The sequence below is a fragment of the Aegilops tauschii genome, chromosome 7 (assembly GCF_002575655.3).
Source record: "Aegilops tauschii subsp. strangulata cultivar AL8/78 chromosome 7, Aet v6.0, whole genome shotgun sequence".
In the NCBI taxonomy this organism is placed as follows: domain Eukaryota; kingdom Viridiplantae; phylum Streptophyta; class Magnoliopsida; order Poales; family Poaceae; genus Aegilops; species Aegilops tauschii.
In genome coordinates, this window is record NC_053041.3 from 438679344 (window position 1) to 438751432 (window position 72089).

The following is a 72089-nucleotide window of genomic DNA, read 5'->3' on the forward strand; positions in this document are numbered from 1 at the left end:
CTGCCGCAGGAGTTACATTTCCCTCTCGGGGCCCACGGGACCGAACTTCAGTGGCTTAGTGCCCGGCCTATGAGTCAATGACATGCGGACCTTAAATGCGGCTGGCCCACATGTCATTCTCATGGTGGTGGCATGGTTCGCGACTCACTCGTTCGAGATGAACCGGCCGGTGGTGGCGTGGCCGTGGCGAGGGTGCCACAGCTGGGCGTCGGGGCGTTACGAGGCGTAGATGGCCACACCGGTGGGTACTACCTGTAGTACATAAGTACTCCAGCTGAGGATTGATGCCCGGGACGAAATGTGTCACAGCCGCTGGATGAAAATTCGATGGTGCGGGAGTACGGATCGGAGCACAGCAGCGGAGCAAGCAAACCGCGTCCAATCGGGTGTGTCTGTGGTAGAAAGTTGATGGTCACCGCAGTTCAGCTGGCCCGCATGTCATGCACACAAAGGCAGAGGAGCGGTGGGGCCAAGAGGGATGAGGGGCACATCGGGGGGTGAGGATCCCCGGACGCGAACAATCCTACCATTCTGTCACTGACATGTGGGACCCATAAGCGTGGGTCCCACCTGTTAGCGAAGGAATGGCAGGGCAAGGCAGTGATAGCCATGTCAGAGGATCCATGTCCACGTCGGGGGACGTCGTGCCGTGGGTTGGAGCAGCATCGTGGGAATCGCGTGTGGGTGTGGCAGTGGTAGAAACAAGAAACGTGATGGTCGCCGTGGTTCAACTTCCATGGACAAGCTGTCATGTCTGCTGACACATGTATATCAAAACTAGAGTGTTTATATTTCAAGCACGTGAACAAGTATTATTCTACTACTTTGGATCCATTGCAACGCACGGGCCAGCACATTGGTAGTAGTAGTGTCCATCTCTATCTCTAGAGGCCTTCCCTCATTCATCCTTTTCTCTCACAAGATAAACTACTCATACAAATGCATCTTGATGTTCCGTGGAACGCACAAGGATGTTTCCTTGGGGGTCTCTCCAGCGCGGCGTGGCCGTAGTTGCAAGTTGACGCCCCTTGAGATGCCGACGTTGAGGGGCACTCAGATTTCCTCCGATGAGCAGGTAAGATGAGTTTGATCACATAGTAAATGCATTCTAAAGACTACTTCCGTGTCCATTTCCGAATTCTCCCCCTGCCCACTGTTTCACAGGTTAGGCTCGGTGCGAGTGGAGATTGGCTTGCATATGTACGGGAGGGTACCAACATCAATTTGCACAACATTTACAACGGTGACACCGTTCTCGTATAACCTTTGTCCAACATTGCGATCAGCCATGCAACGGGCCACCGCATGAATTGGTATGATGGAACCACAGTGAGATTGAATAAGATAGCACGAACCTTGCACATGGCGGTCAAAGGCGGACCATGCTGTCTGCGGCCGATTTGTTGCCGTACGAGTAGGAAGACGCTGTGCTCCTTTCTAACCGCATCTTCGCGGTGACAAACCAGGGGACTTATTTTGTATGGGACACATCCTACGATATACTCCCTCTCTCCCAGTTTATTTGTTTTGAATCTTTCGTGTTATAAGTTTCAAATTCAAATTTAGAGCTCCCCATCACATGTTGAGATTACAATGTCCATTAAATCGTTGCGTGCATGTATAGTAAAGAAACAAATCTCGAGTTTGGCATGAGTTCGTGCTGCGGGAGCACCACAAGCCCTGGCGCAGGAGTTACATTTCCCTCTCAGGGCCGTCGGGACTGAGCTTCAGTGCCTTACTACACCTACCTTTGAGTCAATAACATGTGGACCCGATAGGTGACTGGTCCACATGTAATGCTCCCGTAGGCAGAGGGGCAGTGGGGCCAAGAGGGGTGAGCCGCAGGTCGGGGGACGTGTGGTTTCATGGGTTCGAGCAGCGTCGTAGGAATCGCGGGTGGCTGTGGTAGAAACTTGATGCTCGCCGCATTTTAGGTGGCCCACATGTCATGCACACAAAGGCAGAGGGGCGGTGCGGCCGAGAGGGGTGAGGCGCACGTCGGGGGGCGTGGTGCCGTGGGTTGGAGAGGCGTCGTGGGAATCGCGAGATGAAACGTGATGGTCGCCGTAGTTGAACTTCCATGGACAAGCTGTCATGTCTACGGACACATGCACTGCACACCGATCACTGGAAGGAGTAGCAGAGAAAGCTATATATGCGGATAAATAGTTCCTTATAGTCAAGCGGACCCATGCTACTACTCTGTTCCAAAGTCATGCACACCATCGAAATAGTCCATCTTTATCAATATACACCGAGAGGGAATAATTTTTTTACAAGAGAGGAAATAGTTCATCCATCCATAATGCCCTCCTGCTGGTGCAGCCATTTCTTCTTCTTCTTCTTCTTCTTCTTGTTCTCATTCTCTGTGGGAGACGGCTTCGCAACAAGCTCTTTGGCCCTTGCAGCTATCTCGAAACTCACACGGGCATCGAGGGCAGCATATTTTATCCGCTCGTATGGCAAGGGATAATTCTCCCATCCAGATGACCTTAATGCCACCGTCTCGTCACCCTTCTGAAGATTTGTACCGAGCACAAAATTTGCTACGTCGAATAGGGATGGTGTCTGTTTATCACAATCTTCTACAGAAATTTTGATTCTGGTTTGTAGGTCAGCGATGCTTTTCAAATCAAGGTTGTACGGCTCCAGCTTCTGTTTGTCCCCTTCGATGGCTGCCCCAAGGAAGTATACGTCCTCCCGAGACAAGAAATCGTGAAGCTCACCTGGTATGGAGGGCGAGTGTATGATGTGGTACACCAAAACATCATCTTTGAGGCACAGCTGAAGGACGGCGGCGCGCTGGATCTTCCCAGGGGCACGCTCCGTGTACTCTGCGTCGAGACCAATGACCCTTGTCTCTACCTTTTCGAGGGAGTTGGATACATTGTTGATCCACTGCCGAACAACCCTTGGGTGGACGGTGACGGTGGCAACTATGCGCATCGAGCCTTCGACGAGGACATGTTGGACGCTAAAAACCTGCATCTCGATCTCTTTCGCCATTTGGAACCGCTAGAACGGAGGGCTATGGTTTGGAGAATTAGGATTAGATGGCTAGTCTAAATGAAGTAGTAGATGATTATTTAAAGAGGTTAAAACAATGTGAACGCAGTGGGGTTTGGATGCAAATGAAGACGAAGGGGAGGTGAAGAAGCCGAGCAGAATCGGTTCCCGATGGAGAAGTAAATGGGAGAAGTGGCATGCAGGCAGTTGATTAGACGGCTAGGTAGACTAAACGAAAAGGCTATGCGGGTAGACTGATGAGTCGTACCTGTTCGTGTACGTGCCCATCCTTCCTGATAGGTGGGACCTATGCAAACAGATAAAAAAATGTGTCGTAGTTTTTTTTTGAGCGCGTGAGTGGGAGACACAACATTCTCTGGTTAAGGAATACTCCCTCCGTTTAGGTGAGTATAAGTCACCTTATGAAAATCAGGTTTTCCCAAAACCTTTAGGCGTGGAGCATTAACTTCCTGCTCGATCCCCTCCCAGCCTCGTTAGCCAGCGTTGTCTTCCTCTGCTGCCGCGTTCTACCTTTCCATTTTTCCTCTTCTCAAGTGTGGAACGATCTGCATGCTGTCCTTGATGCACCAGAACGACCACTGCATGCATCTCGGCGGGGCGTTGATTGGGCATGCACGAGAATTTGGTTCTGCTCGCAATATGGATGATACCTGAACGATGAAGTGAACATGCATGCTAGCATGGGAGACCTATTTCCACTATACAATACTGGAGTACTCATATTCCTACTACTAGTAGTAGTAGTAGTACAACTATGGTACACTTGATGGTCAAAATACTATTCATCCGGTCCTCACAGTGAAGTGACAACACCCTGCGCCTGACACTAGTCCAGGCGGCGTGTTCGGGTTACCAAAGTCAGCCTCACCCTGTGCACTGTGCAGTCTGTCACCGCCGCTGTACAGCACATTGGCGCCTCGCGTCGTCTCCCTCTTCGCTCCCATAGCACCACTCCATCTCCATCTCCTTCTCTGTCTCCGTCTCCGTCTCCATCTCATTGTGCCCCCGTGTACCGTCGCCTCACTCGCCTTCCCCAGTACCACTATTCCCTCGCTAGCCGCTCCAGCACCGACATCCTTCTCCCCCGTAAATCAAGGCCCCTTCCAAACTCCACCATGGCCGAACGCGAACCGTGCAGCATCCATATGAGCCGCAATTGGAGCAATCTCCCCAGTGACATCCTCGACCTCTGTTGTTCATGTATGGATATGTTGAGCGCCCTGCGGCTGGCTGCATGCTCGAGGGACATGCACACGGCCATCGTCGAAGCAAGGCCTAAGCTTTTCAAGACACCCTACTTGCTGCTATCTGGTCTTGCGAGATTGGCTCACCATGATACAGAGGCGTGCATGATGCCCCTCGACTTCAATCCGATCTCCATTAGCCGAAACTTCTTTGCAGGTATGTAGTGGGTCGCCGTACATCATTTCCCTCGACATCGATCCGATCACCATCGCCCGAAACTTCTTGGCAGGTATGTACTGGGTCGACATGAACTCCCACTGGATGGCTGCCTTCAGAGAAGACGGTAAAAAGTTGGTGCTCGTGAACTTCCAGACCTCCCATGAGATTATCCTTCCTCCGTTGGATTATATAGAGTATTACCATCACGGTCCAAGTCATCTAGATTACTACGTCAGCTGGACGGACCTTGTTTTGCAGAAGATTGTAATCTGCCAAGTGCCCACACGACATGCGAATTACGCAGACTTCAAGCTAATTGCCTTGTTCGACCGCGGACTCGCCTATCTTTACGTCGGTGCCTTCTTTAGCTGGAGACAACTCGGCTCGTAGTGGATCATCGTCAAAGCTGATACACACTTCTGTGATGCTATTGAACACAATGGCATCATCTACGCGATCGACAAAGCATATGGCACCACGTATTGCTGGGACGGCGCGTGTAAGTTGTTTTCGTCTCATGTTAATGATGACGCCATGACACTGTTTGAACTTTTTGTGATGATTGGCATATCCCTGTTTGAGCAGAATTTGAGTAGAACTATGGCAATGTATTAGAGACGCTGTAAATCAGCTATATTTGGAATGAGTTAATTCATGCGATTGTGACCATGTCATTACAGCCAATTTGTACCCTGAATAATCAAACGGTTAGGAATATATGGATATTATCCTTCATTTACAGTAATCTATATACTACTACTAAATATGAGTGTGTATCAATGGCCATGTTAGTTTCCTCATTTTCATGATGTAGAAACATGCACCACACTGTTGGTTTCATCTAACCATACATTAGGGAAGTAAATGTGCATATGGAGAACTCTATATTTGGAACTAGTGAAATCCTGCAATGCTTACCATGTGTACATAACTATATTCGCCCTTCAGCAATCAATGGCTAGAATAATATCCTCACAAAAATTTTGCCCACAGAACACGAGTATATAACAATGCATGGTCTGTTAGTTACCTTGAAGAATTTGTTTGTGAGGACAGAACATGATTACTCCCTCCGTTCCCAAATATTTGTCTTTCTAGAGATTTTAACAAGTGACTACATACGGAGCAAAATGAGTGAATCTACACTCTAAAATATGTCTACATACATCCGTATGTTGTGTCTATTTGAAATGCCTAGAAAGACAAATATTTGGGAACGGAGGGAGTACATAACATGCATGACATGGTAGTTTCCTGTGAAGAATCGATTGCGAGATAACATGAGTATAACCATGCATGGCACTTCTATATTTTCGAACCCAGTATACATTTCCCTGTATTTTCCTCCCAGTTCCAACAGGGACATATCAATGCTGTTTCTTGCATTATCCTACTCATACTCTGACAATGCTGATCTTACATTAACAATGCCTGTCCTTTTTGATATGATGTAGTGTCCCTACAGTTACTGCCCTTTGTAATCACACCACCTTTGCCAAAAACAAGGAAGCACAACTGGTTCCTCGCTCAATCAGACGACGGCAAAAGACTGATGATCATTCGGACACATGAGCCGGAAAAGTTATATTGCAAAAACCCCACTGTATACAAGCACCGTGTAATACGTGAGTATCCGGACAGTGGATGTTACGTCTATGAGCAGGATACCAGCTTGTTGGGGCCTTTAGGATTTTTTAGTTGGAGGCAGGTAAACAGCCTTGGTTCACACTCTCTGTTTCTCGGACTCAATTATCCGATTAACCAGGAGATCACCGTTGGCAAGGACCTTGATGGCAGAGAGGCTCTGTTTGCTATGGAAAACTGTGTCTACACGGCGAGCCCTAGGAGTTCTGGAGCAAACTCCCCTGATTGTCAACGATACAGCCTGCAGCCAAAAGAAGGTGAGAATGACAAAGGCATCCGGATTAACTTTGATCCTTGGATGTCTCAATTACGACAGGCAGTGATGTGGTTCAAGCCTTCAGGTTGATAGGTAATTGGGCTGTTGCATCGAAAGGGTGGAGTACTGGTGTCTCCGGATCACTGGTCGCTGAAGCGGGGCTGCAAATTATGATGGTGTTGGATCATCTCTTCGAATGACTTTGTTGTCTTTGCTGCTGGTTCTGGATGGGTAGTTCTTTCTTTTGTTATGCATATTCCTTGTCATTTGGTCATCCTCGTCTATGTCACTCTTACTATGTAATAGTTGCTTCTGTTTAGAATGTCATTCTCGTCTGGATCACGAGAGTCTGAGCGCTGCAGATGGGTGCGTTTTGGTGGTGTAGCAAGACTTCTTATGAACTATCATGTATTGTTGTTTATGTCAGTAGTAGTCACTAGTCAGTGTTTGAATGTTGTATATATCGTTGTTTCGAACTGTTTATTGTCTCGAACTACTGGTGGACTAAATGAGGGCATCACCATTCTCCAGTGTTCAGAGTATATCTCCTTTTTTCAAGTTATATAATTTGAGCTCAGTGTCTTTTCGATGATGTACACTTGTTTGGGCCAGTGAGGTGTCGTTGAATATGGGCCGAGTAGTAACACAATGCCAAACAGGTCAATTATGACTCTCAGGCCGGGCTCTCAAAAGATCCTGGAAAAAAGGCCGGGCTCTCCAAAAAAGAAAGAATAAGGACTCTTAGGCCGACATGTGGGCGCCATCGGTGTTTTCGTGCGCTTGCGCGCCGAGAGCATATTGGTGCGTGCTCGAAATTCATGCTACCTTTTCATCCCCAGTCTCCCGCCCCTCCCCCACCTCTGGAATCTCGATTCCTACTCCAGTTCCCCCAAATCCCCCTCCTGTACTCCCTGTACTCAAGCGCACTATCATGTCGCCGGTCAATGCATATCTCCGAGCCGGAGATCCTGAGGTCCGTCCTGCCTTCGGTCGTTGCGTGCTGTCGCTCAACAGTGGCATGGCGGCGCTTGATGACCAGTTTGCCGGCAAAGTGCTGATGGTAACCATCAACGGCGACCGGCCTCCCGTCTCGCCGGACGACCTTGCCAAAGCTCTTGGCATTGCGCACGGCATCCAAATAAGTGACTTGCTCGTCGAAGTCTGCCCGCCACCGGTTGATTTCTTCGTTAGGTTCCGGACAACTTTCGACTGCAGTCGTGTGTTCGAATCTTCCCGGCGTTTGTTTTGCGATGGCGCGCTGGTGAGCTTTGATCGGTGGCACCCAGGATGGGGCTCGGTGCCCTCTGAGCTTGAGTTTTTAACAAAGCTTACCTTCCATGGCATGCCTCGACGTGCTTGGAACAGCGAGTCCATGAACGAGCTTATCAACGACCTTGGAGGTGAGCTTGTAAGTATGTTTGTTCCTCCAGACAGCTGGGCTCTGACGGTTATGGCATGGATGAAGAAGCCGTCCACCATACCGAAGGTGATTGGTGTTGAGATACCGGTGCAGGAACCGGGGTTGTACTATTCGTCGCCACCAAGGCCGCCGCAGACCACGTTAGGGATGTACCTCTATCGAGTGTTCGTGCATGTCGAAGAAGTGGTCAATCCATCAATTGAAGTCCTGCCGCCGCCGCTGGTGCCAGGGTCTGTCGACGACATCCATTACAAGAGTCAACGTCAGACTTTCCCCGTGTTGCTCGGAACGATGGATGGCACAGGGCCTACTCCATCGCGCGGCGGAGGCCACTGCTTCTTTGGGAGAAGAGGCAGGGCTGGCTGCCTGGATGTGCTCTAATTTGAGGTAACAACTGAATCTTGTCAGATACTAGTTAAATCCGAGCTATGGGTGTGAAGCACTGATATTCCAGTACATTTGATTGTGACATGTTCTAATTTTGTACCTGAACTTTTTTTTACAAAGGGTTGTACGTCAACTTAATGTGCTAGCAGAACTTATTGTGTTCTTTGTCTGTTTTCTTTGCACAACATTCAAGATATTTCCCAGTCATTGATAAAGACGATGAACCGTTATGTACGACTTCGTTGGTTTCAACATAGCCCTTCCCGTAGCGATCCACTGCTTCCATCCTGATTGTGTTGCCTGCGTGAAATTTTTGTATGCAAGTTCAGTGTGCTATGATGTTCTATATGATTGTGTCAACTATATAAGTTTTTACTGAGCATCAGCAATGCATATGGCTGAAAGATGTATTTACGAGCATCAACCGATGGGTCTCTCTCTATCTCTCTCTCTCTCACACACACACACACACATGCACACACACGCGCACACTCACAAGTGGGACCCGTTGAATTATTTATTTGCTCGTGACAGCTTTTAATTAGGTTCCACTGTAATCTAAATTTTTTCTTAAGTTATTAATTGAGCTCAGTGACTTCAAAAAGTTGTACAGAAGCCTTGTTTGGGCCTTTCCGGCATCGCTGAATGTGGGCTGAGTAACCATGTTAGGTTGTACTGTACTACACAGGCCTTTTTTTTCAACATCAGCTATGCAACTGGGCCGACAGTTGTACACAATATCCGGGTCAACTTGTTATTCTCCGCCCCGCTGGGCTGCAAAATTTCCTAGGAGGTATGCATTAGGCTTAACAAGAAAATGGACTTTAAGAAATAATAAATGGGATGTAATTATAATAACTGGACACTTACTATGCACCAAACACGTAATTAGTTTGAAAAAATATTATTTTTGGAATTTGAAAATTTTAATTTCATTACTTGTTGCGCGCGCAATATTTTGTTGGATTTTAACGTAATACAACTTTATTTTGAAATTATATTTAACGTGACTAGAAATTTCGGATAAAAATATTTCGGATCCCATCAAAATGTGGGAATTTTTTTTAATTATGTTTTGAGCGGTTGTTTGAAATTATTAATCGTTGTCCTAGCTAGAAGTTGGGCTGTACTTTTAACAAACTGTAAATGGCCTGTAGTAAATTCCATTAGAATTAAAAAATGGGCTGTACATTCTTACAAATCGCAAATGGGCTATATGTTCTCTGCCAAATTCGAGCTGTGGGCCTACTAAGTTGACGCGTACCAAGGGCTTTGTCAACTTAGTCAATATAAACGATTCTAGCTACAGTGATCGTACGATGTCCATCCAACGGCCGTAGTGCTTCTTTAACCTCTGGTCTTCTTGCTCCAGCCGCCCAAAGCAGCGCCGGTCGTGTCGCGTGCTCCTGCCTCCGGTGGCCAGGCCATCCCTCTACTCACCCACACCCCCTGTTATTCTGCGGCGACGGCAGTGTCACACCGCAGCCGAACTAGTGAACCCTCGTACTCCTCTCCGCGCGGGCTTCCACTGCTGCGTCTTCCCCGGCTCCGCGTCGTCCCCTTCCTAGGCCTCGCCGTCGTCCAGACCACCGCCCTGGTGCTCTCGGCGTGGCGTGGTCAACATGGTCAACGACCGACTTCCATCGGAAGAGTACTGTACGTGGAGAGGTTGACAGCTGGGTCCAGGCGGCCACAAGGAAGTGCCTCCTTATTACGCGCAAAATAATTATTCCTCCACCTGACAGCAGGGACCCACCGGACGGGCCACCTTATTTCACGGAAAAAACGTTTCCCCCCTTACTGCTGGGACCCACCAGACGGGCCAGCGTATTTCGCGAAAAAAACGTTCCCCCGCTGTCAGCTCGGACCCACCGGAAGTGCCTCCTTATTACGCACAAAAAAATGAATACTCCCCCTGCTAGCTGGGACCCACCATGGTGGGAGGCTGACTTGTGGGCCTACTAAGTTGACTGGGACGGGGGCCTTTGTCAACTTTAGTCAATATGAACGATTCTAGCTCCAGTGACCGTACGATGTCCATCCAACGGCCGTAGTGCTTCTTCAACCTCTGGTTTTCTTGCTCCAGCCGCCCAAAGCAGCGCCGGTCGTGCCGCATGCTCCTGCCTCCCGTGGCCGGTTGTGCTGCCGCGGAGGCCTCACCGCCCCCTACTATTCCCACCGTTGGCCAGGCCCTGCGGCGACGGCAGCCTCACACCGCAGCCGAACCAGTGAACCCTCGTACTCCTCTCCGCGCGGGCTTCCACTGCCGCGTCTTCCCCGGCTCCCCGTCATCCCCTTCCTAGGCCTCGCCGTCGTCCACCGCCCTGGTGCTCTCGGCGCGGCGTGGTCAACGTGGTCAAGGAACGACTACCATCGGACGTGGACTGTACGTGAAGAGGCTGACAGCTGGGTCCACGATCGCAGCAAGGAAGTGCCTCCTTATTACACGGAAAACAATGATTCCTCCACCTGACAGCTGGGACCCACCGGACGGGCCACTGTATTTCGTGAAAAAATGTTTCCCCCTGACTACTGGGACCCACCAGCTACATCTTCGCACGCAAGGAAGTGCGTCCGGGCAAAAAAAAGATTCGCCCCCCTGACTGCTGGGACCCACCAGCTACATCTTCGCAGGCAAGGAAGTGCCTGACAGTCGGGACCCACCTGGTCGAAGCGTACGTAGCGTTGTCATTCTGGTCGCTAACGTGTACGTACATATATACTGTGGATGCAGAGGCGCGCACGTGTCGTAGTAGAGGCGCGTACGTGTCGTAGTAGAGGCGCGCACGTAGCATGTACACGTACGTACAACGGCCAGGGTGCAAGAAAGAAAATACGGCCACGTATGTGTACATACGGGCGGGGTCTCGAATGCCTACTCGCGCATACATACGGCCAGGGCTCGTGTACATGGCTGGGTCAGAACGGAGAAACAGCGTCGTCGTCGTGTTCATGGGGAGGCAACGGAATGTGTCGTGTTCATGGGGAGGCAACGGAATGCGTCGTGTTCATCGGGAGGCAACGGAACGCGTGGGAGCCAACCGGCTGGGTCGGAACGGAATGCGTGGTCGTGTTCACCGGGAGGGCTTGGACGGAACAGGCGATGGAAACGAGGCCTTGCGTACCGCACAACGGAGGAAACGGACCTCCTACATTCGGAACGGGGTCCTGTTGATCGGGAGGGGTCTGGTGTACCGCAAAACGGAGGAAACGGACCTCCTACGGTCGAAACGGGGGTCCTGTTGATCGGGAGGGGTGTGGCGTACCGCAAAACGGACGAAACGGACCTCCTATGGTCAAAACGGGGGTCCTGTTGATCGGGAGGGGTGTGGCGTACCGCAAAACGGACGAAACAGACCTCCTACGGTCGAAACGGGGGTCCTGTTCATCGGGAGGGGTGTGGCGTACCGCAAAACGGGACTCCATGGGATACTGTTCATCTCCACCGTCGACCTCCTCCAGCCTCCACGGGCTACCGTCGACCTCCTCCAGCCTCCACGGGCTCCTGTTCATCCAGCCTCCACTGCGCGCTACTCCACCGGCTACTGTTCAACCACCCCTCCACGGGAACCCCTCCACCGTCTACTGTTCATCCAGCCCTCCACACCACGGGGTCCTGTTCAACCACCCCTCCACGGGCACCCCTCCACCATCTACTGTTCATCCAGCCCTCCACACCACGGGGTCCTGTTCAACCACCCCTCCACGGGCACCCCTCCACCGTCTACTGGTCATCCAGCCCTCCACCACACCACGAGGTCCTGTTCATCCAGAGGCAACGCCACCGCTCACTGTTCATCCAACCCCCCCCCCCCCCCCCGCAACGCTCACTGTTCATCCAATCGATCGGCTTCAGTTAGCAGCAGTAGCGAAGAAATCGCTCGATCGGGTTCAGTTAACAGCCATCGATCGATCGCTTGGGTTCAGTACCGCGTAGCCTGCAGTGCAATCGCTCGGGTTCAGTTAGAGCCCAACGCCTCGCTCGGGTTCAGTTAGAGCCAATGCCTCGCACACACGCGCGTACGTGTACGAGAGAAACGCGCATCGCTCGGCCCCGACCTCCCACCGTAACCGGGAACTCCCCGAAATTTTCCTCCCCCTCGCATCTACCACGGTTTTTTCCGTCATGGACGGCCCAAAGAAGTCATGCGGCTGCGTCTCCGGCCCACCCAGGACGAAAAGCCCATTTTCTGTCATGATTTTTTGTCATAGAAGTAGGAGCCCACCACATCTATGATGATACCGGGTTTTGTCACAATTATCGTCATAGAAGTGTCATATGTATTACAGAAAAAAAATCGTTTGGCCCAAAATGTCACGGTTGTGTTTTTTTTTGTAGTGATACCAAATTAATGTATATATTTTCGTGATGTTATAGGACACCTACTCTCATAGCCATATAATATCTGTGTAAAAATGTTGGATTTACAAGGTGATCAATGATATAAATGTTGACTACCCACAGTTCATACATGATAGCCTAGTTAAAGGGGTGATTAGTGAATGTTTTTATTGACCGAAAACAATAGGAATTTCGTACAACGGACATTTTTGTGTTTTCATGTATATATGAGAAAATTACAAAGAGAAGTTTGGAAGGGAGCAATAGAAAAATAATAAGAGAGAAACAAGAATAATGACTTTCATGAGGAATGTATAAGCAATATCAAAAAGCTACTTGTCGGGCGACCGGTCAGGGTTCATGCCGGGCACATGCTTGTTGTATAGTACAAAGTTGGGTCATCTATTTTGGAACGGAGGGAGTAGATCTTATCCTTATCTTCTGTACGGACACCCATCATTCCCTCTCTTCCTCACGACTGTGCGCAAGATAGATTAGGAGCAGCATGACACAGAGACACGGCAATGCCCCTCGCAACTCTGCCTCATCACCACTCGCCCCGCACTCAGCAGTCAGCACCTCGCCCCCCTGGCGTCAGACTCACCGCCGTCACTGGTAGCAACAAATGTTACCTTGTAGCTTCCCAATCGTCGTTTGTAGCCTCCCGCCTACCGATTGCAGCCCCGCCACCGAAGGATTACAACACCACCAGAAATCTCCATCAGCGGTCGCGCTAGATGCAGCTCCACCAACCGTCTGTTGTAGCTCGTCGTTCGCGAGTTGTAGCACAGTCCTACAACGGTAGCAGCGCCTGGCCTCGTCGAGCGATGCTCCCGTGTATCCCCATTGCAACAAAGCCACTCAACAGTCGCAAGTCCCAACCACGCTGGACGCCATCGCCTGGTACGGTCGCCACCTTAACATTTTCACACGTCGGTTGCAGATTTTCCAGCTCGCCATCGAAGCATCCTCCTTTGATTCGCCACCTATCCCAGCAAAACCTTAGTCGGTCACAACAGAAGCTGTAGTTCATGGGCTCGTGGTTCCTATCTAGCCAGCACAATGCGTCCCTCTTGTTGCAGTGCGGCCGACCCTTCCAACTCACATGACGGACGACCAATCAGCGCCTGGTGGCGAGCAGGGGCGAAGGCTGCAGCACTGGTGCCCATCCCCTACGCATCGCAGGTGTTGATATCAACCTTGTGGGAGATGGGGAAAAATGAGGAGGAGGAGCTAGAGCTCACTGGGGCAACTAGGGGAGGTGCATCGGCTGCGCACTACGTTAAGGGACAAAGGAGGTGGCAACGGGGCGAAGGCGCGCGATCGGCTCGAGGAGCACCGCGAGGATAGGAATGGAAATTTTAGTCAACGGGTATGAAGAAAGAGGACGAGGGGGTGAGGGGGAAGTGATGTGCTGGCCCGTCTAAGGGATACGTGTGTGTGAGAGGACCGAACATTAGTCTAGCACGGGGTGATTGTGGGATGCACAATTCATCCGATCCAACAGCCAGCATGCGATCGGCGCGAGCGCTGACCGGTTGGCTGGAACAAATCGTTTACCTTACAATAATCCCAGCATTTGCTAGTGGATCCTATATGATGCCCGTGAGCGTCATACAGTCGTGGCTTCGCTGAAGCCATAGGCAAAATGGACCGGCCAATTCGGCGAATGTGCATTGCTTTTCTGGCTTTGTATTTTCCTCGTTCGTGACTAGAAGCTGGTTTTCTTTTATGTGCGGTTTTTTGTTCGGCTGTCTGTTTCGGCTTTTTCTTATTTATTATTTTTATTTTTATTTTTATCCTTTTCAAGTTTGTTTTTCTTTTCTTCAAATACACACTGTACTTGTTTAGTATACGGTGGCCATCTTTGAAATACACATTGAACATTTTTTAAATATAATAAACAGTTTCTGTTATATATATATTGAACATTTTTAATATATGATGAACCTTTTTTAAGTATATTATGAATATTTTTTTAATACATGCATAACAATTTTTAATATACGCTGAACATTTAATATATATGCACAGACAGTAAACCAATGGGAAACGTTTCGAGCCGGCAGACCGGCCGAACTTTCCGCCGGTTCGTACGCAACGCTGGCGCACGCGCCCACGAAAACAACCGTTCCCCGCGACCAAGTGTACATGGGTGGGCCCGCGCACGAAACTGCTTTTCTCCTATCCTCTTTTCTTCAACCCCCAGCCAGCGACGAAGTGCTACCACCGGCCGGCGAGATGTTGCAACACTGCTCTACCAGACGGCAAGGAGCACAGGAAGGGCGTGAGGCGGAGCTCGCCGCCGTCGGCCTCCATCCCGCGCGCCAGATCCTCGACGGCCTCGGCCACGGCCGGGAGCTATTGTTCCATCCCCTCCCCGCGCGGCCACCATGACCACCGCCGCGACGCACATTTTCTCGGAACTGAGCCGGTGAGCCTAGTAGATGTGGAGTGGCCACGGCGGAGCCTTGCATGATGGTTTGCTACGAGCGACTGTTATTTGGGGAGTGCACGCGATGCTGCTGTTCTGCCGCCCATGGCCGGTGCTGCCAATGGTGCCATATGCCGGCGAACCAGCAGAAGCCGACGTGCTGCACGGGAATGCTTCAACCGGCTACGACGAAGCTGTTAACGGCACTGGTCGAAGCTACAACCAGAGACATAAATTGCTACATGCGCCATTATTTTTGCAGGGACAAGATAAAACAGGTGTTACAACCGGTGCACATAGGAGCTACAACCGTCAAAGCCAAATGCTACGATCGGTGACAATTTTTGCTGGAACCAGAGACAGAATGAGTTACGATGGACATGCATCAGAGCTGCAACCAGTACTGAAAAATGCTACATCCGGCAACCAAAAAAGCTACATCCGGCTTTAGAAAAAACTTCAACTTGATATGGGGTAGCTCGAGGTCGGCCACCGCGCAGCGCAAAAAGCTGCAACCGGTGACGAGAAAAGCCACAACCCGCTTCTAGAAAAGCTTCAAACAGAAAACGGCTAACTAGCAATGGCGGCCGGCGAAGATGAAGCTGTGTGGCAGTGCTACAATGGGCGCATGGCGAGCTACGACACGGCCGATGGTGATGCTGGAACCATCACCTGGATATGCTACATTGTTTTTGTGTTGGAACCGGCATTTTTCTTTTTGCTACGACCATGTGACATTTTTACTTCAACCATGTGGATTTTTGCTACTACTGTCCACAGTTTTTGCTACATCCATTTTCTCACAACGGCCAGATGCCGGTGGTGGGTTTCCGTGAATTCCCACGGCGAGATCCAGCACGGGGGGCAGGGGCGGATGCTGCAACCGGTCGCCGGCGAGCTGCTACGGGCTCGCGGCGGGCTGCAACCTCGACCGGCCATAACCATGGCCGCACGCTGCTGCATCCATGCACTACAAGAAATATGTCAACTAGTGACCTTCTGTCAGTGACCCTGGAAGAATTGGTCATAGATCTATGACCATTTCAGACCAATTGGTCAAAAGCTGTTCGGGGGGCTCCAAACCCTAAACTATAATGACCATTTTGGTCAGAAAGGTCGTAATTTCCTTACACGAAATGGTTATAAAGCAGATAGCACTGGTTCGCTGCCTTATTTCTAGCTGATCATGACCAATATATATGGTCATAACCTTGTAAATTGTGGTGGGTTGCTATGACTAGGCGCCACCTCATCAGTTTTGCCTATGTGTCATGTCCATGTGGCAGTTTTGCCCTAGGTTGTGAAGCAACCTATATTTCCGTCATTCCCAAAATTCCCAAAAAAATCTCATAAATTCTTTCGGTCATATGTTCGTGAAATATGTAAAAAACCTTCCTTGCCTAGTTCAAAAATAATTCAAAAATATTCATTTTCCTATTTTGTTCAGAAAAACACTTTGTGAAGGAAGTACCACTTTGGCATGTCCAAATGGTATCCATTTTCTATGGTGCTTTCCTATGCCCAAATAACCATCCTCCACCAAATGCCAGCTCAATCCATTCATTATTTTGAGCCCAGCTTCAACATTCGTATTTATGTCCAGTGTGGTACTTTGCAAAGCAAGTACCACCTAGGCTCCTCCTTTTGAGCTGAAAATTTGTGAAGATGGTCTTCTTAGTAACTAATCATCCTCAGCCAAAACTCACGCCCATTAGCCATGTGCATTTCCCGTACCACTAATCAAACACTTGGCTGCTTATTCATGTTTGAGCATCGATCGGTCTCCTCGTGAGAATCTTATGTTGTGATTTTCTTCCTAGCACCTACCTGGGGAGTGCCCAACCCACTAGACATGCCTAGGCCGCCCCGAACACATGGCAACGGCACAATCACACGGTGACCACGCGGCGGGCATGCGAGTTTACGCGCTCTAGAGTTGGGGCCCTCGGCCACCGTACAAACCTCAACGTATCGCCACCAAACCATGTATTTATGATCAAATATGTATTTATGTACCTATAAATGATTTTTGGAAAAAATAAAGATCAAACTATGAGGCAGCTGCAGTTCAAATTTGACCCGCTTCCAACTGAATCGGCGGGAATTTGTCTTTTTCACCAGAGGTGGATCAAAACTTTTGAGACCCAACCATTTTGTCAATTGTGCATTAAATATGGCCTAGTATTTTATAAAATTGATTTGGTCCAATTTTGCAACAAATATATGGTAGGTCCTTCACAAAAAAACTCATTTCAGGCACTCGGAAAATGGAAAATGAATTTTCCGTGCAAAGAAAATGTAAACTCCCTTAGGCAACATTGTTTGGAATTCCAAGATGCACCATTGTGCACAATATGAGATCATTTGAACAAACTATGCCATGAATGTGGCCATAAGATTGATCATTTGGCTTGAAAGCCATGAATCTTCACGCACGATAGCTCGTTTCTGAGAACACTTTTTTAAAATAATTGCCGTATGAAAGATCGTGGATGTCGCCTAGAGGGGGGGTGAATAGGCGCTTTAAAATAGTTACGGTTTAGGCTTGAACAAATGCGAAATAAACCTAGCGGTTAATTTGTCAAGCACAAAACCTACAACAACTAGGCTCACCTATGTGCACCAACAACTTATGCTAAGCAAGATAAACTACTAGGTGATAGCAAGATATATGACAAGAAGCAATATGGCTATCACAAAGTAAAGTGCATAAGTAAAGAGCTCGGATAAGAGATAACCGAGGCACGCGGAGACGACGATGTATCCCGAAGTTCACACCCTTGCGGATGCTAATCTCCGTTTGGAGCGGTGTGGAGGCACAATGCTCCCCAAGAAGCCACTAGGGCCACCGTAATCTCCTCACGCCCTCGCACAATGCAAGATGCCGTGATTCCACTAAGGGACCCTTGAGGGCGGTCACCGAACCCGTGCAAATGGCAACCCTTGGGGGCGGTCACCGAACCCGTACACTTTGGCAACCCTTGGGGGCGGTCACCGGTACCCGTCAAATTCCTCGGGGCGATCTCCACAACCTAATTGGAGACCCCGACGCTTGTCCGGAGCTTTACACCACAATGATTGAGCTCCGAACACCACCAACCGTCTAGGGCGCCCAAGCACCCAAGAGGAACAAGCTCAAGGGCACCAAGCACCCAAGAGTAATAAGCTTCTCAACTTGTAACTTCCACGTATCACCGTGGAGGACTCAAACCGATGCACCAAATGCAATGGCAAGGGCACACGGAGTGCCCAAGTCCTTCTCTCTCAGATCCCACTGAAGCAACTAATGCTAGGGAAGAAAAAGAGAGGAAGAACAAGAAGGAGAACACCAAGAACTCCAAGATCTAGATCCAAGGGGTTCCCCTCACATAGAGGAGAAAGTGATTGGTGGAAATGTGGATCTAGATCTCCTCTCTCTTTTCCCTCAAAAACTAGCAAGAATCCATGGAGGGATTGAGAGTTAGCAAGCTCGAAGAAGGTCAACAATGGGGGAAGAACACGAGCTCAAGAGATAAGGTTCATTGGGGAAGAAGACCTCCTTATATAGTGGGGGGAACAATCCAACCGTTACCCCCACTTCAGCCCCGCAGAGAGCGGTACTACCGCTTGGCAAGCGGTACTACCGCTTGCCCCTATAAGCGGTACTACCGCTCCCCCTCGCGGTACTGCCGCTGGGCCCAGAGCGGTACTACCGCGGTGGCAGGGCGGTACTACCGCATACGAGCGGTACAACGGCCCCCACTGTCGTGGCCAGTACCGTAAAACCCGACACGAAAAAGGACCCCTTGAATCGAGGCGGTACTAGCACGAGACCGCAGCGGTACTACGGCTGGGGGCTACCAGCGGTACTACCGCTCAGGAGCGGTACTACCGCTCTAGAGCGGTACTACCGCTTGTAGCACCCAAGCGGTACTACCGCTCCGGCCCACGGTACTACCGCTAGGAAACCAAAACTGCCATAACTTCTGCATATGAGCTCCGAATTGAGCAAACTCAAGCTTGTTGGTTATAGTAAGAAGAGGCAGGGGAGGTATGCCAACAAATAGAGGAGTGAAACCTCCAACTGAGAAGAACCGGCATAACCTCCAACATCGAAAACATCATAGAAGATGCGAGTGAACTCCGTTTTCGATGAACTCGAGCTTGTCATCAACATGACCATAAGCTCCAAAACTCACAAAGAGAAGAACCAAACAAGAACCAATAAAGATGATGCAAGGATGCAATGGTTTGAGCTCTCTATGAACGATACGATCAAGCTACTCATCGAGAGCCCGCCTTGATAGTACGGCAATCGATCCTATAACCCGGCCTCCCACCTACCATCATGAGACCGGTAAAATAGAAAACCTATCAAGAGCAAACCTTTGCCTTGCACATGGTCCACTTGAGCTAGATGATGACGATCTTGACTCCCTCAAGTTGGACCACCTTTCTTGGTTGCGTTGGCTCAATGAAGACTAGTTGATTGCTCCCCCATGCTCCACTATGAGTGAGCCACTCTTCCGCACATCTTCACAAGTCCATTGTCACCACAATGGACGGCAAGCTTCAAGCATTTGATCTCTTACTGATGCTTCACTTGAACTTGCACACCGCAACATCTTCACAAGTCCATTGTCACCACAATAGACGGCAAGCTTCAAGCATTTGATCTCTTCATGAAGCTTCACTTGAACTTGCACACCGCAACCTAACCCCACCAAGAACTCTCACGAAGATCATGGGTTAGTACACAAAGCGTAATTGACAATGCTCACCACACCATGGGATCGCTTGATCCCTCTCGGTACATCTTCTACGCTTTGTGAGTTGATCAAGTTAATTCACTCTTGACTTAGTCTTGATCAACCATGAATCTTTTCAACTCTCTTCATTTGGATGATGTCTTGAAGAAATACATGAATGATCACACAATCTTCTTCTCCAAGACATGCTTGCAATAAGCTCAACTCTCACATGACCAATCTTTGGATAATTCCTTAATAACACCTTGGTCACAACATAAACTCCTTGAAACCAACACATGAACTTCAAGAAATGCCTATGGACAAATCCTTCAAATATAACTCAAGGCAACCATTAGTCCATAGAGATTGTCATCAATTACCAAAACCAAACATGGGGGCACCGCATGTTCTTTCACCGTATTACAAGTTTATTATTTTTCCTGGAAACTTGGTCACATATAATGACACAATGCGAAGGTTTTCCAATTTTTTGAATTTTTTTGAATTTTTTATGCCCGTTTCAAAATGCGGTCAAAACGACGGGCTTGACAGTTCCTAGCTAGTGGTTGAATCTTGGAAAACTTTTGATGTTTCTCTGATTAAATAGATACTTATGTACCTAGAAATGATTTTTGGAAAAAATAAAGAGCAAACTATGATGTAGCCACGGTTCAAATTTGACCCGCTTCCAGCTGAATCGGCGGGAATTTGTCTTTTTCACGAGAGGTGGATCAAAACTTTTGACACCCAACCATTTGGTTAATTGTGCATTAAATATGGCCTAGTATTTTATAAAATTAATTTGGTCCAATTTTGCAATAAATATATTGTAGGCCCTTCACAAAAAAACTCATTTCGGGCACTCGAAAAATGGAAAATGAATTTTCCGTGCAAAGAAAATGAAAAATCCCTTAGGCAACATTGTTTGGAATTCCAAGATGCACCCTTGTGCACAATATGAGATCATTTGAACAAACTATGCCATAAATGTGGCCATAAGATTGATCATTTGACTTGAAAGGCATGAATCTTCACGCATGATAGCTCATTTCTAAGAACACTTTTTTTTAAATAATTGCCTTATTACAAGTTTATTATTTTTCCTGGAAGATTGGTCACATATAATGACACAATGCGAAGGTTTTCCAATTTTTTGATTTTTTTTGAATTTTTTATACCCGTTTCAAAATGCGGTCAAAACGACGGGCTTGACAGTTCCTAGCTAGTGGTTGAATTTTGGAAAACTTTTGATGTTTCTCTGATTAAATAGATACTTATGTACCTAGAAATGATTTTTGGAAAAAATAAAGAGCAAACTATGAGGTAGCCACAGTTCAAATTTGACCCGCTTCCAACTGAATCAACAGGAATTTGTCTTTTTCACGAGAGGTGGATAAAAGATTTTGACACCCAACCATTTGGTCAATTGTGCATTAAATATGGCCTAGTATTTTATAAATTTGATTTGGTCCAATTTTGCAATAAATATATTGTAGGTCCTTCACAAAAAAACTCATTTTGGGCACTCGGAAAATAGAAAATGATTTTTCCTTCCAAAGAAAATGAAAACCTCCTTAGGCAACATTGTTTGCCATTCCAATATGCACCCTTGTGCACAATATGAGACCATTTTTTGATTTTTTTTTCATGTGTAAAAGTAGAAGAAAAATAAAACAAAAAACACAAATCACATATACTCTCTTCCCATTGGTGGAGTTGGTTTGACATGGATCGATGACATGGCGCTCATCCATCCATCCATCACCCCACATCCATCCATCTATCTATAGAAAAAAATTAAAAACGAAATGAAAAGGGAAACCCCACGGCCCCACCCACCCTGATCCCATCCCTCCCTCTCGTCTCCCACCCACCCCGATCCCATCCCACCCTCGTCTCCCTCCCAAGCCCTACCCGCCGCCGCGCCGCCCACCGACCGCCCCGCCGTCCCGCCGTCCTTGGCCTCCCCCACGCCCTCCTTCTCGCGGTCTCCTACGCTGCACCGCCACCAACCGCCCCCGTCTCCCTCACCTCGCCGCCAGCCACGACCTCCGCCCTCCCCTCCCCTCCTCTCATCAGAAGAGATCCGATCCCCCACGCCCTCCTCCTCTCGCCCCTCCCCTTCCCTCACCAGAAGGGAGAGAAGAACCCGAGGGTGGGATATCCAACGCGATCCAGCCTCGGTCTCCGCTGCCTCGGCCTCGCGCCTCGCCGGAGCAGCTCCGCCGTCGACCGAAGTCCCGCAGGTCGACGTGTTCCCCCGCTCTTCTTCCTCCCTCTGTTTGTGTTTCCCTTTTTTCTCTCTCAAGTCTCAATCCCCACTGTACTTCTCTGTGCAAGGAGGCCGCCATGGACGCCTGAGGTCCTCCGCTCCGACCCACACCCCGGCGGCCTTGCCGACGTCTTCGCCGAGGTGAGCCGCAACCTCGATGGAGGTCCGGCTTCCGGATCCGAGCCGCAGACACCCACCTGTTGTTTTCGTCTGCTTCCGCTCCTACTCCGTCGTTCTCACGCGACCATCTTGACTCCCTCCCGCACGCACGAGCAGCAGGAAGATGCAGTTCTTCGTCAAGACCTCACAGGTGCGTCGCCGGCCCCGCCGCCCTCCCCCTCCCGATCCTGTACCCGCTGATTGGTCTGGTTTGATTTTGCTGGGCCGATGTGCCCAGTAAATCGTTGATGTGTGCTGCTTGGCGTGCTGTTTGTGCGCATGTTCATTAGGATTCAGCTTGCGCTGCGTTTTTGAGGCAGGCTATGTTCAGGTTTCTTGGCAGGGAAATTATTTGGTGAAGTTTGGATTGCTCGAATCAGGCTAACGTATGCCCCTGTGTTAGGACACAGGGACGAACGTATAGATGATCAGTCCACATCTACAGATGTAGATGCCTGTTAGGATGTGGAGTAGAGTATTCTCAGAGCCTAACTGCTCCACTAGCCAGCCACTGTTGGTACCGGATGGATAGCAGCAGTATCATACAGTATATGGAATAGGATTCAGTGTACATGTTAAAATAGAACATGTCCGTACGACGCAAGCTCAAGATACTACTACTACTAGTGACAATATAGCTGTATAGTAGTGTGGATCAAGGTATGTTTATGCAATTCTGCTGTCGACATTATTTTATTTTCATTCATCGAAAAGGAGAGGTGCTGCCGGCTGCTATGCTAGTGTGCAGTGCACATGCTGGAGATGCAGATGCATTGGGGGTGTCTGTGTGAAGAATATTCCCAGCGATCGGTCGACAACGCAACCTGACATGCGTGAAAACTTACTTGAGCAACACGCCCTTCTGTCGTTTATGTAAGATTCCACCGTGATTGGCTCTTAAAAGCACCACCCTGCACTAGTTGCTGCTGTTCTACTTCGCATTGACTCGAGACACGCAATGTCACATAATGCTGCTGCTGTGCTTGGTATTTGGTGGATTATAGAACATAACTGAACCAACAGTTGAGGCTGCGTTTGGTGGATTATAGAACATACCTGCTAACTTGCCGTAGATCACATTCGTATAGCAGGAGAAAATTGTTGCGTGAAGAGTAGAATATCTTGCATCGACCGGTGAAGTTACACATAAATAAATATTCTAGGACATGATTTGAACTTGTAAAGGCGTACGGAGAGCACCGAACTGTCATTTATATACCACACGACGTTCCTGTTCAAAAAGTAGGACGGTAGCTTCAGGTTTGTATATAAAGCATCTATGTCCAGTTTGATGATGTGTGTTGTTTGTTTCTTACTAGCAGCTGTGGATACTGTGGCTACACATTGAACTTGAGCTCCTCAACACGGAACACGGCCAACATTGGATCCAAGTACGGGAAGCAGATCAGGAAAGGCGTCATCTCATTCTTTGTGATTTTTTGTATTGTGTGCCTTGAAAAGCATGGTTACAACCATTCCTAATTTTTTGTTCTTGTTCGATTTGGATTTGGATGCAGCAGGTGCTCTGCTCTTGCGCACGTTTGGTGGCGTCTCCGGCACAACCGTGCTTCTTGAGGCGACCGGCGTGATGGCGGTGTGTATGGCGGCGACCACAAGCTCTCCGGTGAGCGGCTCCCTCTCCTACCCCTAGTTCTCTTTTCTACTCCTAGAGCATTGCTCTGTTGGTTTAGAACACTAGCAATAGGAGTAGTAAAAGCTTACTGATGTAGGAGTAGTGAAAGCTTCATGGTTGATCCTGATTGCTGAACATGGGAGATGTATCTTCTTTTGTGTATCAATTGCATAGCAGTACTATGTAATGGAACAGTCTATGTACTGTTATGTTTAGGTTAGGTTGAAGTGATTGGTAGGCCTTTGTTAAGAAGCGAGCTTCTTTAAATTTCCGTAGTTATTTGCACTATATTCCACGCAAACCTCATGTGAACCTGTGATCGTATCCATAGACCAGTGAATTTATTGCACTATTTGCTTGCTGTGAAGTATCCAGTATTTGTTACATTATGTCTTTAAGTAGTAAAATTGAGAATGGCAATCAAAATTCTTCAACTGAACTGCTCTTTCATTGTACCACAAAATACTAAAGTTTTGCTATGTATAACACTGCTAAATGTGTTTTTGTGTATATAGAATTGCATCCATTTCCTCTTCTTTCAGTAGTTACATAGCTTGAGGTCTGTGTATTCTTTTGAATAGGATGTACTGTTCTATGCAGAAGATCTGATTTGCACAAACATAGTTATCTGCGTGTCTTGCCTGACTTGGTATTTGTTATATCCTGTTGGTTGAATGGATGGTGGTGCCACTACAGTGGTAACAGTGGTAGTTTATTCAGGTTGCTGTGAGGTTAATCCCTTTGGCAACATTCTTTGAGAATTTTGTAATGCCTCCTTTGGGGTGCTGATACACTATTACACAAGTTCTATGGTATATGAGTTGTTGTTGTTGCTGCAAGCATTGATACAATATGTCATGTGCAGGGAGGTCCGCATCTGAGTCTCGGCCATCCTCCACAGCAAGGAGCTGGGCTAAGGGAGCTAGCAGCGCTACTGGTTTCTCGAGGCCGGATCGTGTAAGATGGTGCACCACGGCGTGCGGCGGCCTATTCTGTCGTAGTGGTATTGTGTATAGTCTCATCCAGCACTGAGTATCAATATGTTGTTTTAATCCTGATGATGTTGTAGCATAAAGTGGTTACTTGTCTGATGCACATTGTTCTTTGCAGGGTTATAATGATATTTCCAAGGAAATATACTGACCCTGATGTGGCTAAGGTGCCCATTTGCCCTTTCTGAAACAATTTTACTCTGTTTTGTGTTCTTCCTGTATGTCCAGTTTCACATTGCTGGTGTTTCATGCCATATTCATCAATCCTGCTCACATTGCTGTTGTTTTTTCAATAGCAAATAAATAAATAAAGTAAATGTACTATATCTTGGTATTCTAGAACTTCAGTGCCTCATAGAAGTTGCTTTATGTACTGCTTTAGCTTGCAAACCTGATGATTTTTTGTCTGTTCTCATTTCTTAAGTTTGAAATGTTTCAAACCTGATGATAAAGTAAATGTACTATTTCTTAAGTTTCTTTAGTTTGCTGCTGACATGTGGAGGAGAAAGCCACAGGAAGCACCATCTCAATGGTTCGGCCTTAGTGCTTGCTGCTGACATTTTGTTGCTATTGTTCTGCTAGCCATTCTGCTGACATTTTGCAGGTGACGCGCAGCCCCCAGGGAGCTCCGCATCCAAGTTTATTGTAGGGTATTTCTGTTTTAATTTTCTTTGTCATATAATAGTTTTGTTTGGCACTTACTGTTCCCGGGATGTAAAGATATGTATTGCTGGAATGAATGGTTGTAATATAATAACATTGCACGTTGCTTTGAAAATGCATCAGAACTGGGCTAGGCCCAAGATAGCTTGTGGTGTGATGAGTTGTAATGTCTATGGCATAGTAAAAAAAATTTGGATTGGATTAATTTTTTCGGAGCTGGGCTAGGCCCAAGTTATATTGGATAATTATTTTTGAGGGAAAAACATGAGAGGCCCAGCAAAGAAATGGCCCAGAAAAATACATGATCAAAAACAAAATCTGCTGTTAAAAGGGCCACGCAAAGAAATCAATAGGGCTGAATTGTTGGGTCAGACCCATGTAGCTAATAAAAGCACAGGAAAAAAATACATTAAAAAGGCCGAATTGTTGGGCTAGGCCCATGTAGAAAATCGAATTGGACTAGGCTGATTCTTGTGCCACATCAGATTGCCACGTCGGATGCCTATGTGGCCTGGGGAGGCTGCTAGTGACCAAAACAAAACACTAGGCATATTTTGGTCGTAAACGTCTACGACCTTCTCACAGAGAAGGTCGTTAATTTCAGTTTACGACTGCCAGCTTTTGACCTTCTGTTTTTGGTCACAAAAAGGTCGCAAATGAAAAACAATGACCTTTTAGTGACCAATAGTAAAGGTCACAAGTTGACATATTTCTTGTAGTGATGGAGGTTTCAGAAACACACGAAGACGACATAGGTGAGGGCGGGCGACCAGCGGCGAGGGCGGCGACCGTAGGTGACCGACGGCGAGGGCGACCTGCGGTGAGGAGGCGAGGCGAGGCGGTTGGCGCGTGTTGGGGCGTCGACGCGAACGAAGGGGCCCGTCCTTTTCCCGTGCGGGAGGTTGAAGAAGGAGGTGAGGGGAGGAACGGATCTAACGGTGCACGGGACCAGATCTGACAGCTGGGGCTGGACCGGCCCAGCCGTTGGGCCGGTGCGCCGGCGCAGATCACTGCCCTAAACCAATTGGCGTCATACAAGAGGAGAGTCCAAACAACCATTTTCTCATCGGCCATTGTGCTCTGATTGGCCGGATTAAGTGGCTTGTCCCCGCGAGGTCCAGTATGCTTATAAAGAAACTAAATGTGACACATTCGCGGTGGTGCCCCTTTGTCTCGCGCTCAGCGAGACAGAGGGGAACCCTCGCTGAAGGGTGCCACGAATTGGGCCAACCCAGGCGCATGGGAAACAACGGCCTCTGTTTTGTTTTTTTCATGTTTTTTGTTTTCATTTCTTGCTTTCTTATTTTAATTTCGTTTATACTTCCAAATATTCTAAATTAATATATTTTAAAAATCACCCTACATAAAAACATTTGAAAAATATTGACCAAGCATTTGAAAAATGTTAAATGTTTATAGAGAAAATGTTTATCACGTATACACATAATGTATATAAAAAATGTGTATGCAACCATTTAATTATCTATTTTTTCTAAAATTAATCAAGCATTTGAAAAAATGTTGGACAAGTTTTTGAAAAATGTTAAGCAAGCATTTGGAAAATATTACATGTGTATAGAATTATTTTTTAAAGTGTATTAAAAATAATGATTTTCTATCATGTATATGAAAATGTTAATCAAGCATTTTTTTTAATATTTGAATTTATTTAAATGTGTATTGAAAAAATGTTCACTATGTATGAAAATGATGAAAAAATTATATATGTATATATATATATTAATCAATTTTAAAAAAATATTTAACAAGTATTTAAAAAATATGAATCAAGCATTTAAAAAATATTAAATGTGTTTAAAAAAAGTTGAGCATGCGTTCAAAATGTTAATATTGCATTTAAAAAATGTTAATCAAGCATTTTAAAAATGTTAAATGTGCATAGGAGTAATGTTGACCATGTATTAGAAAATGTTAATCTTGAATGTAAAAAAATGTTAATCAAGCATTCGAAAAATTTTAAATGTGTATATAGGAAAAACAAATTGACATGTATTCAAAAAATGTTAATATTGTATTTAAAAAATGTTAATCAAGTGTTTGAAAAATGTTAAAATTTGTATAAAAAATATTGACTATGTATTAGAAAATCTTAAATCGGTATTGGAAAAAATGTGAAACGTGTTTTAGAAAAAATGTTGTTCACATATACAAAAAATGTAGAATGAAAACCAAAAAATTAAATCCGAAGAAGAAACAAAATAAACCGAAGAAACAAGTGCAAAAAGAATGAAAAAACCAAAAAACTGAAGAAGAAAAAAGAAAAGAAATAAAAGAGAAGGAAAAAAATTGAGAACCAAGAAAAGAGACAAAAAACAGAAGAAGAAAAAGAAGAAACTGAATGTGTAAGGCTCTTTTCCTTTTAAGTAGGTCGCGCCCTATGTATTATACACGGAAGCGATGTTGGCGTTGGGGCTAACTGTGCTGCGAAGCAACAACGAGATCCCAGGATTGGTCCCTCGCGCGCACCCATTTGCAGTACGATATCATGCTAGCCCTATTCATCACTTCACCTATTTATATTCATATATAAACACTAAAAACTATCTATTTATTTTTGTGTGGACCCTTTTGTTTCTTTTCTTGGAATTTTATTGCCCCATCTGAACTGGTACAAGAGCGTAACAACAAAGGGACCTCCATCCAGTGAATAATTCCAGAGGGAACATAAGGACTTTTAAAGCAGTTGTCGCTCGTTTTGTTCCTGTAGGCCTGGATGTGCGATGTGACGATAGATTGGTAGTGCTTCTGGTTCCGGCCTGAATTCGTGGCTGCGAATGATGTGCCAATGTGTGTTGCATGAACCGGCCGACATAGTAGGCTTGTAGTTGCTGTCGCCCTATACCTGAAAGCTCTCTTTCAATCTTCATGCTCATGGTGGTTGGTAGTTTATCGGCTGAGTAGGGCCTACTGCCGAACGGGTCTACAGACTCGGGAGCCAGCGAAGCCCCCAAAGTGAAAGTAGTGGTAAGCCATTTCATCCGGAATCATCATGATTTAGAAAAGTGGGAAACGGCCTGGTCTAGTTAAAGTAGTGGTTCTTCTTAAGGAAGGGAACGAATGCACAAAATAATTCAGAAATTACAAAAAATTCAAAAAATGCCGATACTTTTTTGAAAACAAATATGATTGAGTACTGTACTCATATAAAAAGTTTCGACAAAGAGTATCTTGCATGGCTTTCTTGGCCAAAAAAACAAATCAAACGCTATATATACAAGTTACTGATTTTTTTTGCGGATGAATACAACTTATTGTTCACAGTATTTGTCTTCGGAAGTTTATTTTGTTGCCTTGAAGTCCACACAAGTTATTAGTCGGTGAAAGTTCTTATAGGAGTGCAATACTTGATAATACTTCATCCTCGCGTCGCACGCGGGATTTGAAGCAGTCTGGCCTTACACGCGCTACCGGCAAGCCACTGCATCAGATTCCTTTGGTTGTACTAGTGGTCATTCACTATAAAGTTGCAAGGTGGAGTAGTATCAACATCTAGCCTTGCAAAACAAATGAGATGCCTCGCAAGATTTTGATGTTGACCAAGACCCAAAGTAGCAATGCCAAATGATTTTCGGAGGCAACAACTTCCAAAATTATGGATCCTTACAATGCCTGATGAATTGGTTGTGCCAAGCTGCAGGGTAATTCTTCCATGTTCGGTGTAACAATCAACACTCCCTTGCATATGAGGTCAGTCTTTTGCTTCATGCATCGCTAGAAGCATGGTTTGTCCTCAGCATTGGGTGCTCGCATATGATATTCTACATAAACCTTCACCACCGTTTTAGCAAACACTTTTGTGCACTTGACGATTGCATCTTTGATCATTCATGGAGTGTCATCCATTGAATCTACAAAAGAGCCATATGCAAGCATCCAAAGTGCTGCGACAACCTTCTCAAATTTAGAAAAGCCCAGGAGACTGCCGGCATTCTCCGTTGTTGGAAGAAAGGTTCAATAACTTCCATGTCATCAGCAATTCGACGAAATAGTCATTCGGTCATGCAAAAGGGTCGTTGGAACACATACCGCGGGAAGGTACTACATGGCACAAAAAGTAATCTTGCATCAATCGGCTGCTAACTATTCAGCAACGATCAATATGACCATGTCTTCTTCTGTGCCAAGCATTTCACTCTCGAAGTAAGAGCTCGAATCCAAGGACGAATCATCGAAAAGCATAAGCTCCACCATCGAATCCATCTACAAAATAATGTGAAGTGTATGTCATCTACACGAATCTATAAGCCCCTGAACTAAATCAACAAGAAAAGATTGGGAAAAATACCTCGAGGTCGCGTGGTGGGGCAGTCGGACAGTGGGTAGAAGGTGTGAGGCTACTACGAAGCATGGGAGGTCCGAGAATGGCTCAGCGGAGGCCACAACCTAGTTCTTGATGTGTGGCTGGTTATTTGGCTTTGATTTCCAAGTGACTTCTTGTGACAGCTATATTGGTGGTCGCAAGGTGAAATCGGTGTCGCTTGCTCAAGAAGATGTTGGGGAACGTAGCATGCAATTTCAAAATATTCCTACACTCACGCAAGATCTATCTAGGAGAGATGCATAGCAACGAGACGGGAAGAGTCTGTCCACGTACCCTCGTAGACCGGAAGCGGAAGCGTTAGGTTAAGGCGGTTGATGTAGTCAAACGTCTTCATGATCCAACCGATCCAAGTACCAAACGTATGGCACCTCCGTGTTCAGCACACGTTCAGCTCGATGACGTCCCTCGAACTCTTGATCCAGTAGAGGGTCGAGGGAGAGTTCCGTAAGCACGACGGCGTGGCGACGGTGATGGTGATGTGATCCGGGCAGGGCTTCGCCTAAGCACTACGACGCTATGACCGGAGGAGTAATCTGTGGAGGGGGCGACCGCACACGGCTAAGAGAATAACTGTTGTGCCTTTGGGGTGCCCCCCGCCCCCGTATATAAAGGAGGGGAGGATGAGGCCGGCAGCCAGGAGGGGCGCGCCAAGGGGGAGTCCTACTAGGACTCCTAGTCCTAGTAGGATTCGCCCCCCACCCCTTTTCCTTTCTCCACCGGTGTAGGATCGAAAGTATGTCTAGAGGGGGGTGATTAGACTACTTGACCAAATAAGAATCTAGCCTTTTCCCAACTTTAAGTCTTGGAAGATTTTAGCAACTTAGCACAAGTCAAGCAATCAACCTACACATGCAAATCTAAGAGTATAACAGCGGAATGTAAAACATTTGCATATGAAGGTAAAGGGAGGAGTTTGGAAGGAGCAAACGCAATGTAGACATAGAGATTTTTGGCGTGGTTCCGATAGGTGGTGCTATCGTACATCCACCTTGATGGAGACTTCAACCCACGAAGGGTAACGGTTGCGCGAGTCCATGGAGGGCTCCACCCACGAAGGGTCCACGAAGAAGCAACCTTGTCTATCCCACCATGGCCATCTCCCACGAAGGCCTTGCCTCACTAGGGTAGATCTTTACGAAGTAGGCGATCTCCTTGCCCGTACAAACTCCTTGGTTCAACTCCACAATCTTGTTGGAGGCTCCCAAGTGACACCTAACCAATCTAGGAGACACCACTCTCCAAAAGGTAATAGATGGTGTGTTGATGATGAACTCCTTGCTCTTGTGCTTCAAATGATAGTCTCCCCAACACTCAACTCTCTCTCACAGATTTGGATTCTGGTGGAAAGATGATTTGAGTGGCAAGCAACTTGGGGAAGGCTAGAGATCAAGATTCTTGTGGTTGGAATGGAATATCTTGGTCTCAACACATGAGTAGGTAGTTCTCTCTCAGAAAATGTATGATGTAACTGTAGGCCCGTTCTGATGGCTCTCTCCACGAATGAAGAGTGGGTGGAGGGGTATAAATAGCCTCCACACAAAATCTAACTGTTACACACAATTTACCAAACTGGGTGGGAACGAATTATGAAACTCGGTCAGACCGATTTAGTTCAAAATGTGAACGTTGGGATTTTCGGTGGGACCGATTTCATTAGGGTTAGGGCATAACGTAATCTCGGTGAGACCGATCACATAAACTTGGTAGGACCGATTTCTGTAATAGGCAAATAGAGAGTTGGTCAGGCAAACTCGGTGGGACCGAATCGCTCATTTCGGTGAGACCGAAACGTTACGAAAGGGAGACAGAGAGTTTGCATTGTGAAATCGGTGGGACCAATCGCTCATCTCAGTTGGACCGAAACGTTACGAAGGGAAACAGAGAGTTTGCAATCCCATCTCGGTCAGACCGAGATCCCTATCGGTGAGACCGAAGTGACTAGGATTTCTGACAGTGGCTATGTCAAGTGAACTCGGTGGCGCCGGATAGATAATTTCGGTGGGACCGAGTTTGACTTTTGGTTTGGGACATATGTGGATATGAGAAAGTGGTTGAGGGCTTTGGAGCATATCACTAAGCACTTTGAGCAAGCAAGCCATTAAGCAACACCTCATCCCCTTTTAATAGTATTGACTTTTCCTATGGACTCAATGTGATCTTGGATCACTAAAATGAAAATGTAGAGTCTTGAGCTTGAGCCAATTTGTGTCATTTGCATTTTGAGGGGTCCACATTCCTAATCCATGCCATCCAATCATTGAACTTTCTGAAATGATCATCTTGAAATAACATTAGTTCAATGAGCTATATGTTGTTAGGAATTACCAAAACCACCCAGGGATAGTTGCACTTTCAATCTCCCCCTTTTTGGTAATTGATGACAACATATAGATCAAAGCTTCGACAAATGATAATAAGATTGAAATACATCGTCGCTTTGAGAAGTATGTGATAAGCAAGAGCTCCCCCTAAATTTGTGCATTATTTAAAATTTGCTTTTGAATGCAAATGCACAATCGATTAGGATCATGGGTTACTCTTCCATGTCACATACATCTTGGTGGAGCACTCAAAATGATAGAAAGTAGAAGCATGCACTCATCACCAAGCAAAGTGAATGATCATATATGAGATATAAAAGATAACGTCATTCAAGCATAAGCATTAAGGTAGAATATGATCAAACACATGATCATACAAGTATCTCACACACAAACATAAAGAGTATTAAACAAGCACACACAAAAGTATCAACCAAGTATCAAAAGACCAAAGAAGCAAAACACTCTCTCTCGAAGCTTATGATCTATACATTTCTCCCCCTTTGGCAACAAGTTACCAAAAAGTTTGAAAATGCATAGGGATATGCGGCTCTCCAGGCTTGATCCTCGGGAGGTGGTGTAGAGAGGACTCCAAGGACGAAAGCATCTGTAGACGTTGTTGGAGCTGGTGGAGTGGCAACTGGAGGTGGCACTGAAGCTGTAGCTGCTGGTGCTGATGTGGTAGCTCTAGTGTCAGCCATGGGCACTGCAGCAGATCTCTGACCTCTGGGCACTCTCTGAAAGGCATCTGTGGTAGCCTGCCCTTTCCTCAGCTTCTTCTTGGAGCTGCTCAACAGCTGTCTGCATCTTAATCACTTTAAGACCAAGGTCATAGAACTTGGTCTCAATGATCCTCTCCAAAGCTCTCCTGATTTTGAGTCAGGGTGGCCAAGCCCTTCTCAATCCTCAAAGTTGATTGAATCTGATATCCAAGCTGATCTTGTTTGCTCTTCAGAAACATTTGAGATGCCTCTTCAACACTTGGCATCCTTGCAGCCTTCTCAGCCTTTGCCTTCTCTCTCTTTTCTTGTGCTTGCACAGATGTGGGATCATCCTCATTCATCAAAACAGTGTTGTCTCAAATTCTGGTCTCAAGGGTAAATGCTCCTTGTCCAAGAGATAAGTGCCTGTGGCCATCTTGGAGTTGATGAGCACCTAAATATGTGGAGCATACCCACAAGATCTTTTCTGATCAGCAGCTATCCTCTTGATTGTTTCAACAATCAGGCTCATAACTTTGAACTTCTGAGGCACATCAAATATCTGCAGCAGGTTGATTGAATGGCCTCTGATCATCTTGTGATCTCCAGATTTGGGCAACAATGTATGCCTCAATATAGTGTTGATTGTAGCTAGACCAGACAATAGGTAATGAACAGATCCAAGCCTATGTGTGTCCAATGCCTTGTCTGGGATCTTCTTGTACATGTTGGACATAGAGTTGTGATCTTTCTTCTTCTTGGCATAGACATCCAAGTCATCTTCATGCTCTTCAGGGGCATTTATCAACTTTGCCCACTCATCAACAGTTGACTGGTACCTTGTACCCTCAGACATCCATACAATTCTACCATCTGGATAAAAATGAGCTGTGGAGTAGAATTGCATGATGAGTTCATCATTCCATTTTGTCAGCTTCTGACCCACAAACTTGTCAACACCACATGCTCTGAAGCTCTCATGTACACCTGGAAGTGATCTTCATTCTCATCAATGTAATCCCAATCAGCCCACTTCATATCACACACGATGGGCTTCTTGTCAAGCAGAATGGTTTCATAGAAATCTTGTTGTTCTTTGGTGTGGAACCTGTAGTCCACAGCCGTCTTTCTCCTCACAACACAAGGGTCACTTTGTCTCCAAAGTCTCAGACCTTCATCCTTCCTGATACTCATATCTTCTGCCACTGGATGGCTGTCATCATGATCTGGAATCTTTGGTTTAAGCTTTCTAAGCACTTGGGCTTCAGCATATTCTTCCTCAACTTCAGGCACTGGGGCCTTGTTCTTCTCTCCAACTGGAATGTTCCTAGTGCTCCTCTTGGGTTTTGGAGCTGGGCAGAAGCTTTGGGGGCAGTCTTGGGCTTTGAAGGGGCAGCCCCATACTTAATTGCATCCCCCATCAGCTTTTGGGACTTGGGTGCTGGTGCAGCATCCTCTTCCTCTTCTTCTTCTTCTTCTTCAGAATCTCTCACCATGCTTGATTTTCCAAGTACTTTTGTAGTTGTGGTTCTTGCCCTTTTCTTCTTCTTGCCACCAGCCACATCATCATCTGACTGTTCTATAGTGAACTACATGGTTTCTCCTGTTGGAACTTTCCTTGGCTTGGATGTTGGCTCTTTTGGCAGGAACTTTCTTTTGCATACCAGGCTTTGTTGCAGCAACAGTTCCATATTCCTTCTTCAGCACTTCCTTCTTGGAGCTTACTTCTTCCTCAGTGGCCACATAGTCCTCATCCTCCGAGTCTGAGGTTCTCTTCTTCCTTGATCTAGTGGCTGCCTTGGGCAAATTGCTTGGAGTGCTCCTGCTGCCCTCATCATAGCTGCTAGAGGGACTAGTGCCCTCACTCAAGTTCACTTGCTCTTCTGATTTGTTCTGGCTATCACTCTGGTCAGACATATTGGCAAAGCAAACTGACAGCAGACCCTATGAATAGATATAGATGAGGTAGAGTGGATGAGCATCACAAAGTGCAGAGTTTTTGCAAAACAGATGAGTCAAAAACTTAGTTTTAGTTTTCCACAGAAAGCATTTCGGAGCTACCGATTTGTTAAACTCGGTGACACCGAAGCAACTATTGGAGTCTAAACTGGTGAAATCGGTCAGACCGAGACACATTTCGGTGACTCCGAGATTGTTAGGGTTTCACAGAGAGTTGAACTTGGTCGCACCGATTTGCGACTTTCGGTCAGACCGAAAAGCACAAGTGCAATGGCCTAAGCCAAATCGGTGAGACCGATTTCTACAACTCGGTCGGTGTGAGATGAGTTCGGCGGAAACCTAACCCTAAATTTTCGAATCAAACCTAATCTAAGGGATGTTTTCTCTAGATAGATTGATCTCATACGTGTTAAAGAACATGGCATTGCATTGTGCTAAGAATCGGAGTAAGGAATTATCACAAAAGGTCGAACTCATACCCTAGTTCGATGGTGAGTTCGCTACGGCGGCAACGGCAGGGTTGAATCCCGTTGACGGGGATGGAAACCAGCGGCGGGAGGTCGCTGGCGACGAGAAGACGGTCCAGAGACCCGAGGCGGTAGAGCAGGACATGCGCGGGCTGAGGGGTTTTGAAGAAATTTCCAAAATCTCACCCATCGGTATATATATCCCGACCCTGTCGGTGTGACCGAGTGGAACAACTCGGTGGCACCGAGATGCATAATCGCAAGCGATTACTGCAACTCGGTGTGACCAAAAAGTTCTAATCGGTTGCACCGAGATTGAAAACCTAGATCAACTCAGTGGACTCGGTGTGACCGAAGTGGATGGATCGGTCAGACCGAAATGCACAGAGAGGTTTTGGAAGTTTAAGTCTATGACGAATCGGGGACTCCAAGTGCTCCTCACGCAGAGTGGTTCGAATCTGACTTGATCAAACTTTGTGATGTAGCATGAATAGAGTTTGAGACGAGAAAAGCATAGATAGCTAGAGGAGGTTCTTAGGCATTCTTGTCCATCCATTTGGCAAAAGAGAAAAAGCCAAACAATCAAGTCAACAAATGGATGTCCTCGAATGAGTAAAATATGCAAACAACATGCTCACACAATAAAATGACAAATGAAATATGTGACAAAGCATGCACAAACACTCTAGCATCTATCAAGCAATTGGCGATGACTAGGTCATCTATATATGAGTATATTGACTTAGGAGTCAAATGAGAACATTTGATCATAGGTCATACTCATCATTTAAGAACAAGTGGGGTTACCACTTTTACATAAAGCATTATTTTGTTCACACCATTAGAGTTGCCTTAGCTCAATTGATTTGAGTAAAGCTCCCCCTAGATGTGATACCCCCCTTAAGAGGGATGAGCCAACCTTGGGTTTTGTCGATGATGACTTCATGTAGATGTTGAAGATGTGGATGCTCAATGTTGATGTAGATCATTTGGAGCAATCCATTGGAGTAAGTTGCACTTTCAATACCTACACTGGTTAGTCCCACAAGGAACAAACAAGGATATCCATAGATATAGAGTGATGTTCACACAAGATGATGTCCATGAAAGCATTAGGTTACCTTGTCCCTTGTCTTACCAACAAGAGGGTTTGTGACTCCTTGAACTAGTGCAAGATGTGGAAGTTGTTTGCACTTGTCCTAGCCAAGATGATATGAGTGAAGTATGTTGGCAGAGTCACCCTCAAGAATTCTCTAGTTCTTCTTCTTCGGGATCCACATCATCTTGATGGGAATCCTTGGAGTTGTAGTCGTACTTGATGAAGTAGAACTTGGTGTAGTCTTGGGAACCCACTTGACCAAGGCCTTAGGAGCTTCTTCAAATGCATCAATCTCTTCTTGAAGCTTGTCCTTGCCTTTGTGCTTGTGGTCTTGTGGTGAAAGATCATCTTGAGCTTGTGTCCCTTGGAAGGAAGTAGGATCATACTTCTCTTGTTGAGGAACAAACTTCGTCTTGGGGTATTGATCTTCTTCCCACTCAACTCCATTGGCATTGAACTTTCGTTCAAAACCAACACCTTGATTCTTCCGGTGCTTTCCTTGCTTGCGTACAATTTCCTCAAATTGCTTACTTCCGTCAAGGCTCTTGTAAACACCTTTCTCTATAATTCCCTTCAATAAGCTATTTTCTTGCTCAAGTGTAACTTGGCTAAGAGAGCCATTAGTGGAATCAAGAGAACTACTAGAAGCAACAATATTGGATTTAACATGATCATTGTTACTACTAGAAGAAGAATCTTTCTTGCTCTTGTTGCTAGATTTTACTTGTGGCATGTAAGTAGACAAGAGTAAACGCTTGGCATTGTAAGAAGAACTTTTCTTGCGAAGGTCATCATTGATTGCCTTTAAGAACCCATGCTCTTCCTCAAGGTTGAGCTTTTCGAAGCATAGCTTCTCATGAGTCTTTAAAAGTTCTCGATGATCTTCCAAGGTAGTTTCATGAGCTAACTTAAGAGTGTTTAATTCTTTAGTTAGACGCTCAATCTCCTTCTTATCATCATCATTTGTTTTATCTTGATTAGCATGATTAATAGCAATTTCATCATAGTTTTCATCACTAGAGTTGTCAACAAGTAAATCATCATCACCTAGCAAATCATCTTCATCACTATTGAAATCAGCATACACGGGGTGTGATACCTTTGGGCCTTTAGCCATGAAGCATCTTCCAATTCCTTCATTTGGTGAGTCAAATATGTCATAGGAGTTGCTTGACACAAGTGCTAGACCGGCAACACCTTCATCTTGAGTATATTCGGAGTCGGAGTGATAACTTCTTTCGGAGTGATGGTCGGAGTCGGAGCCGGATACCCATTCACCAACATGATCTTGATGTCTTCGTTTTGTGTAGCTCCTTGATGATTTGTCCTTCCTTTCTGAATCCTTGCTCCTCCGAGAGGTTCTTCGTTCATAACGATCATCTCTACTCCTCCTCTCTCTTGGTGGTGATTCTTATCTTCTACTTCTCCTTTTGGGTGAATCTTTTCTTCTTTTGTAGGGGGGCGTAAACTCATTGGAGTAGTGTCCGGGTCTTCCACAATTGTAGCAATTTCGCTCACGACTTGAAGATATTTTGTCATTGTAGGATCTTGACTTGGAACTTCTTTCTTTGCTTCTACTCTTGTAGAACTTGTTGAAGTTCTTCACCATTAGGCTCAATTCCTCATTGAAGGTTTGTTTCTCACTTGATGATGTAGGAGCATCACATGAAGCTTTGTAAGCACCACTTGACTTGTTGTGAAGCTCTTCCTTATCCTTGAGTGACATTTCATGAGCAACAATTCTTCCAATGACTTCCGTTGGCTTGAGATCTTTGTAGTTGGGCATCATTTGGATCAATGTGCACATGGTATCATATTTTCCATCCAAGGCTCTTAGGATCTTCTTGATGATGAATCTATCGGTCATCTCTTCACTTCCTAAGCCGGCAATCTCATTTGTGATAAGAGCAAGCCTAGAGTACATTTCAGCGACACCTTCACCATCCTTCATTTTGAACTTGTCAAGTTTACTTTGAAGCACATCCAATTTGGATTCCTTGACGGAGTCGGTACCCTCGTGCATATCAATCAAAGTATCCCAAATTTCCTTTGCATTCTCAAGGCGGCTGATTTCGTTGAATTCTTCGTGGCACAATCCATTGAAGAGGATATCGCATGCTTGAGCATTGTATTGCAGCATCTTCAACTCTTCCGCGATAGCTTCACGGTTCGGTTCTCTCCCATCAAAGAATTCACCTTGCAAGCCAATACACACAATAGCACAAACGGCGGGGTTATGTCCAAGAATATGCATTTTCATCTTATGCTTCCAACTAGCAAAATTAGTACCATCAAAGTAAGGACCTCTATGGTGGTAATTTCCCTCGCTAGACGCCATACTCTCCTAGGTTGTGAAACCAAGGCTATGATCACCAAAAGCTATGGAAATCAAGGCAAATGGAGACCAAAGCTCTGATACCACTTGTAGGATCGAAAGTATATCTAGAGGGGGGTGATTAGACTACTTGACCAAATAAAAATCTAGCGTTTCCCAATTTTAAGTCTTGGCAGATTTTAGCAACTTAACACAAGTCAAGCAATCAACCTACACATGCAAATCTAAGAGTATAGCAGCGGAATGTAAAACCTTTGCATATGAAGGTAAAGGGAGGAGTTTGGAGGGAGCAAATGCAATGTAGACATGGAGATTTTTGGCGTAGTTCCGATAGGTGGTGCTATCGTACATCGACGTTGATGGAAACTTCAACCCACGAAGGGTAACGGTTGCACGAGTCCACGGAGGGCTCCACCCACGAAGGGTCGACAAAGAAGCAACCTTGTCTATCCCACCATGGCAATCGCCCACGAAGGACTTGCCTCACTAGGGCAGATCTTCACGAAGTAGGCGATCTCCTTGCCCGTACAAACTCCTTGGTTCAACTCCACAATCTTGTCGGAGGCTCCCAAGTGATACTTAACCAATCTAGGAGACACCACTCCCCAAAAGATAATAGATGGTGTGTTGATGATGAACTCCTTGCTCTTGTGCTTCAAATGATAGTCTCCCCAACACTCAACTCTCTCTCACAGATTTGGATTTGGTGGAAAGATGATTTGAGTGGAAAGCAACTTGGGGAAGGCTAGAGATCAAGATTCTTGTGGTTGGAATGGAATATCTTGGTCTCAACACATGAGTAGGTAGTTCTCTCTCAGAAAATGTATGCTGGAAGTGTAGGCACGTTCTGATGGCTCTCTCCATGAATGAAGAGTGGGTGGAGGGGTATAAATAGCCTCCACACAAAATCTAACCGTTACACACAATTTACCAAACTCGGTGGGACCGAATCATGAAACTCGGTCAGACCGATTTAGTTCAAAATGTGAACGTTAGGATTTTCGGTGGGACCGACATGTCAACAAGGTGGGACCGATTTCATTAGGGTTAGGGCATAACGTAATCTTGGTGAGACCGATCACATAAACTAGGTAGGACCGATTTCTGTAATAGGCAAACAGAGAGTTGGTCAGGCAAACTCGGTGGGACCGAATCGCTCATTTCGGTGAGACCGAAACATTACGAAAGGGAAACAGAGAGTTTGCATTCCGAACTCGGTGGGACCGATCGCTCATCTCGGTTGGACCGAAACATTACGAAGGGAAACAGAGAGTTTGCAATCCCATCTCGGTGAGACCGAGATCCCTATCGGTGAGACCGAAGTGACTAGGGTTTCTGGAAGTGGCTATGTCAAGTGAACTCGGTGGCGTCGGATAGATAATTTCGGTGGGGCTGAGTTTGACTTTTGGTTTGGGACATATGTGGATATGAGAAAGTGGTTGAGGGCTTTGGAGCATATCACTAAGCACTTTGAGCAAGCAAGCCATTAAGAAACACCTCATCCCCTTTTAATAGTATTGGCTTTTCCTATGGACTCAATGTGATCTTGGATCACTAAAATGAAAATGTAGAGTCTTGAGCTTGAGCCAATTTGTGTCCTTAGAATTTTGAGGGGTCCACATTCCTAATCCATGCCATGCCAATTATTGAACTTTCTGAAATGATCATCTTGAAATAACATTAGTTCAGTGAGCTATATGTTGTTAGGAATTACCAAAACCACCCAGGGATAGTTGCACTTTCAACCGGAGGGAAAGGAAGGAGAGGGAGAGGGAAAGGGGGGCGCCGCCCCCTCCTCCTAGTACAATTCGGACTACCATGGGGGGGCGACCACACCTTGCGGCCCTCCTCTCTATACACTAACGCCCAATATTCCCCCCGGGGGGTTCCGGTAACACCTCGGTACTCCGGTAAAATATCTGAACCACTCGAAACCATTCCAATGTCCGAATAATACCTTCCAATATATGAATCTTTACCTCTTGACCATTTGTAGACTCCTCGTCATTTCCGTGATCTCATCCAGGACTCCGAACAATTCGGTCACCAAAACACATAACTGATAATACAAATCGTCATCGAACGTTAAGCGTGCGGACCCTATGGGTTCGAGAACTATGTAGGCATGATCGAGACACATCTCCGGTCAATAACCAATAGCGGAACATGGATGCTCATATTGGTTCCTACATAGTCTACGAAGATCTTTTTCGGTCAAACCGCATAACAACATACGTCATTCCCTTTGTCATCGGTATGTTACTTGCCAGAGATTCGATCGTCGGTACCATCATACCTAGTTCAATCTCGTTACCGGCAAGTCTCTTTACTCGTTCCGTAATGCATCATCCTGCAACTAACTCATTAGTCACATTGCTTGTAAGGCTTATAGTGATGTGCATTACCAAGAGGGCCCAGAGATACCTCTCCGATACACGGAGTGACAAATCCTAATATTGATCTATGCCAACTCAACAAACACCTTCGGAGACACCTGTAGAGCATCTTTATAATCACCCAGTTACGTTGTGACGTTTGATAGCACACAAAGTGTTCCTCCGGTATTCGGGAGTTGCATAATCTCATAGTCAGAGGAATGTGTATAGGTCATGAAGAAAGCAATAGCAATAAAACTAAATGATCATAATGCTATGATAACGGATGGGTCTTGTCCATCACATCATTCTCTAATGATGTGATCCTGTTCATCAAATGACTACACATGTCTATGGTCAGGAAACTTAACCATCTTTTGATTAACGAGCTACTCAAGTAGAGGCATACTAGGGACACTCTATTTTTTCTATGTATTCACACATTTACTAAGTTTCCGGTTAATACAATTCTAGCATGAATAATAAACATTTATCATGATATAAGGAAATATAAACAACAAATTTATTATTGTCTCTAGGGCATATTTCCTTTAGTCTCCCACTTACACTAGAGTCAATAATCTAGATTATAGTGTAATGATTCTAACAACCATGGAGTCCATGTGTTGATCATGTTTTGCTCGTGGAAGAGGCTTAGTCAACAGGTCTGCAACATTCAGATCCGTATATATTTTGCAAATCTCTATGACTCCCTCCTTAACTTGATCGCGGATGGAATTGAAGCGTCTCTTGACGTGTTTAGTTCTCTTGTGAAATCTGGATTCCTTCACCAAGGCAATTGCTCCAGTATTCAAAAGATTTTTATTGGACCCGATGCACTAGGTATTACACCTAGATCGGATATGAACTCCTTCATCCAGAATCCTTCATTTGCTGCTTCCGAAGCAGGTATGTACTCCACTTCACACGTAAATCCCGCCACGACGCTCTGCTTGGAACTGCACCAACTTACAGCTCCACCATTCAATATAAATACGTATCCGGTTTGTGACTTAGAGTCATCTGGATCAGTGTCAAAGCTTGCATCGACGTAACCATTTACGACAAGCTCTTTGTCACCTCCATAAATGAGAAACATATCCTTAGTCCTTTTCAGGTATTTCAGGATGTTCTTGACCGCTGTCCAGTGATCCACTCCTGGATTACTTTGGTACCTCCCTGCTAAACTTATAGCAAGCCACACATCAGGTTTGGTACACATCATTGCATACATGATAGAACCTATGGCTGAGGCATAGGGAATGACTTTCATTTTCTCTCTATCTTCTGCAGTGGTTGGGCATTGAGTCTGACTCAACTTCACACCTTGTAGCACAGGCAAGAACCCTTTCTTTGACTGATCCATTTTGAACTTCTTCAAAACTTTATCAAGATATGTGCTTTGTGAAAGTCCAATTAAGCGTCTTGATCTATCTCTATAGATCTTGATGCCCAATATATAAGCAGCTTCACCGAGGTCTTTCATTGAAAAATTCTTATTCAAGTATCCTTTTATGCTATCCAGAAATTATGTATTATTTCCAATCAACAATATGTCATCCACATATAATATTAGAAATGCTACAGAGCTCCCACTCACTTTCTTGTAAATACAGGCTTCTCCAAAAGTCTATATAAAACCATATGCTTTGATCACACTATCAAAGCATATATTCCAACTCCGAGAGGCTTGCACCAGTCCATAAATGGATCGCTGGAACTTGCACACTTTGTTAGCACCTTTAGGATCGACAAAACCTTCTGGTTGCATCATATACAACTCTTCTTTAAGATATCCATTAAGGAATGCAGTTTTGACATCCATTTGCCAAATTTCAAAATCATAAAATGCGGCAATTGCTAACATGATTCAGATAGACTTAAGCATCGCTATGGGTGAGAAGGTCTCATCGTAGTCAACTCCTTGAACTTGTCGAAAACCTTTTGCAACAAGTCGAGCTTTGTAGACAGTAAGATTACCGTCAGCGTAAATCTTGTTCTTGAAGATCCATTTATTCTCTATGGCTTGCCGATCATCGGGCAAGTCAACCAAAGTCCACACTTTGTTCTCATACATGGATCCCATCTCAGATTTCATGGCCTCAAGCCATTTTGCGGAATCTTGGCTCATCATCGCTTCCTCATAGTTCGTAGGTTCGTCATGGTCAAGTAACATGACCTCCAGAACAGGATTACCGTACCACTCTGGTGCGGATCTTACTCTGGTTGACCTACGAGGTTCAGTAGTAACTTGATCCTAAGTTTCATGATCATCATCATTAGCTTCCTCACTGATTGGTGTAGGAATCACTTCAACTGATTTCTGTGATGTACTACTTTCCAATTCGGGAGCAGGTACAATTACCTCATCAAGTTCTACTTCCCTCCCACTCACTTTTTTCGAGAGAAACTCCTTCTCTAGAAAGGATCCTTTCTTAGCAATGAATAACTTGCCTTCGGATATCCTATGAAGACACATTTCTCCGATTTTGGTTCGAGATTATCAGGTTGAAGCTTTTTCACATAAGCATTGCAGCCCCAAACTTTAAGAAACGACAGCTTAGGTTTCTTGCTAAACCACAGTTCATATGGTGTCTTCTCAACGAATTTAGATGGTGCCCTATTTAATGTGAATGTAGCTGTCTCTAAAGCATAACCCCAAAACAATAGTGGTAAATCCGTAAGAGACATCTGATAACCCACAAGTATAGGGGATCGCAACAGTTTTCGAGGGTAGAGTATTCAACCCAAATTTATTGATTTGACACAAGGGGAGCCAAAGAATATTCTCAAGTATTAGCAGTTGAGTTGTCAATTCAACCACACCTGGATAACATAATATCTGCAGCAAAGTATTATGGAAGTAACGGTAACAGTAGCAAAAGTGATATTTTTGGGTTTTGTAGTGATTCTAACAGTAGCAACGGAAAAGTAAATAAGCGAAGAACAATATGTGAAAAGCTCGTAGGCATTGGATCGGTGATGGAGAATTATGTCGGATGCGATTATTCATGCAACAGTTATAACATAGGGTGACACAGAACTAGCTCCAATTCATCAATGTAATGTAGGCATGTATTCCGAATATAGTCATACGTGCTTATGGAAAAGAACTTACATGACATCTTTTGTCCTACCCTCCCGTGGTAGCGGGGTACTAGTGGAAACTAAGGGATATTAAGGCCTCCTTTTAATAGAGTACCGGACCAAAGCATTAACACATAGTGAATACATGAACTCCTCTATGGTCATCACCGGGAGTGGTCCCGATTATTGTCACTTTGGGGTTGCCGGATCATAACACATAGTAGGTGACTATAGACTTGCAAGATAGGATCAAGAACTCACATATATTCATGAAAACATAATAGGTTCAGATCTGAAATCATGGCACTCGGGCCCTAGTGACAAGCACTAAGCATAGCAAAGTCATAGCAACATCAATCTCAGAACATAGTGGATACTAGGGATCAAACCCTAACAAAACTAACTCAATTACATGATAAATCTCATCCAACCCATCACCGTCCAGCAAGCCTATGATGGAATTACTCACGCACGGCGGTGAGCATCATGAAATTGGTGATGAAGGATGGTTGATGATGACGATGGCGACGGATTCCCCTCTCCGGAGCCCCGAACGGACTCCAGATCAGCCCTCCCGAGAGGTTTAGGGCTTGGCGGTGGCTCCGTATCGTAAAACGCAATGAATCCTTCTCTCTGTTTTTTTTCTCCCCAAACGTGAATATATAGAGTTGGAGTTGAGGTCGGTGGAGCACCAGGGGGCCCACGAGGTAGGGGCGCGCCCAGGGGGGCAGGCGCGCCTCCCACCCTCGTGGACAGGGTGTGGGCCGCCTGGCCTTGATTCTTTTGCCAGTATTTTTTATTATTTCCAAAAATAATCTCCGTGAAGTTTCAGGTCATTCTGAGAACTTTTGTTTCTGCACAAAAATAACACCATGGCAATTCTGCTGAAAACAGCGTCAGTCCGGGTTAGTTCCATTCAAATCATGCAAGTTAGAGTCCAAAACAAGGACAAAAGTGTTTGGAAAAGTAGATACGACGGAGACGTATCAACTCCCCAAGCTTAAACCTTTGCTTGTCCTCAAGCAATTCAGTTGATAAACTGAAAGTGATAAAGAAAAACTTTTACAAACTCTGTTTGCTCTTGTTGTTGTAAATATGTAAAGCCAGCATTCAAGTTTTCAGCAAATATTATGACTAACCATATTCACAATAACATTTAGTTCCCATGTTTACTCATATCAATGGCATAATCAACTAGCGAGCAATAATAATAAATCTCGGATGACAACACTTTCTCAAAACAATCATAATATGATATAACAAGATGGTATCTCGCTAGCCCTTTCTGAGACCGCAAAACATAAATGCAGAGCACCTTTAAAGATCAAGGACTGACTAGACATTGTAATTCATGGTAAAAGAGATCCAGTCATACCCAAGATAAATTAATAGTAATGGATGCAAATGACAGCGGTGCTCTCCAGTTGGTGCTTTTTAATAAGAAGATGATGACTCGACATAGCAGTAAACAGATAGGCCCTTCGCAGAGGGAAGCAGGGATTTGTAGAGGTGCCAGAGCTTGATTTTGAAATAGAGATAAATAATATTTTGAGCGGTATACTTTCATTGTCAACATAACAACCGAGATATGGTGATATCTTCCATGCTACACACATTATAGGTGGTTGCCAAACAGAATGGTAAAGTTTATACTCCCCCTCCACCAACAAGCATCAATCCATGGCTTGCTCGAAACAACGAGTGCCTCCAACTAACAACAGTCCCGGGGGAGTTTTGTTTGCAATTATTTTGATTTGGTTTGCATAAAGCATGGGACTGGGCATCCCGGTGACCAGCCATTTTCTCGTGAGTGAGGAGCGGAGTCCACTCCTCTTGAGAATAACCCGCCTAGCATGGAAGATACAGACAGCCCTAGTTGATACATGAGATATTCGACCATACAAAACAGAATTTCATTTGAAGGTTTAGAGTTGGGCACATACAAATTTACTTGGAACGGTAGGTAGATACTGCATATAGGAAGGTATGGTGGACTCATATGGAATAACTTTGGGGTTTAAGGAATTGGATGCACAAGCAGTATTCCCGCTTAGTACAAGTGAAGGCTAGCAAAAGACTAGGAAGCGACCAACTAGAGAGCGACAACAGTCATGAACATGCATTAAAATTAATGAACATTGAGTGCAAGCATGAGTAGGATATAATCCACCATGAACATAAATATCATGAAGGCTATGTTGATTTGTTTCAACTGCATGTGTGAACATGTGCCAAGTCGAGTCACTCGAATCATTCAAAGGAGGATACCATCCTACTATACCACATCACAATCATTTTAATAGCATGTTGGCACGCAAGATAAACCATTATAAACTCCTAGATAATTAAGCATGGCATAAGCAACTATAATCTCTAATTGTCATTGCAAACATGTTTATTCATAATAGGCTGAATCAGGAACGATGAACTAATCATATTTACAAAAACAAGAGAGGTCGAGTTCATACCAGCTTCTCTCATCTCAATCACTCCATCATATATCGTCATTATTGCCTTTCACTTGCACGATCGAATGATGTGAATAATAATAATAGTGCATGTGCATTGGACTAAGCTGGAATCTGCAAGCATCTGATAAAAAGGAGAAGACAAGGCAATATGGGCTCTTGGTTAAATCAACAATGATGCATATAAGAGTCACTTCAACATTTTCATAATGGTCTTCTCCTATCGACCCCCAAGGAAAATAAAAGAAATAAAACTATTTACACGGGAAAGCTCCCAACAAGCAAAAGAAGAACAGGAAATATTTTTGGGTTTTCTTTTAATTATTACTACTACAGCATGAAAAGTAAACTAGCTAAAAGCTACAACTAATTTTTTTTATTTTTTCTTAAGGTTTTTCAAACACACAAGAAGAAAGCATAAAAAGAAAAATAAACTAGCATGGATAGTACAATGAAAAAGTATGAGCACCGACAACTAGAAATGAGTGTGTGAACATGAATGTAATGTCGGTGAGAAATACGTACTCCCCCAAGCTTAGGCTTTTGGCTTAAGTTGGTCTATTGCCACGGCTGGCCTGGCGGATATCCAAATTTATAGTTGGGGTCGTACTGAGATGCAGCAGCTATTGCATCGTGGGCTGCAGCTTGGAGGCGAGCTGCCCTCGTCCTCCTCTCGTACTCATTTGCCTCCTCCCTGGTTATGACATATCTCCCCTTTGCCTGAAAGTCAAAGAGAGTAGGAGCAGGGAGGACAATATTGACGGCGTGACGCCTGTCAAAGATTAGTCGGTACTAGAGAGGCGGTTCATTCCTCTCAACAAACTGACGGTGAACCATGGCATTAAAATCTAGATAAGAAGGAGGCAATTCCATATCATAATCACGAATAGGTATACCAAGAAAATTAGCTAGACGGGTTGCATAAATTCCGCCAAAGAAATCTCCATTAATTCTACTATTATGCAACCTACGTGCAGCAATGGCTCCCAAATTATAATGTTTATCTCCTAACACATCACTCCTGAGAACACTGAGATCAGGGACACACATGTGACATGCTTCATCCTTACCATTGATGCACCTACCTATGAAGAGAGCAAAATAATGTATAGCAAGAAAATGAATGCTCCCTATGGTAGCTTGTGTTATATCTCTAGACTCCCCCACAGTTATACTAGCAAGAAAATCTCTAAACTCAGATTTGCGAGGCTCACTAGTGCTACCCCATTGTGGAAGTTTGCAAGCAGTATTAAAATCCTCTAAATCCATAGTATAAGAATTTTCATAAAGATCAAACAGGACAGTTCGAGAATTGCGTGAAGATGAAAATTCAAACCTTCTCACAAAGGAATTGGTGAGATAGTGGTACTGACGGCACTTATCTGCCTCGAAGCTCACAAGATCAGCGTTACGCACATATGCATTAAATTCTTCCTTGATTCTTGCTCGATCCATAAAGTCCTCTGAAGGCCATTCACAAGCCCGCACTTGAGCTTCCCTCGGTGGTTCATCGTCCGCATCGCGTATTGTGGGCCTGGGCCCTTGCATCCTTGAAGGACCACCTTGGTACATTTTCCTAAACATATTTCTTCCTCTGAAAAATTTCTGAAAATTTTAGTAACTCAAAATAAAAGAGAACCAAACTCAACAAAATTGATAGCAACTACTCCCACAAGTGCCTAGAGACTATATCATGCTTTAGAACTACTTGGTACCATATAAATTTGACATGCAAGCTCAAGAACAGGGTCACCTAAGTAGCAAAAATTTGCAATGAATAAAGCACTAGAACAAAAACTAATTGGACCATTGGAGGAGTCACATACCAAGGAACAATCTCCCAAAGCAGTTTTGTGAGAGGTGCTTTGGGCAAGGAGATCAAAAATCACAGCAAAATGAGCAAGAACTCGTGCTTGAGCTGGTTGGTGATTTTTTTTGGGAGGAAGGAGTGTGTGGGTGAAGGAATAAGTCGAGGGGAGCCACCATGGGCCCACGAGGCAAGGGGCGCGTCCAGGGGGAGGGCGCGCCCTGGACCCTCGTGGCCAGGTGCTTGCTCCCATTGCTGTGTTCTCAGTGCCAGATATTCTCAAATATTCCAGAAAAAGTCATATTTCAATTTCGGGGCATTTGGAGAACTTTTATTTTCGGGGTATTTTTTATTGCACGGGTAATTCAGAAAACAGACGGAAAATACTATTTTTACTTTATTTAATCTAAATAACAGAAAGTAGAAGGAGGGTACAGAAGGTTGTGCTTTCTAACTTCATCCATCTCATGCTCATCAAAAGGAATCCACTAATAAGGTTGATCAGGTCTTGTTAACAAACTCATTCCGAATCACATGAAACCGGAGAATTTCCGAATAGCACTAAGTTACCTCAACGGGGACATGCATGTCCCCAATAATAAGAATATCATATCTCCTTTTGACAGTAGGAAGAGGAAATTCAAAACCTCCAAAAATAATCGATGGGATTTTTCCGATAGAGTTTATGCTATGAACTTGAGGTTGTTTCCTCGGAAAGTGTACCGTATGCTCATTGCCATTAACATGAAAAGTGACATTGCCTTTGTTGCAATCAATAACAGCCCCAGCAGTATTCAAAAAGGGTCTTCCAAGAATAATAGACATACTATCATCCTCGGGAATATCAAGAATAACAAAGTCCGTTAAAATAGTAACGTTTTGCAACCACAACAGGCACATCCTCACAAATATCAACAGGTATAGCAGTTGATTTATCGGCCATTTGCAAAGATATTTCAGTAGGTGTCAACTTATTCAAATCAAGTCTACGATATAAAGAGAGAGGCATAACACTAACACCGGCTCCAAGATCACATAAAGCAGTTCTAACATAATTTATTTTAATGGAGCATGGTATAGTGGGTACTCCTGGATCTCCTAACTTCTTTGGTATTCCACCCTTAAAAGTATAATTAGCAAGCATGGTGGAAATTTCAGCTTCCGGTATCTTTCTCTTATTTGTAACAATATCTTTCATATACTTAGCATAAGGATTCATTTTGAGCATATCAGTTAATCGCATACGCAAGAAGATAGGTCTAATCATTTCAGCAAAGCGCTCAAAATCCTCATCATCCTTTTTCCTGGATGGCTTAGGAGGAAAAGGCATGGGTTTCTGAACCCATGGCTCTCTTTCTTTACCGTGCTTCCTAGCAACAAAGTCTCTTTTATCATAACGTTGATTCTTTGATTGTGGGTTATCAAGATCAACAGCGGGTTCAATTTCTACATCATTATCATTGCTAGGTTGAGCATCAACATGAACATCATCATTAACATTATCACTAGGTTCATGTTCATTACCAGATTGTGTTTCAGCATCAGAAATAGAAATATCATTGGGATTCTCAGGTGTGTCAACAACAGGTTCACTAGAAGCATGCAAAGTCCTATCATTTTTCTTTTTCTTCCTTTTAGAAGGACTAGGTGCATCAACAATAGTTCTCTGAGAATCTTGCTCAATTATCTTAGGGTGGCCCTCAGGATACAAGGGTTCCTGAGTCACTTTACCTCCTCTAGTTGCAACTCTAACAGCAAAGTCATTATTCTTACTATTCAATTCATTGAACAAATCATTCTGAGCCTTAAGTACTTGTTCAACTTGAGTGGTAACCATAGAAGCATGTTTACTAATAAGTTAAAGTTCACCTTTAACTCTAGACATATAATCACCCAAGTGTTCAATCATATAAGCATTGTGTTTTAATTGTCTACCAACATAAGCATTGAAGTTTTCTTGTTTGACAAAAAAATTATCAAACTCATCTAAGCATTGGCTAGCAAACTTAGTAGGAGGGATTTCAGCTTTATCATATCTATAGAGAGAATTTACCTTTACTACCTGTGTCGGGTTATCAAGACCATGTATTTCTTCAACAGGAGGTAGATTAAGACCATGTATTTCTTCAACAGGAGGTAAATTCTTAACATCTTCAGCTTTTATACCTTTTTCTTTCATAGATTTCTTTGCCTCTTGCATATCTTCAGGACTGAGAAATAGAACACCCATTTTCTTCGGAGTTGGCTTAGGAGTTGGTTCAGGAACTGTCCAATTATTTTCATTTGTCAACATATTATTCAATAGAATTTCAGCTTGATCAATAGTTCTTTCCCTGAGAACGCAACCAGCACAACTATCCAGGTGGTCTCTGGAAGCATCGGTTAGTCCATTATAAAAGATATCAAGTATTTCATTTTTCTTGAGAGGATGATCGGGCAAAGCATTAAGTAATTGGAGAAGCCTCCCCCAAGCTTGTGGGAGACTCTCTTCTTCAATTTGCACAAAATTATATATATCCCTTAAAGCAGCTTGTTTCTTATGAGCAGGGAAATATTTAGCAGAGAAGTAATAAATCATATCCTGGGGACTACGCACACAACCAGGATCAAGAGAATTAAACCATATTTTAGCATCACCCTTTAATGAGAACGGAAATATTTTAAGGATATAATAGTAGCGAGTTTTCTCATCATTAGTGAACAGGGTGGCTATATCATTTAATTTAGTAAGATGTGCCACAACAGTTTCAGATTCATAGCCATAAAAAGGATCAGATTCAACCAAAGTAATTATATCAGGGTCGACAGAGAATTCATAATCCTTATCAGTAACAAAAATAGGTGAAGTAGCATAAGCAGGATCATATTTCATTCTAGCATTCAGAGATTTTTCTTTCAGCTTAGCTAATAATTTCTTAAGATCGCTCCTATCATTGCAAGCAAGAAAGTCTCTAGCAGTTTCTTCATCCATAACATAACCCTCAGGCACAACAGGCAATTCATATCTAGGGGGAGAATCTTCATCATCACTTTCATCAATATTATCAGTTTCAATAATTTCATTCTCTCTAGCCCTAGCAAGTTGTTCATCAAGAAATTCACCAAGTGGCACAGTAGTATCAAGCATAGAAGTAGTTTCATCATAAGTATCATGCATAGCAGAAGTGGCATCATCAATAACATGCAACATATCAGAATTAATAGCCGAAGCAGGTTTAGGTGTCACAAGCTTACTCAAAACAGAAGGTGAATCAAGTGCAGAGCTAGATGGCAGCTCCTTACCTCCCCTCGTAGTTGCGGGATAAATTTTGGTTTTCTCGTCTTTCAAGTTCTTCATAGTGACCAGCAGATATAAATCCCAAGTGACTCAAAGAATAGAGCTATGCTCCCCGGCAACGGCGCCAGAAAATAGTCTTGATAACCCACAAGTATAGGGGATCGCAACAGTTTTCGAGGGTAGAGTATTCAACCCAAATTTATTGATTCGACACAAGGGGAGCCAAAGAATATTCTCAAGTATTAGCAGTCGAGTTGTCAATTCAACCACACCTGGATAACTTAATATCTGCAGAAAAGTATTTAGTAGCAAAGTAGTATGGAAGTAACGGTAACAATAGCAAAAATGACATTTTTGGGTTTTGTAGTGATTGTAACAGTAGCAACGGAAAAGTAAATAAGCGAAGAAAAATATGTGAAAAGCTCGTAGGCATTGGATCGGTGATGGAGAATTATGTTGGATGCGATTATTCATGCAACAGTTATAACATAGGGTGACACAGAACTAGCTCCAATTCATCAATGTAATGTAGGCATGTATTCCGAATATAGTCATACGTGCTTATGGAAAAGAACTTGCATGACATCTTTTATCCTACCCTCCCGTGGAAGCGAGGTCCTAGTGTAAACTAAGGGATATTAAGGCCTCCTTTTAATAGAGTACCGGACCAAAGCATTAACACATAGTGAATACATGAACTCCTCAAATTATGGTCATCACCGGGAGTGGTCCCGATTATTGTCACTTTGGGGTTGCCGGATCATAACACATAGTAGGTGACTATAGACTTGCAAGATAGGATCAAGAACTCACATATATTCATGAAAACATAATAGGTTCAGATCTGAAATCATGGCACTCGGGCCCTAGTGACAAGCATTAAGCATATCAAAGTCATAGCAACATCAATCTCAGAACATAGTGGATACTAGGGATCAAACCCTAACAAAACTAACTCAATTACATGATAAATCTCATCCAACCCATCACCGTCCAGCAAGCCTACGATGGAATTACTCACGCACGGCGGTGAGCATCATGAAATTGGTGATGGAGGATGGTTGATGATGACGATGGCGACGAATTCCCCTCTCCGGAGCCCCGAACGGACTCTAGATCAGCCCTCCCAAGAGAGTTTAGGGCTTGGCGGCGGCTCCGTATCGTAAAACGCGATGAATCCTTCTCTCTGATTTTTTTTCTCCCCGAACGTGAATATATAGAGTTGGAGTTGAGGTCGGTGGAGCACCAGGGGGCCCACGAGGCAGGGGGCGCGCCCAGGGGGGCAGGCGCGCCTCCCACCCTCATGGACAGGGTGTGGGCCCCCTGGCCTTGATTCTTTCACCAGTATTTTTTATTATTTCCAAAAATAATCTCCGTGAAGTTTCAGGTCATTCCGAGAACTTTTGTTTCTGCACAAAAATAACACCATGGCAATTCTGCTGAAAACAGCGTCAGTCCGGGTTAGTTCCATTCAAATCATGCAAGTTAGAGTCCAAAACAAGGGCAAAAGTGTTTGGAAAAGTAGATACGACGGAGGCGTATCAACATCATAGATCGTACCATATCTAATAAAGTATGGTTACGACGTTCGGACACACCATTACGCTGTGGTGTTTGATACGTCCATTTTGCATCATGGTTTTATATCGATATTTATTGCATTATGGGCTGTTATTACACATTATGTCACAATACTTATGACTTTTCTCTCTTATTTTACAAGGTTTACATGAAGAGGGAGAATGCCGGCAGCTGGAATTCTGGACTGGAAAAGGAGCAAATATTAGAGACCTATTATGCACAACTCCAAAAGTCCTGAAACTCCACGAAAGTTAGTTTTGGAATATATAAAAAATATTGGGCGAAGAAAGCACCAGAGGGGGGCCACCCACCGTCCACGAGGGTGGGGGCGCGCCATACCCCCCTGGGCGCGCCCCTGCCTCGTGGGCCCCCTGGCAGGCCTCCGGTGCCCATCTTTGGCTATATGAAGTCTTTCGCCTTGGAAAAAATCAGAAGGAAGCTTTCGGGACGAAGCGCCGCCGCCACGAGGCGGAACCTGGCGAAACTAATCTAGGGCTCCGGCGGAGCTGTTCTGCCGGGGAAACATCCCTCCGGGAGGGGGAAATCATCACCATCGTCATCACCATTGATCCTCTCATCGGGAGGGGGTCAATCTCCATCAACATCTTCACCAGCACCATCTCCTCTCAAACCCTAGTTCATCTCCTGTATCCAATTTTTGTCCCAAAACCTCAGATTGGTACCTGTGGGTTGCTAGTAGTGTTGATTACTCCTTGCAGTTGATGCTAGTTGGTTTATTTGGTGGAAGATCATATGTTCAGATCCTTTATGCATATTAATACTGTCGTGGAAGTGTCACGGCAGATGTCCTCATGGAAGGACTTAGTTGTGGAGCCATTGCGACGAGGTTAGCTTAAAGGGGTTAAACAGGACAAAGGACACGGGGAGTTTATACTGGTTCGGCCCCTTGCGGTGAAGGTAAAGGCCTAATCCAGTTTGAGGTGGTATTGCTAGGGTTTCGATGAACAGGGAGCAAATACGCTTTGCCTGGCTCTCGATTTGTTGTTTCTTTCCCTAAGCCGCCGCCGGGTCGTCCCCTTATATACATGGGTTGACGCACTGTTGCCTACAGAGTCCCGGTCAGCTCATACAACGTGTCCAGCTCTGTGACGTATCTTACATGCCTTGCATTACAAGTCTATGCATACATGGCGGTTTACACTTATGGGCCTTAAGCCGCCTTCGGGTTTGGCCCTTTTAACAAGCCTGTCTATGAATCGCCATCTTTAATATACTCTTGGGCTTCATTTAGATGAACCGCCATAAGGATGACCTGGCCCCTCCTGGGCGGGTCATATCTAATAGTCATATCCCCAACATTAGGCCCCAGGTTGATTTGAACTTGTTCATGTCAATCTTCAACACTTAGAAAAAATCCTTCTTCATCTTGTGAAACATTGTAACCCGCCATGACGTCATCTCCGGAAATTGTGGTAACCCGCCGTGACGTCACCTGTGATTAATACTACACAGAACCCAAATCTTAATAAATCTCTTTCTTTACTGACCCTCCGAAAATCGAGGCGCCCGCACCATCGCACATCCATTTTCCTGTCTCCTCGATTCTCGTGCATGCCACTTATCCTTCTCCCCTTAGAAATAGGGCCATGGGTTCCCATTTCATTCTCCCCCTTTCCTTCTCGCCTTCTTCTTCCTCCCTGCGACACTCCAGTGCGCCCGAGCTCCGCCACCGTCAACCTTCGTCTCCGACCTCGACTCCAACTGCTGCATCACCCTGAACGGACCAGAGCACCGCGACGCTTCTCCGCTGTCTCATCAGCATCAATAAGTCTTCCCTTTCCTCGCCATAGATCTGTCATTAGGGTTTTAGTGTTCATTGGTGTTCGTCGCCGCCCTAGTTTCTTCTTGCCTAGATTCATGGTTTAGATCCAAAAAACCACATAAATCTTACGCGGTAGCAGTTTTAACACTTGTTCTTTGATATCAGAATATATCCCCATTGCAAATAGATCTCATCTAGACGTTCCCCTTTTTCGGCCACCGCTATTTTCAACTTAGAATTTATTTCATTTTTTTGAATAGCTGCAGATCCAATCTTATAGCTTCAACCTGTGAAACATGTTTTTCCCAATACTTAATATAACTTGCTCCTGTTGGATCTTGAGTGTCCATGGTGGTCATGGCGGCTTATCTCACCGGCTTATAATCACTCACATATCATTAGTCCTCACTTAAGCTGCCATGTTGAATATATATTGTAGCTGTTTAACTTGTGTTTTCACCAACTGACTTGAACCGGCAAAATTTTCCTTTCTATTAGGATTTCTCTCTTCACCATGCTGCCAAAAACAGTCTATACATGCAATTGGGTCCCCTCCATCATCACCGAGGGTACATTTAAGGACTTTGTCAAAGTCGGGTATTTGCCCGCAAAGAGTGTGATGCATTACCATGCTCCTGACCCGGGCGAAGAAAGACCTCAGCCAAAGGAGGGCGAAACCATTGTTTTCACTGATCACATGAACCGAGATTTCTCACCACCCGGCTCTAAGTTTTTTTGAGACGTTCTGCACTTCTTCCAACTCCATCCTCAAGACATCGGACCCAACTCAATGTCAAATATCTGTAACTTCCAAGTTTTCTGCAAAGTATACCTTCAAGAGGAGCCCAGCATCGACCTCTTTAGGGAATATTTTTATTGGAACCGCCAGACTGAATTCATGAATGGCCCCAGCTTGGAACTTGGCGGAATCTCGATTCAACGTAGAAGAGATGCCATCTTCCCTTACGCATGTCTGCCGACTCACCCCAAGGATTGGAACCAAACGTGGTTTTATTGCAAAGATACCTCTCCGGCTGATGAGAATCCGCTGTCGGGTTACCGTGCCGAGCGCCTGGACCCAAAGCACAATCTTCCTAAGAAGCTTACCACTGCTGAACGGGCAAAAATTGCTCCTACCATTGCAAAGGTGAAGGCCCTGCCAGGAAATGGTTTAACCGGCATTGATTTGGTCAGGTGCTGGGTTTCGTGGCGGATCGTACCCTTGAGTCGCCGCACCGGCTTAATGTGCACTTACACTGGTGGTGTAAAGGATCCACTACGCCACAGCTCCGCACGATTAACTGACACGGCAGTAGACGAAATGGTTAAGTCCCTTCTGAATGAAGATCCAGAAGATTGCGTTAAAGTGGGTCTGGCCCCTTTATGCAAGCTTAACACGCCACCGGATGTGAGTTTCTGATCTTACTTATCTTTACTTCATTATCCAAATACTTTATTAACTCAACCTTTATTGATCTTTACAGGCTAAGTATGACTTTTGGAAAGAGAAGTATGATCATGAAGCTGCCAAGAAGGTCAGGGCTGTCAAGAAAGCCGCCAAGAAGACCACCAAGAGAAAAAGAAACCAAGCGCCTCTGATCTGCTTAAACTGGATGACACCTCTGAGTCGGAGGTAGCCCTTGACTCTCTTGGCTCGTTTTTCAATCATCTTATTGACACTGACTATTATCAGGCTGACACGGGAGCCAGTCAAGCAGCTGAAGAAGAGGTAACTATTATTTCCTCCGGCTCAGAACCTTTGCCAAGATAGAAACTTCGACAAGTAACCCGGAAAGTAAGGTTTTCACACCCCTTGGCTTATTTAGATCCTCACTTTCTTTTGAAGCAATAGCAACATGAGAATCGACGTTAGACCCGGACAAGCGGTGGTGAAGAGTTGTCCTCCGGCTTGCCAAACACTCCCGCTCCTCAAAAACGGTGAAACGAGGTTCTTTTTAACTTACTCCTTTGACCCGCTGGCAGGTCTTATTTATCTATCACTTAACTCTGTTGATGACCATTGACCAGGAACTTGTCCGTTCTTCCTCTGGCAACTCATCGCAAACCGAGTTGCTGGCTTTTAAAACTGCCCCTGGGTAATGGCAACTAATTTTACTCGGTAACTCTTTATACTCTTATATTTATACTGACTTGTCATAACCCGTGCAGTGGTCAAGCAAAGCCTAACAAGAAGGTGAAGGTGACCAAGCCAACTAAGTTACCTAAAGTTGCTGAGCCGGAGCAGCAAATCCCTGTACCTGAAGCTTCTGACAAACAGCTAGAAGAACCTATCACTGATACTCCGCCTGAGATTCCTGACCGATCTCGTGATCATACGGATGCCAATCCTATGCTCACTGAGTTATCCAATCCACTTAAAGCCGCCAGAAGAACATGGTGAAGACATTATGATTACTGGCACCAGCTTCAGAGAACCGGGACGTCCAACCGTCTTGGCCAAGCACTCCGCTAAAGACGAGTTCATTGAGAAGCGAAAAATGAAGTTTGACATTGCTGATTACTCTCAACTGACTGTCAATGAAGTATTCTCTGGTTGTCTTAACCAAGTTCATTCCAGTCGCGACCTTGAGATTGATATGGTGAAATAGACGCACAAGAAATATGAGGTATGACTTCCGGCTTTTAAATAAGTTATATACATCCTGCCAGCCCCCAAGTCTACTGGTTATGATAAGATCGAATAGGCTGTAGACTTAGAAGAATCCATAAGCTTCTGTCATAGACTCCCTCCAAGTCTGGTTAAAATTTAAACCGGATGTTTAAATGGTTTTAGCTTTGCGTCCGTAGTCCCCAAGGGTCGGTTTAATTAGCATGAATGAGCCGGTCCTATGTACCATTGTATAAGAAAGGAGAGTTTAACTGCATAGCCCCCATGAGTCGGCTGGTACTGTTTATAGCACATCCGGCTTATCATTAAGAAGATACAAGCGATATGCATTAGCCCCCAAGTGCCAAGTAGTCTTGCTTGCAAAGTGCTTAGGACTTTATTCATAAGAGTCGTTTCCTTGAAAAATTTCTTTGACAGACATTAGCCCCCAAGTGCCAAGTGTTGTTGCTTGCAAAAGACTTGGGACTTATATCCTGATATAAATGTGTTGATAACTCTGTACTTCATACAGGCTGCTACTGCTGAACTGGAGTCTCAATTAAATGATGCAAAGACCCGGCTGGCAACTCAAGAAACTGAGACCCGGAAAGCTGAGTCAAAGTTCCAGTTTAGCGTGGCTGAGTCGGAAAAGCTGAAGACCAGTTTTGAGGCGGAGAAAAAGACTTGGGCTAGAGAAAAGACTGCTTTAACGCAGCAGGCTGAAAAAGCAGAGGCAGCTCTTCAAGAGGTGACCACTGAGCTCACCGGCTTAAAACATCGTGTATCTCAGATGGTTTCTGCTATCTTTGGTGAGTCGCCTTGCTAGTCATAAAAAATGAATCCTTGTTGTGATAATATAACCCGCCATTAACCAATCTGTAATATATCTAGGTCCCAGGAGTAGCAACCTTAATCAAGACATGCTTGTGAAGCTCAAAGCTGTGTATACACTTGTCGAACAGTTGTACACCGGATCTCAACGTGCGCTGGCCGCCATCTCTCCGACTAATCAAGCACCAACTCTGCTGATAGATGTCTTGAAAAGACTTTCTATGCTACCTGCCAGAATTGATGAGATGAAGCGGTTGTCTGCAAGAGCCGTCGCTGTAACGGCTTTGAGCCGAGCCAAGGCATGGGTGCCAAAGCTTGACCCGTCTGAGGTAGCCACTGGTTACCCAAGCTTGAAAGAGGATGGTACGCCATTTGATTAGAAGGACTTCTCTGCTTGTGTGAAAGAGATACGTCCAATGGCGACTATGATTGCCAATGATTCAAAGTACCATCCGGCTTACAACAAGGAGAATCAGAAGATGCCAACCCCAGCGTATACAGTGATGGACTTAACCCCCCCAATCTGTAAGCACACTTTTGCCCCTGAAGTTGAGCCATCTGATCTTATAGATGACGAGGCTGAATTTCAAGCTTTATCTGGCATCGATTGGTCATCACCAAATTTTCAGACGGCGGAGGAGGACGAAGAACCGGCAAGGGATGACGCATAAGCTTCCAGTCAGCAAGGCCAAGAAGATTGATCCGCCGGGCGGTTTAAATACTTGATCTTTGAAAAAACACTTGATCTTATTCGGCTCATGGAGCCATGTAATAGTGCAGTAAAAACTTGAATCTGCCGTGCCATCGTGCACGTTTTTGCTTTTTGCTTAATACTGCTGATCCGCCGGTTTAAAAAACCCTTATGGGTATGATAGCCTTTGATTTATGCAGAGCTAAATGATTATTATCCAGCACACAAAGAAAGTACAAGCACCCTGGGGCTTACCGTCGGGCGGGTCATAATACCCAATTGAAGCCGCTGGGGACGAACAGTCCATAATCAGAGCCGGTCTGACAATTGTGAAATAAAATGTCATACCTGTAGTATATGCTTAAACTGCCGGCCTATCAGCTTCGTATAGTTAAAAGTGTGAGAGCTGTATCTGTAATCATAAGAGTATGATACTCTGGCGACTTAGAGTCTGCCATCCTGGCGGGTTATAGAGACCCAGAAGATGCTTCAAAATATGAGCCATAAGTAGGGCAGCTGGGCCCAACTTGTAAAAAACCAGAAGTCAAAGAAGAAATCATAGAATATAAACGAGAAATCAAAAGAAATTCGAGGCTTTTGTAGGCTGCCAAGCCAAAGTGTCTTCTTCAATGAAACTAGCCTGAGCCACTAGATTATTTGTGCATTCCGTGAGCCTGACTCACAGTACCCAATCGACATTTGAACCCTAGATAAAGTCTAGTCTTGCTCAAAGACTTATCAGGAGTACGCAGGGTCAGAGTAACAGCATACATCACGGGCCGATTTATCCAAGTTTCAAGAAAGGCGGCTTATGAAGCCTGGATCTATCCTGACTATCTGTAAACCGTGCTCTCGCATGAAAAGCCACTGTTTGAACCTCAACAAGCTCAGATCTTGGTCGAATACGCTGTAAAGATTGATTGTTAAGAGTTCGACGGGTCAATCGGGATTACCCGATGGAGTTGAAGCAGCTGGCTACAGGTAGGATGACCCGGAAAGGTTGTGTCCTCTTTGGTCGAATACACCTATGTTTGGATAGAACCTGGTCAAGAGGGTAGTAACGTTATGTTCTCTTTGGTCGAATACGCCTATGTTTGAACAGGAAGCCCCCAAGTGACATACTGAAAAATCGTACTTGTCAGGGACCTATGTTTGAGCCGTGCTGCGCATCCAACTCTCTTTGGTCCCTGAAGTTTAGGCGTCGAGCCTCTTAAATGAATATGATGATAAAGACTCAGCTTTGAGGAAGTGAAACGACAGAGGCCCTGAATTGTCAGGGATGCCGGCTTTATTATACTGCTTATAATATATACATCAAGTAGCTATGTACATCATGAGAGCCGGTGGCTCAAGTATAGTAGGGCCGAAGATGAGCTATATTCCACGACCGACGGGTCTCCTCCTCCGACTTATGTGAGTCCTTGTGGTCTCGAACGTCAATAAGATAGTATGACCCATTATGGAGATTCTTGCTGACCACAAAAGGTCCTTCCCAAGGTGGTGATAGTTTATGCATGTCCTTTTGGTCTTGGATGAGCCGGAGCACTAAGTCGCCTTCTTTAAAGGTTCTGGTTTTGACCCGACGGCTGTGATAATGACATAGGTCATGCTGATAAATTGCCGAACGAGCCGCCGCAAGATCACGCTCCTCATCCAATCGGTCAAGTGCATCTTGACGTGCCTTTTCATTATCAGCTTCAACGTAAGCTGCCACCCGGGGTGAATCGTGACGGATGTCACTAGGGAGAACCGCCTCTGCCCCATAAACCATGAAAAAAGGTGTGTAACCCGTAGATCTGTTGGGGGTCGTATTGATGCTCCATAATACTGAGGGTAAATCCTCTACCCAACAACCCGGCATTCTTTGCAAAGGAACCATAAGCCGGGGCTTGATACCTCGCAGAATCTCTTGATTCGCTCATTCTGCCCGACCATTGGACTGACGGAGAGCCACAGAGGAAACGTCAAGCTGGATATGCTCCCGTTGACAAAATTCTTTCATAGCACCTTTAGAGAGGTTAATACCATTGTCTGTTATAATGCAGTGTGGAAAGCCAAAACGGAAGATCACCTTTTTCATGAATTGAACCGCCGTGGCTGCATCACACTTACTGACCGGCTCTGCCTCCACCCACTTAGTGAACTTATCAACCGCCACCAAAAGGTGGGTATTCTTATCCTTGGACCTCTTAAAAGGCCCAACCATATCAAGCCCCCAAGTCGCAAACGTCCAAGTAATTGGAATCATCCTCAATTCTTGAGCCGGCACATGAGCTCGTCGTGAAAATTTCTGACAGCCGTCACATCTGTTTACCAGATCCTCAGCATCAGCATGAGCTGTCAACCAATAGAACCCATGACGAAAAGCCTTAACTACGAGAGATTAGAGCTGGCATGATGACCACAATCTCCTTCATGGATCTCTCGTAGAATCTCACAGCCCTCTTCAGGAGAGATGCAACGCTGAAACGCCCCTGTGACACTACGATGGTGCAACTCCCCATTGACAATTGACATTGACTTAGACTGTTGGGTTATCTGTCTGGCCAAGATTTCATCTTCTGGTAACTCACCCTGGGTCATGTAAGCCAAATAAGGAACTGTCCAATAAGGAATAGCATGAAGAGTCGCCACCAATTGTGCTTCCGGGTCAGAGACAGCAAGATCCTCCTCTGTAGGCAATTTGACAGAAGGGTTAGGAAAAATATCCAGGAATGTGTTAGGTGGCACCGGCTTATGCTGAGACCCTAGCCGGCTTAAAGTATCAGCCGCCTCATTCTTCCTGCGATCAATATGCTCGACTTGATAACCCTTGAAATGACCCGCAATAGCATCACCCTCTCGGCGATAAGCCGCCATGAATGGATCCTTAGAATCCCAAGTTCCAGAAACTTGTTGAGCCAACAGATCTGAATTGCCAAAGCACCTCACCCGGCTTAAATTCATCTCTTTAGACATCCGAAGACCATGGAGCAAGGCCTCATACTCAGCTGCATTGTTAGTACAAGGGAACATTAGCCGGAGAACATAAGAAAATTTATCACCTCGTCGGGAAGTCAAGACAACTCCAGCCCCTGATCCTTCCAACTGCCTGGATCCATCAAAGTGAATAGTCCAATATGTGTTATCCGGCTTTTCCTCAGGCGCCTGCAACTCTGTCCAATCATTGATGAAATCCACAAGTGCTTGGGACTTGATGGCCGTACGGGGCATATATTTTAAACCATGAGGTCCAAGCTCAATGGCCCATTTAGCAACCCGACATGTGGCTTCCCTGTTCTGGATGATGTCTCCTAAAGGAGCAAAGCTAACCACAGTAATGGGATCACCCTGAAAATATTGCTTGAGCTTCCGGCTCGCCATGAAGACCCCATACACAAGTTTCTGCCAATGTGGATACCTCTGTTTGGACTCAATAAGCACCTCACTGATGTAGTAAACCGGCCGTTGAACCGGGCATTCCCTGCCTGCCTCTTTCCTTTCCACCACAATAGCTACACTGACGGCCCGGCTATTAGCAGCCACATATAACAACAGAGGCTCCTTATCAATAGGGGCAGCAAGCACGGGCGGCTTAGCCAACTGTTTCTTCAGATCCTCAAATGCTTGATTAGCAGCGTCACTCCAAACAAAATGATATGTCTTCTTCAGCATTTGATAAAGAGGAATAGCCTTCTCGCCTAATCCGCTTATGAACCGGCTTAGAGCTGCAATACGACCCGCCAGACGCTGAACATCATTGACACACGCCGGCTTAGCCAATGAATTAATGGCTTTGATCTTCTCCGGGTTAGCTTCAATGCCTCTATTAGAAACCAGAAATCCCAAGAGCTTGTCTTCTGGCACACCGAAGACACACTTGGCCGGGTTAAGCATCATCTTGTAGACCCGGAGATTATCAAACATCTCCTTCAAATCATCAATCAGGGTCTCCTTCTTTCTAGATTTTACCACAATATCATCCACATAAGCATGAACATTACACCCGATCTGATTGTGAAGGCAATTCTGCACACACCGCTGATAAGTCGCCTGGGCACTCTTGAGCCCAAAAGGCATGGACACATAGCAGAAGGCTCCAAACGGAGTAATGAAAGTTGTTTTCTCCTGGTCCTTGACTGCCATCTTGATCTGATGATAACCAGAATAAGCATCCAAAAAACTCAAATGCTCACAACCCGTCGTAGCATCAATGATTTGATTAATACGAGGGAGAGCAAACAGATCAGCTGGACAAGCCTTGTTTAAGTCAGTGTAATCCACACACATTCGCCAAGTGTCGTTCTTCTTAAGCACTAGCACCGGGTTAGCCAACCACTCAGGGTGGAAAACTTCCACGATAAACCCGGCCGCTAAGAGCCGGGCCACCTCCTCACCAATGGCCTTCAGCCTCTCCTCGTTAAATTGGCGAAGAAATTGGTTGACCGGTTTAAACTTCGGATCAATATTAAGAGTGTGCTCAGCGAGTTCCCTCGGTACACCCGACACGTGTGAAGGCTTCCATGCAAAGATGTCCAAGTTCTCACGGATGAACTTGATGAGCGCGCTTTCCTATTTCAGATCCAGATTAGCATTGATGCTGAACTGTTTAGATGAGTCGCTAGGGACGAAGTCAACCAATTTAGTATCATCTGCCGACTTAAACTTTAACGAAGGATCATGCTCTGTGGTTGGCTTTTTCAAGGACATCATGTCTGCCGGGTCAACATTATCCTTGTAAAATTTCAGCTCCTCCGTTGCACAAACCGATTCAGCATAAGCCGCATCACCTTCTTCACACTCCAGGGCCACCTTGCGACTCCCATGCACTGTGATGGTGCCCTTGTAACCCGGCATCTTAAGCTGCAAGTAAACATAACAAGGCCTTGCCATGAACTTAGCATAAGCTGGCCATCCAAACAGAGCATGATACGGGCTCTTGATCTTGACCACTTCGAAGGTTAAAGTCTCAGACCTGGAATCATGCTCATCTCCAAAGGCAACTTCTAGAGATATCTTACCCACTGGGTAGGCTGACTTACCCGGCACGACACCATGGAAGACAGTGTTTGACGGCTTAAGATTTTTGTCTGTCAGTCCCATGCGACGGAAGGTCTCATAATAAAGTATGTTAATGTTGCTACCTCCATCCATGAGTACCTTGGTAAATTTATAGCCCCCAACCTGAGGCACCATTACCAGAGCCAGGTGACCCGGATTATCAACCCGGGGTGGATGATCCTCATGACCCCATACAATAGGCTGCTCTGACCACCGCAGATAACGTGGCACCGCCGGCTCAACAGCGTTCACAGCTCTCTTGTGCAGATTCTGATCCTGCTTACACAAACTGTTGGTAAAAACGTGGTACTGCCCACTATTCAATTGCTTCAGATTGCTCTAATAACCAGACTGTTGCTGCTGTTGATTTTCCTGATTACTCTGCTGATTGTAACCACCTTGGTTACCGTGGCCTTGAAACCCAGAACTTGAGCCGCCGCCTCCGTGACCCGGACCATGAGAACCAGACCCTGATCCACCATTCGGGCCATGGTGGCGCTGGATGGACTCCCTAAAGCTTCTCATTATGCTGCAATCTTTCCACGAATGAGTAGCCGGCTTCTGATTCGTTCCGTGTTTTGGACACGGCTGATTTAACATTGCATCAAGGTCAAATCCTGCCCTTTGAACCGGTGGTCCCTTACGACGCTGGTTATAATTGCGCGCACTGGTGTTAGCCACAAAATCATCAGCCTTGCACTTACCGTTGCCGCCCTGATTGGTAGGATTGTACTACTGTCCCTTCATGTCGTTACTCTTCTTTCACTTTCCCGATCTTTCATCCTCAGAGTCGGAGTCCTTGGTACCATCAGAGTCGGCATACTTAACGAGAGCCGCCATTAGAGTACCCATGTCGTTGCAATGACTTTTGAGCCTTCCAAGTTTCTGCTTGAGTGGAGTAAAACGACAATTTTTCTCCAACGTCAGAATCGCTGAACCGACGTTCATGTTATCTGAAGAATGTATGATAGTCGAGATCCGGCGCACCCAGCTGGTCGTTGACTCGCCCTCAGCTTGAATACAAGAAACCAAATCCACGATCGACATGGGCTGCTTGCATGTATCTTTAAAATTCTGGATGAACCAGGCCTTCAGCTCAGCCCATGACCCAATGGAATTAGCCGGCAGCCCCTTCAACCAGGTATGAGCCGTCCCCTCCAGCATCATGGTGAAGTACTTAGCGCATGCAGCCTCACTAACATCCAACATCTCCATAGCCATCTCATAACTCTCCACCCAAGCCTCAGGGGGCTGATCTGCTGTGTAATTGGGCACCTTACGAGGGCCTTTGAAATCCTTGGGCAAACGCTCGTTCCGTAGACCCGCCGTTAGACCCGCCACACCGAAAGCTCTAGAAGTTACACCCGCCTCAGCTAAAGCCGTCGGGTAAACCGGCGCGTGCTGATGAGCCGCCAGCTCGGCCTCCCGACGCGCTCTGCCCTGGTCCACCAAATCCTGTGCATTGGCACCATTGCGCGCCGGGTCATGACCATGAGGTTGGTTACGACGCCACTCCGTACTCAAAACTGCTAGCGAGTCAATGTGCCTACTGTAGCTCCGGCTTGGACGAGGGGTTGAATGAATCCGGTCACGACTATAGGAGTAAGCCTGCTGCTGCACCAAAGCTGTTTGAAGAAGTTCTCTGGCCCTTCTGGTTCCAATCGCCGCTGGAGTCTCGCCCTCAACTGGCAGAGCCGCCAATCGCGTAGCTGCTGCAATCATGTTGTCTAGAGGGGTGGAGTAATGACCCGGCGGTGTCACCACATACTGAGGCGGGGTGTTATTCATATGCGGAGAGCCGGCCACACGCGGCTGACCCGACGTTCCACCTCCTCGTACTTCAGCCGTCTGATTCATCACCGGGGGGTTACTGCCCCCGCCCCGGGTGTGTTGAAGAGGTCCCTCGACTCATAAACCGAGGGCATACGACTCCGGTGCTTTCTCCTCAAGACTTCGTTTGAAGCCTTCTGATCCACCATAAGATGGTATGAATCTGCTGCGCTTGGGCGTTCAAAACGGCCCGTTCCGCAGCCATCCTGGCGTTTTCCGCTGCCAAGTCCGCCTTAGCTTGTGCGATCTCATCACGCAACTTAGCCACTTCCACCTTATGTTGTTCCTGGTTGTCTGGGGTTACATCAACATCCATCAGAGTCGCCAGAGCGTCTAGTAGATCTGCCAAAACTTGAGCCGGCAGGCGCGCTGAACCGCCAACACCTGCTGCTGTCATCGCCGCCGCACTGGAAGTCATGGCCGCGGCGGCGGTCGAACCAAGAACCGGCTGAGTGCCAGCCATGAAGATCGCCACCCTGTTCGGCGACTCACGAGGGTCTGGAATACTGTCGCCATCGGAACAGCCCCCAAGTCGTCCATCTTGTAGTTGATACATTGAGTTGGTCTCGCCTGTGGACGACTCATCATCAGAGTAGATGGCCGTCTCACCGCCAATCACAGAACCTTCCAATTCAGCCCCATGGATACATCCAACAAAGGCACGCTTCACGGCGGGCTTAACTCGGGCAGGTCGTGCACGCTGAGCCGTCTTGATGATGTCGGTGTAGATGTCCGGCTCAGGGCCCGGTTCACCAATCTTGTCAATGAAGACATGGATTCCGCCGAAGGGGACCCGGTACCCGTACTCAATAGAGCCGGCCTCGGGACCCAAGCCTGCATCGTCGATGTAGAGCTTGCCGCGACGACTCTTAGTCAACCGGCCCACAGCGTATCCCTTGATCCCTTCGAAGCTGCCCTTCAAGAACTCAAAACCACCGTGCGCTGGCCCCATGGTGGGCGCCAACTGTCGTGGAAGTGTCACGGCAGATGTCCCCATGGAAGGACTTAGTTGTGGAGCCATTGCGACGAGGTTAGCTTAAAGGGTTTAAACAGGACAAAGGACACAAGGAGTTTATACTGGTTCAGCCCCTTGCGGTGAAGGTAAAGGCCTAATCCAGTTTGAGGTGGTATTGCTAGGGTTTCGATGACCAGGGAGCAAATACGCTTTGCCAGGCTCTCGATTTGTTGTTTCTTGCCCTAAGCCGCTGCCAGGTCGTCCCCTTATATACATGGGTTGACGCCCTGCGGCCTACAGAGTCTCGGCCGGCTCATACAACGTGTCCGGCTCAGTGACGTATCTTACATGCCTTACATTACAAGTCTACGCATACATGGTGTTTTACACTTATGGGCCTTAAGCCGCCTTCGGGTTTGCCCCTTTTAACAAGCCTGACTATGAATCGACATCTTTAATATACTCTTGGGCTTCATTTAGATGAACCGCCATAAGGATGACCCGGCCCCTCCTGGGCGGGTCATATCTAATAGTCATATCCCCAACAAATACCCCTCTGATTATGAACATGAATATGATTTGTGAGTAGTTACGTTTGTTCCTGAGGACATGGGAGAAGTCTTGCTATAAGTAGTCATGTGAATTTGGTATTCGTTCGATATTTTGATGAGATGTATGTTGTCTTTCCTCTAGTGGTGTTATGTGAACGTCGACTACATGACACTTCACCATTGTTTGGGCCTAGAGGAAGGCATTGGGAAGTAATAAGTAGATGATGGGTTGCTGGAGTGACAGAAGCTTAAGCCCTAGTTTATGCGTTGCTTCGTAAGGGGCTGATTTGGATCCATATGTTTCATGCTATGGTTAGGTTTACCTTAATACTTCTTTTGTAGTTGCGGATGCTTGCAGTAGGGGTTAATCATAAGTGGGATGCTTGTCCAAGGAAGGGCAGTACCCAAGCACCGGTCCACCCACATATCAAATTATCAAAGTAACGAAAGCGAATCATATGAGCGTGATGAAAACTAGCTTGACGATAATTTCCATGTGCCCTCGGGAGCGCTTTCCTTTATATAAGAGTTTGTCCAGGCTTCTCCTTTGCTACAAAAAGGATTGGGCCACCTTGCTGCACCTTATTTACTTTTATTACTTGTTACCCGTTACAAATTACCTTATCACAAAACTATCTGTTACCGATAATTTCAGTGCTTGCAGAGAATACCTTACTGAAAACCGCTTGTCATTTCCTTCTGCTCCTCGTTGGGTTCGACACTCTTACTTATCGAAAGGACTATGATAGATCCCCTATACTTGTGGGTCATCAAGACTATTTTCTGGCGCCGTTGCCGGGGAGTGAAGCGCCTTTGGTAGGTGGAATTTGGTAAGGAAAAATTTATATAGTGTGCTGAAATTTACTGTCACTTGTTACTATGGAAAATAATCCTTTGAGGGGCTTGTTTGGGGTATCTTCACCTCGACTAGTAGAGCAAAGAGTTGCTCCTCAACCTACTGAACCTATTGAAAATGTTTACTTTGAAATTCCTTCGGGTATGATAGAGAAACTGCTAGCTAATCCTTTTACAGGAGATGGAACATTGCATCCCGATTTGCACCTAATCTATGTGGATGAAGTTTGTGGATTATTTAAGCTTGCAGGTATGCCCGAGGATGTTATCAAGAAGAAGGCATTCCCTTTATCTTTGAAGGGAATGGCATTGTCATGGTTTAGTCTATGTGATGATATTGGATCATGGAACTACAACCGATTGAAATTGGAATTTCATCAGATGTTTTATCCTATGCATCTGGTTCATCGTGATCGTAATTATATATATAATTTTTGGCCTCGCGAAGGAGAAAGTATTGCTCAAGCTTGGGGGAGGCTTAAGTCAATGTTATATTCATGCCCCCATTATGAGCTCTCAAGAGAAATTATTATTCAAAAAATTTATGCTCGACTTTCTCTCAATAATCGCTCCATGCTCGATACTTCTTGTACTGGTTCTTTTATGATGAAGACTATTGAATTCAAATGGGATTCATTGGAAAGATTTAAACGCAACTCTGAAGATTGGGAACTCGACGAAGGTAAGGAGTCCGGTATAACACCTAAGTTTTATTATGTTAAATCTTTTATGGATACCGACGTTTTTCGTGAATTTAGCACTAAATATGGACTTGACTCTGAGATAGTAGCTTCTTTCTGTGAATCATTTGCTACTCATGTTGATCTTCCTAAGGAGAAGTGGTTTAAATATCATCCTCCCATTGAAGTAAAAGTAGTTGAACCTGTTAAAGTTGAAGAAAAGACTATCACTTATAATGTTGATCCTATTGTTCCTACCGCTTATATTGAGAAACCACCTTTCCCTGTTAGAATGATCATGCTAAAGCTTCAACTGTGGTAAACAAAAGTAATATTAGAACACCTACACCCCCTGATCAAATTAAAGTTGAACCTAGTATTGCTATGGTTAAAGATCTCTTGGTCGATAATATTGATGGGCATGTTATTTACCTCTGTGATGAAGCTGCTAGAATTGCTAGACCTGATACTAAAAATAAACATAGACCTGTTGTAGGCATGCCTGTTATTTCTGTTAAAATAGGAGATCATTGCTATCATGGTTTATGTGATATGGGTGCTAGTGCGAGAGCAATACCTCATTCTTTATATGAAGAAATTATGCATGATATTTCACCTGCTGAGTTAGAAGGTATTGATGTTACAATTAAGCTTGCCAATAGAGATACTATTTCACTAGTTGGGATTGTAAGAGATGTTGAAGTCTTGTGTGGGAAAGTTAAATATCCTACTGATTTTCTTGTTCTTGGTTCCCCACAAGATGATTTTTGTCCCATTATATTTGGTAGACCCTTCTTGAATACTGTTAATGCTAAGATAGATTGCAAAAAGGATGTTGTTACTATTGGATTAGGGGATATGTCTCATGATTTTAATTTTGCTAAATTTTGTGGACAACCCCATGATAAAGAATTGCCTAGTAAAGATGAAATTATTGGTCTTGCTTCTATTGCCGTGCCTCCTAACGACCCTTTAGAACAATATTTGCTAGACCATGAAAATGATATGTTTATAAATGAAATAAGGGAAATAGATGAACTATTCTTTAAACAGGGACCTATATTGAAACGCAACTTGCCCGTTGAAATTCTAGGGGATCCTCCTCCACCCAAGGGTGATACCGTGTTTGAGCTTAAACCATTGCCTGATACTCTTAAATATGCTTATCTTACTGAAAAGAAGATATATCCTATTATTATTAGTGCTAACCTTTCAGAGCAGGAAGAAGAGAAATTATTGAAAACTCTGAAGAAGCACTGTGCTGCTATTGGATATACTCTTGATGATCTTAAGGGCATTAGTCCCACTCTATGCCAACACAAAATAAAATTGGAGAAAGACGCTATACCGGTTGTTGATCACCAACGACGGTTAAATCCTAAGATGAAAGAAGTGGTAAGGAAAGAAATACTAAAGCTTCTAGAGGCAGGTATAATTTATCCTGTTGCTGATAGTCAGTGGGTAAGTCCTGTCCATTGTGTCCCTAAGAAGGGAGGTATACTGTTGTTCTTGTTCCTAATGATAAAGATGAATTGATCCCACAAAGAATTGTTACAGGTTATAGAATGGTAATTGATTTTCGCAAACTAAATAAAGCTACTAAAAAGGATCATTACCCTTTACCTTTTATTGATCAAATGCTAGAAAGATTATCCAAACATACACATTTTTGCTTTCTAGACGGTTATTCTGGTTTCTCTCAAATACGTGTGTCAAAAGAGGATCAAGAAAAGACCACTTTTACTTGCCCTTTCGGTACCTTTGCTTATAGATGTATGCCTTTTGGTTTATGCAATGCACCTGCTACCTTTCAAAGATGTATGACTGCTATATTCTCTGACTTTTGTGAACAGATTGTTGAGGTTTTCATGGATGATTTCTCCGTGTATGGAACTTCTTTTGATGATTGCTTAAGCAACCTTGATCGAGTTTTGCAGAGATGTGAAGAAACTAATCTTGTCTTGAATTGGGAGAAGTGCCACTTTATGGTCAATGAAGGTATTGTCTTGGGGCATAAAATTTCTGAAAGAGGTATTGAAGTTGATAAAGCTAAAGTTGATGCTATTGAAAAGATGTCGTGTCCTAAGGACATTAAAGGTATAAGAAGTTTCCTTGGTCATGCCGGTTTTTACAGGAGGTTCATTAAAGACTTCTCAAAAATTTCTAGGCCTCTGACTAATCTCTTACAAAAAGATGTTCCTTTTGTCTTTGATGATGATTGTGTAGAAGCATTTGAAATACTTAAGAAATCCTTGATTTCTGCACCTATTGTTCAGCCACCTGATTGGAATTTACCCTTTGAAATTATGTGTGATGCTAGTGATTATGCTGTAGGTACTGTTCTAGGACAAAGAGTTGATAAGAAATTAAATGGTATTCAATATGCTAGTAAAACTCTAGACAGTGCCCAAAGAAATTATGCTACTACTGAAAAATAATTTTTAGCAGCTGTATTTGCTTGTGATAAATTCAGACCTTATATTGTTGATTCTAAGGTAACCGTTCACACTGATCATGCTGCTATTAAATATCTTATGGAAAAGAAAGATGCTAAACCTAGACTTATTAGATGGGTTCTCCTACTACAAGAATTTGATTTTCATATTATTGATAGAAAGGGAGCTGAGAACCCCGTTGCAGACAACTTGTCTAGGTTAGAGAATGTTCTTGATGACCCACTACCTATTGATGATAGCTTTCCTGATGAACAATTGCTGTCATAAATGCTTCTCGTACTGCTCCATGGTATGCTGATTATGCTAATTACATTGTTGCTAAATTTATACCACCTAGTTTCACATACCAGCAAAAGAAAAAGTTTTTCTATGATTTAAGACATTACTTCTGGGATGACCCACACCTTTATAAAGAAGGAGTAGATGGTGTTGTTAGATGTTGTGTACCTGATAATGAACAGGAACAGATCCTACGCAAGTGTCACTCCGAGGCTTATGGAGGACACCACGTTGGAGATAGAACTACGCATAAGGTATTGCAATCTGGTTTTTATTGGCCTACTCTTTTTAAAGATGCCCGTAAGTTTGTCTTGTCTTGTGATGAATGTCAAAGAATTGGTAATATTA